Source organism: Euphorbia lathyris, chromosome 8 (assembly GCF_963576675.1).
Source record: "Euphorbia lathyris chromosome 8, ddEupLath1.1, whole genome shotgun sequence".
Taxonomy (NCBI): Eukaryota; Viridiplantae; Streptophyta; class Magnoliopsida; order Malpighiales; family Euphorbiaceae; genus Euphorbia; species Euphorbia lathyris.
In genome coordinates, this window is record NC_088917.1 from 72,621,270 (window position 1) to 72,693,358 (window position 72,089).

The following is a 72,089-nucleotide window of genomic DNA, read 5'->3' on the forward strand; positions in this document are numbered from 1 at the left end:
CATTAATAAAGTTTGTTTAAAATAATATATATTCAGTTTTGAAATTCATGGATCATAATTAGACCTAGCCATAGGCCGGTCAGGGCTCAGACCAGGTCTATCAGGCTTTTATGTAAAAGTACTCAGTCCAAGTCCAGTCTAACCCGCTATAAATTTAGGCGGACTAGGACTGGGCTCAGGCTTAAAAATCAAATATCAAGCCTAGCTCATATAAATCCATCTAAATATATATACATAATTTTTAATTATAAAAAATAAAATTTATATTTAAATAAATATTTAATATATAAATGTATAAATTAATTAGTTAATATTAATAGACGGTCGATTTGGCCGGCCCGTGCTATTATAATCAATTCCAAACCCGCCCAAAAAATAGATGGGTTTAGCGGACCTTGATCGGACTGGGTCTAAATTCAAATTATACTATCCAAGCCCAATCCAAAGGATACGGATCTGGACGGACCTGACGGATACCACCCGTGTCATAATAAAAGTACTTTAAAGTTGAGGTGTCATGAATATAATTTAACCAAAGAATTACGTACCAAACTTGTTATGTTTTGGACTGGAATATAATAAAAGATGGGTGTTGTTAAACCCAGCCCCAATTTTCCACCTCTAGCCCCGTGAAAGGATGAAAGTACCCTTTGAGTCTTGGAGGTGGGAAAATGGGGGAAAAAACCTCTCCCGGCACGCGGGCGTGAGGTAATCACGCCTCACCACAGGGTGAGGCATGAGGCTATCACGTCCGCACCGTAAGCGTGATTACCTCACGCCCGCGTGCCTAAATCTCAAAAAAAATTGTTGATAATTGTGGTTAACTCGAATTATCCGTTTAGAAATAAAATTACGACATTTTAACTCGGATTACCCTTTAACAAATAAAATATAAAAACATAAACATTAAAATAAAAATTAATAAACATAAAAGAGTACATATAATATCAAAAGTGTTAAAATGTATGAAGTTCTACAAAAATAATTTAGTTCGCCCGACGCCACGCCTCCATAAACTCATCGATCTCCCTCTTAATGCGTGGAGCATCCTCGTCAGATCGGTGGGTAGCCGCTAGTTGGGTGACACGCCACAACCAGCTAACCCACTGCAAAAAAATAAAAATAAATAAAAATAAACACATATAAACTAATACTAAATAATAATATTAAATAATAATAAACTTACAAATTCGCCGTTGGCGCGAGCATGCTGGACCGGTCCAGTCTGTGGTGCATGAAGGAGATGAGGATGCGAATATCGCATATACCAGTCCATATAAGCAGGATCACAGGCAGTGAGATCGTATCCAACTGGTCAGCATCTCCTCCGATCAATGCCTCGAGCCGATGGAAATCTCCGCCAGGTATCCTCAACTATGACAGAGGAATGCGTGAGCTTGTACGATAAAGATCTCCATGGTCGTACTGCTTTATCAGGTCTAATATGCTTAGCTGGGATAGGCTGAGTATATCCGACCTGTCGCAGCGCTCGATCGGACATATACGGCTCGACGATGTCTCTACACCGTATCCAATCGGCGTAGGACACTCGAAGCCGATCATTATCGGGGACAGGAACATAAGGCAACCACGTCACCTGAAAATAAATAATACTCAATAATAAATAATAATAATATACTATAAATAATACTTAAATTAATTCTAAAATTTTATAAAATACCTCCGCTATTGTCATACGGTCCAGCTGCCCGCGTATGGTATCTAGTCGGGCGGTCGTCTTGCCTGGTACCCCGACCTCCCATTTCAGTGCACGGGCATGGTCAGATGGGATCACGTGAGCTAGTCTATACGGCCGGAACACCAGAAAATACTCGTATATCCAGGCCTGCAGTAGGGTCAAACATCCGCATATACCAAAACAGTCTCCTCTGCTCGCTATCCCCAGCTGCCGGTACAACGTGGCAAGTGTAGCAGACCCCCATGAAAATCCAACTGCCCCTCTGACACCGTCGTAAACCTCAGCAAGATGGGCCGACCTAATCCTATCTCCACTCTTGTCAACAAACAAAGTGGATCCAAGCATAAGCCACATCCACGCTGTGGCCCGAGTAGCGTCATCCCTACCCTGGATGACAAGTCTATGTACAGTCTCAACAAATACACCTCCACCACTCCATAAATGTCAGCCCGACGATAGAAGCTGCTCCTGATCCACCCCAAACATCATAATGCACATGGCATGAAGCTGGTCATTAGTGGGAGACTCGGACACCATCGGACCGTCGATCGGGATCCAAAGAATCTGCCATAGATCATGCAACTGGATAGTCATCTCCCCGAATGGCATGTGGAAGGAGTTCGTATTGGGCTGCCACCGCTCCACGAACGCAGTCAACAGCGGAGTGTCGAGGTTCCTAAACATGATATGTGGAAGGTGAAACAAACCAGTCTTCTCGATCATCTCCTTCAGCTGTAAAATGACACATATACAATTTATACAATTACTGAATGTTTTTGATGTTTATAGTTAAAAATACAAATTACAATAAATGTTGACAAACTATATTATTCTTACCTCGGGTGACGCACCAGAAAACCACTGCTACAAATCTCGGCATGCTGTTGATCTGTTGTAGCATGTCAGAAACGACCGAAGCTCTCCTCCCAGCATTCGTGAGGCAACATGTCCTAGAAAACTAGGAATCACTGAACCATCAATGGGGCCACCATCCACCGGTCCATTAACTAGCCAGCTCTCGTCCTCACTAGCTTTGGGACGTTTGCTGGTCCCTGAAAGTTATAAAATTATACTAAAATACTAAAATTATACTAAAATACTAAAATTATACTAAACTATACTAAAATTATAAACTTATACTAAACTTATAAAATTACACTAAAATTATAAAATTATACTAAAAATACTAAAATTATAAAATTATACTAAAGTTGTAAAATTATACTAAAGTTATACTAAAATTATACTAAAATTATAAAATTATACTAAAATACTAATATTATACTAAAATACCTGTACTCGCAAAGCGACCATCTCTGCGCTGTCTGCCCTAGTTCGGCTGCTCGCCATCCTCACCATCACCACCAGATACTGGCCGTCGCTGTGCCTCGGCTAACTCCTGGAAATACTCATCCACAACATCTACATCAGGATCTCGGTCATCAGAATAATCTGTCGCCGACTCCGCTCCTCGAATCTCCGGCATATCAGCCTCCACAATCGGCCCCCTCCTCACCTGGTCCGTCGTAGCCACTCTCCGCTTACGATCGGATATATCAATACCACGCAATCTCGTATGGCGTGGTGTATCATCCTCGTCGTCCATATCTAGACGATGAGCAGATGACGGGATGGATTTCCCACCCATAGTAGGTCGCTCCGTCTACAAAAAATTACATCTAGTTAATAAAAAATTGTAACATATAAATTATAAATTACACTAAATGTAAATAATGTAAATTTTTTAAAAAAAAATTACACAAAAAAAAAATTACACACTAAATTACATAAAAAATTACATCTACTTAATCAAAAATGTAAATAATGTAAAATTAAAAAAAAAAACCTTGGGTGTATGCAAATCACGCCCGAACCACTGATCGGACGTATGAACATCACGTCCGACCAGTGGTGCGGGCGTTCGAGAATCACACCCGACCAGTGGTTCAGGCATGTGGCTATCACGCCCGCACCACTGGTAGGGCGTGATTCTCTTATGCCGGAACCACAGGTCGGGCGTGATGTTCATACGCCCGACTGCGATTCCGGCGATTTTCAAAAAACGCCAAATGGATTCAAATCAAAGCGAAATTCAACGAAATAAAACCGTAAATCTTACCATTTTCGATTTTCCTTTACGGCTTTTGTCACCATCCATGATTCGGTTCAAAAATTAGTCCGGATTTGATCGAAGATTGTATAGGGTTCTTACGAGGTTTTGGATTTTTTTAATTGTGGTGCAAAGGGTAGTTCGATCTATTTCCGAGACTAGAGGTATAAATTAGTGGCTAGGAATAGTAATTCAGTCAAAGATTGAAAGAGTAGAACTAATATAAAAGCAAAAGAAAATAAGAACACAAAAAGAAAAGAATAAAACGATTTGATGGAAATTTCATAGTCATCATACGACCCAGCAATGCAAAATATTGGTGGGATTGTCCTTTTCGCTTTGGCAGCATGCGTGTTAATAATATAGTACGGAAAATATTTAACAATTTACATTTTTATTTAATAAAAATAATATTGATGTTAGGTGAAAATTATCAATTTAAAACTAATATTCTGCTAAAATATAATTATGTTTTACATTTTTATTTAATAAAAATAATATTGATGTTAGGTGAAAATTATCAATTTAAAACTAATATTCTGCTAAAATATAATTATGTGAGTAAGTTTTGAACAACTCATAATTAAAAATAGGCTGAATATAATAACATCTTTTGGACTTATCATCATTTTTAATAATGTCACAATACTTTTTTTTTAAACTTCTGCAATTTCACGTGGTTTCGTATGATTATAGAATAAAAAAAAAATTGGAATAACCTACTTTGGTATTAAGTAGAATTAAAGACAAATGTCTCAGCACTGAGCCCTAGTGGTCACCGCGGCTGTCTTCCTGGCTAGCTAGGTTGATCTGTCCATACCGCCGATAGGGTCAAGGTCGTCGGAATCGGCTTCGCATCACCGTGTAAACCAGCTAAATACAGGCATCGTTCGGCTTCGCATTGCCGTTTAATCAGATAAATACGGGTATCTTCTGATGTTAGTGTGTGTTTCCTGCTAGTAACATCCGACAACCATGGAAAACGAAATTGAAACTTTACTTAGTAAAGTCACGATTAATGTGGAAGAGGAAAGCATAATCGAGGAAGAGACAGAGGGGATCAAAATAGAACGATGGTGTGTGGCGGGGAGGGTGCTAACGCAAAAACCCCTCAATGTGCGTTTCATGTTCTCAGCCCTCAGTGGACAATGGCGGATGAATAGATTCACGATTGAGGAGGGGGAGGATGGCAGATTTATCTGTGAGTTCCAGACGAGGAGAGACATGGACAGAATCCTACGAGATGGCCCATGGATTTTTGAACGCAATATGGTGATCCTGGCTATGGTGGAAGGATATGATAAACCATCGGAAATCCCACTGCAACACTGCCCGATCTGGGTTAGAATATATGACCTCCCTTTGATCCAAAGAAATGCAAAGATGCTCCAAGCCATTGGGGCCCGAATTGGAACTGTTTTACAGTGTGGTGAGGAAGAGGCGAGAGCAATTGGGAAGTATGTGCGGATCCGGATTAGCATTGATGTCCAAAAACCTTTACTGCGAAAGATACGAATCAGAAACAACAAAGGGGAAGCAGGATGGATCTTTTTCAGGTATGAAAGACTGACCAACTACTGTTACTGGTGTGGTATTATGGGGCATAATTATGAAAACTGTGAAACAATGCCAGAAGATATAGAAGTAACTGAGTGGCCTCACGGGCCAATTCTTCGAGCATCACCAGTCAAACTACAAGCGTCAACGGGACGCCGGGAGGTTTTCTGCAAACCAGCTAATTCCCACACAACCGGGGCAACCAGCTCCACTAACCAGGCTTCAACCTACCAAGCTGAAAGGGTGGTGACGAGTAGAAAGTTGAATATGGGAATTTCAGGCACAGACTGTATTGACCAGAATTGGGAAACAGGAAAACTAAATAAAATGAATCCGAATGATGGGAATGCGGAAGAACGCCAAGAGCAAAGTAAGGCACCTTCAGAAACACAGGAAAAAGACCTCTCACAAAACAATAAGCCTCGCAGGGTCAGAATTATACGAAACAGGAGTGGGAAGAGCACAGACCAAGCAGACATGGGAAAGGCGACGGGAATGGTTGCAAGCCTAGTAGGGGAGAAAAAGAGAACCATGAAGGATGTAGATATGGAGGAAGCCGATGTTAATAAGAAACAGTGCAATGCAGATTCTAAAATGGAACGGGTGGAGGCCACACAAGGGCCCCGCCCAGAATTATGAAAATGCTGAGCTGGAATGTGCAAGGGATGGGCAATCCTTGGACATTCCGAACCCTCAAAGGGATTTTGAGGGAACAACGCCTGGACGTTTTCTTCCTGATGGAGACTCGGATAAGGAAGAATAACGCTAGCTATCTGAGTCAAATTTTTGATACTTACAACTGGTTTTTTATGGATGCAGTTAGGAGAAGTGGGGGCCTAATTCTGGGATGGAAAAATGAAGTACTACTGAATATCAGTCGCTTCTCGGCACATTGTATTTATTTTGTTATTTCAAACGAATTAGGAGGCGTCTGGAGAGGCACGGGAATATATGGCTGGCCTGAACAGAATAAAAAACGATTGACCTGGGATCTTATTAATTTCCTCTATCAGAGTGATAGTTTACCCATGGTTTGCTTTGGAGATTTTAACGAGATTTTGTGGGCTTCTGAAAAACAAGGAGGTAGGGAGAGGGATGGAAATGCTATGGATCTGTTCAGGCAATGCATAGAAGACTGTCAGCTTCTAGATTTGGGGATGTATGAGGCACGATTCACATGGTACAACAAGAGAGAAGGGGCTGCCGCTATATGGGAGCGGCTGGATAGATTTCTGGCGACGAGCGCATGGTCACATCTGTTTCCGATAGCAACCGTTTCCACGTTACCACGCGTGACATCTGATCACAATCCACTCATTTTGAGTTTCTCGAATAGTAACACCAAGCTAGGGGACGAAAGAAGATATTTAGATTTGAGGAATTCTGGACCAAGCATCTAGAATGCAGAGAAATAATTGCTGATGCATGGAGAAGCCACGCCACCCGCACACCAGTTACACAGCGAATTCACACTGTCGCTGAGGAACTGAGTAGATAGAACAAGGACAAGTTTGGTAAGATAAGGGCCCGACTAAAGACGCTAAACACAAAATTGAACCGAGTTCAGTAAACCAGTTCGACTGATAGCAAGAGAGAGGAGAAGGCGTTAACCCGATAGATATCAGAATTAATGTCATCTGAGGAAATAATCTGGAAACAGCGAGCACGGATTGAATGGCTGAAGCAGGGCGACAGGAACACGACGTTCTTCCATTCCAAATGCTCAGCTAGAAGACGGAACAATTACCTTCAAAGTTTTAAAGATGCATCGGGTAGATGGGTAACCGGAAGCGAGGATATCGCGCGAGTGGCGACTAGCTATTTTAACGAGTTGTTTCAACGATCCGAAATGTTTGGAGGGAGAGAGTTTGCTTCAGCGATTGATTCAACCATGTCGGCTGAACAAATTCAACAAATGTCTGGGATCTTTACACGAGAAGAAATCTATACAGCCCTCTTCCAAATCAACCCAACAAAGGCTCCAGGGCCTGACGGTATGTCTTCTTTACTGTATAGGAAATATTGGGATATTGTTGGTGATGATATTGTGTCCTTCATCTTAGATATTCTTAACTCTGGAAACATGCCTGATATGCTGAATCACACACTGATTGCTCTGATCCCTAAGGTAAAAAACCCAACGATTATGTTTGACCTCAGACCTATAGCCCTTTGTAATGCTTTGTACAAAATCATATCCAAGGTACTAGCCAACAGATTGAAAGAGGTCCTCCCTAGTTTAATTAACGATACACAGTCTGCTTTCGTTCTTGGTCGTCTTATTACAGATAATGCTATAATTGCTTTCGAAGCGTTTCACAGTATGAAAACAAGGCTCAAGGGTACCAAGGGATTTTTTGCGCTTAAAACTGACATGAGTAAGGCGTATGATAGGATTGAATGGGATTTCTTGAAAATGGTTATGGAACAGATGAATTTTCCACCTCACTTTGTGAAATTAATTATGATGTGTATCTGTTCTGTGTCCATGTCCCTTCTGATTAATGGACAGCCTTATGGAATGATCCAACCGGCAAGGGGAATCAGACAAGGAGACCCCATTTCCCCTTATCTTTTTCTCCTCTGTGCGGAGGCTTTGTCGGCCAACATAAGAAAGGGGATTAACTCAGGCCAGCTGTACGGAATCAAGATTAGCCGTCAAAGCCCGTGTATTTCTCACCTTTTCTTTGCTGACGATTCTATGATTTTTGGGAGGGCTAATGAAGCCGAAGAAGGGACCATTAAGCAAATTCTACAGCAGTACGAAACAGCCTCGGGTCAAGTGGTAAATTTTGCCAAATCTGATATTTTCTTTAGCTCAGGTGTGCCAGAAGAGAGGCAAACAGCCCTATGTAATATGCTACATGTAAATGAAATGGGAGCATTCCCTAAGTATCTAGGGTTACCAACTCATATAGGTCAGTCTAAGAAATAAGTATTTACTGCTGTCCGCGAGAGAATTTTGAGGAGAGTAAAGGGGCGGTCAGAGAAATTGTTATCAGCTAGAGGGAGGGAGGTACTAATAAAGGCTGTCATTCAAGCTATACCTCAGTATGTGATGTCTTGTTTTTTGCTCCCTGAATCCTTTTGTATAGAAATACAGCAGCTCATTAGTAAGGTTTGGTGGAGAGGGTCAGAAGGCAAAAGAGTGATGTACTGGAAATCTTGGGATACTATATGTCGAGCAAAGGATCGAGGGGGTTTGGGTTTCAGATGGATTCGGTCGTTCAACCTCGCTTTACTAGCCAAACAGTATTGGCGACTTGTGACATGTCCCGATTCGCTATGTGCAAAGGTTTTGAAAGCCAAATATCATGGGAACTCGGATTTTCTCAATGCGGAAGACTGTGGTAATCCTAGTTACTTCCAGAGAGGATTGCAAAAGGCGAAGCAGGTTATCAGGAAAGGTATGATGTGGAGGATTGGGATAGGTGATAATGTGAAGATTTGGGACGATAACTGGGTTCCAGCAACTAATAACAAAAAGCCCCTGATTTGTTTACGGGAGCCGAAGCCGCGGCTGGTTCAGGAACTGATAGAGGAAAATACCATGAAGTGGAATGAACTATTGCTGCACAATTTCTTCACGCAGAGCGACATCACTGACATCCTCAAGATCCGATTGAGTTTCCGCTGCCCTCCGGATACTATGTACTGGGGACCGACGGTGAAAGGCGAGTTCACTGTCCGTAGTGCGTATCATATTGCTGAAGCAATACGCCGACATGAAATTGATGCCCCTGAACAGTCGAGTGAAATGGCACCTCTGCAGAAACAGATATGGAGTATAAATTGTTTGGCCCAAATTCATCATTTCCTTTGGAGGCTATTGAACGATATCTTACCAACATTTGCGAAGTTAAGGTCGCGTGGAATTAATACGCAGCTGCTATGCCCGATTTGCAACAGAGAAGAGGAGAATATCTCTCACGTTTTTCTGTTTTGCAGGTATTCACGGAGCTATTGGAAACTCGCTGCATTATCGACGCGGGTGGATAAAATTCCAGCATCAAATGTATACGACTGGATGCTAATTTGTTTGGAAGTCCTCCCCACGGTGGAACGGGCATACTGGGAGACTTTGTTGTGGAAGATATGGTTCCGAAGGAACCGGTGGATACACGACTGGAAATGGATCCCCGACTCACTCCTTATCGATCAAGTGCAGGAACTGCTTCAACTATAGACAAATACGGATTCTGGTTCCCAGATTCCTGGTCAACATGCCAGATGTGCTCAACCTACTAATTCAGTCCCTACAAGAGTATGACGTCCTCCCCAAAACGGCGTTATCAAAATTAACGGTGACGCCAAATTTGATTCTAATGGCCATGCGTGTAGGGTGGGATTGGTAGCGAGAAACTCATCGGGACTGATCATGGCATCTGCTGGTCTTCCAATCCAGAACTGTATGTCGGTCGAAGAAGCAGAATTGTTAGCTATACTAGAGGGAATGTCGCTGGCCAAGGACTGTTGTTTTAATGATGTGATCATCGAAGCAGACGCAAAATCTGGCATTGACGCGCTGCAAACGGGTTTCCTCCCACAATATCGTCTCCTTTATTTATATGAAGACGTATTAGCATGGAGCTCGATTTTTCATTCATGTACCTTTTCTTTTATTCATAGGGAAGGGAATAAGGTAGCTCATTCCTTAGCGAAGTGGGCTACGCCTTTAATATCGCCTTTAGTCCTTATCGAGGATGTCTCGGATTCAATATGGGACCTCGCTTGTAATGACTTGATTCACATGATTGATTAATATATTTCAACATTTTCATCAAAAAAAAAAGAATAAAAAACAATTTAAATAATTTAAAGCGAATACTATTTTAATTGAGTGTAAGGGTTAATAAGTGATTTTTATTAAATTTATGGAGTCAATAGCTCAATTTAAAGGGTAAATTACAAATCTAGCACAACTAAAGGGGTCCATTTATATATCTAATACACTTTGCTTCCATCTCACTAAATTAAACACTTTCATCCATTTTGGACAAAATTATCCTTAGTTCTATTCGATCGATCCATCTGCTCCTGTTTCTTCTTCTTCTTCGGTTCATCTTCTTCAATTTCTGGTACCAATCGTTAGCGATTTTTGAAATTATTGAAGTATTATATTCAATTTCTTGTAGAAATGGTATGTTTTTAGCTTATACGCTTGTTTTTCTCGTTGGTTTTGCCTCTTTCTTCATCTGTAACGACATCGTTTCAATTTCCTCTATTTTCCTCCATTGTTGTCGCATTTGTGACAAAATTTATCGCATTTCGTCACAAATGCAACAACAGTTATCGCATTTCGTCGCAAATGCGACAACTCTTAAGATACATTTCAAAACTATTAAGATATTTCAAAATTTTAGAGGGTTAATCTATTTATTGAGCCAAATTCTGGGAATTTCTTGTAAATCTAGCCGAAAAGGTAAATATAAATTTTAACCCGAATTCATATAATATTTTTCCATTAAGAATAATTTATTTTCTAATTTAGATTAGATAATCAAATCAGCAGATATTGGTTCTGTTTATCAAATAGCTGTTAGTGGATTATCCTTTTAGCTAGCTGATTTGACTATTTGATTGTGTAAATTTGTTTGGTAAAACTTAGCTAATTACTAATAGTTGTTTGTGTAAAATAATAAATAAAGACATAATAGAACTTTTATTTGAGATTAAAGGATAGTAATTAGGGATAAAAATGTCTTTCAAAAGAGACGGAGCAATAAATTAAGGGTAAATTTCAAATAAAACCCCCGTGGTTTCACTAATTTTCAGATAAAGGACCGTGATTTACTTTTTATCAAAACAATGACTGAGGTTTTCAACTTTAACAAAATAAGGACTTTTTCAGTTGATACTATTAAAATCACCCTTAACGACTTAAAAAATGACATATTTTAAGAACTACTAATATTCTAAGCAACTTTAATTCTTCAACTTTTTTATTTCGAGATTATTTAGATGATGTTTGGTAAAGAGAGAGAAAGTTAATGTTTAGAGAGAGAAAGTTCCAAAAAAGATAATTTTCTAAAATCGAAAATGTAGTTCCATAGAAAATATGACATTGAACAACTTTAATTCTTGAAAATTTTCATTTTCAGGTCGTTAAAGATAATTTTAATAGCATTACTAAAGTATGAAACCTCAATCCTCGTTTTGACAAAAAGTAAACCACAGTCCTTTATCTGAAAATTAGTGAAATCACAGGGGTTTTATTTGAACTTTACCCATAAATTAATTGAAGCTCTTAGCCTGTTGGTTGAGAGTTTACCTATGATTCTAGAGGCTATATCGAAAATACTTATAGAACAAAAATAGCATCAATTAAATTTATCATTATTATTAAATATTTTCCATTAAAGGTGTTTTTATTTTTATTTATTTTTACAAAATGGCCACATTCACATCCTATGGTAAATGTAAATCCACATCAATTTCATTTTTAACAAAACAATTAGGTACGCCTTAAAAAAACAATTACGTACAAAACTTTAGTCACTAGGAATCTGTATTCTCTCGTAATGCTAAAATTTCATTAGAAAATAATAGTACAATGATAGTATGAAAGTATGAAAGGAATAAAATTTTATATAAATATAATTTTTTTTTGGATAGAAACAGGAAAGGAAAAACAAACAAAGAACAACTAACTTGAGATCAGCATAGGAAAGCTAACCTCAATCCTCTCCTCTAAAAGAAGAGAAGAGAGAAAGATAGAAGGATCAGAAATGGTAGTAACGCCTAACATCCCTCCATGACCAGCCGCCGCCAAGCGATCTGCAACCCGGTTTTGCTCTCTGAAAATGTGGCTGAACTTTAAGAACTCAAAGGAAAAGCAAATCCTTTTAATAGCTTTGATAAGGTTGCGGCTATTAAGACAAATAGCATGATTACCAGAAATCATTTTGATGGCCTCCATGTTATTAGACTTCACAGATAACCTCTTAACACCCAGACTCTTGGCAAGCTTGATACCAAAGAGAATACCCCAAAACTCCACAGAAAAGGAAGAGCCTAACCCCAGATTCTGGGTGAACCCAGACAGCCAGGCGCCCCCCGCATCTCTAAGAACACATCCGGCAACAATCTTTCCATTGTTAAGGCAGGAGCCATCCGTATTCAAATTATAAAGAGTAAAAAAAAAAACTCATTAAAAGTACCGCTAATACAAACAATAAATGGAACCTATACTGCTCGTAATTTCAAATTTGCAGAGAAGTAACTGTAATACTAATTTTTTCATTTAAACCATTCAGAATTTTCAGATCAGAATCATTTCTTTTGCAATCCCATAGATCTAGTCTTCTACGGATAATGTCTACCATTTTTGCTCTTACTAAACCAGAAAAGATTACAAATAAAAATATGATGAATAATAAATACAAATTAAACGGATTAAGAGATTTGGTAAAATATATAAAATCCCATGAAAAAAAATTTATATTTCTGTTTATAAATCTTATGTTTTCATACTTTAATTTAAGGGATTTTATAGGAGGGTCCGGGTCCTCCAACTCATATAAACGACCTTCCACTAACATTTTGACACCTATACTCTATTTCAACAAAAAAAAAGTTAAAACGTCTTTGTTTATTCCGCAGACTCTCGGAAATCTCACCATTTCATTCTTTCTCTGCACAAAAATGAAAAAAACACCATTACAACCAACTGAAAATCTTACAGTCGTATTTTTTTGGTTGAAAATCTTACAGTTGTTGCCTTAACTATGAACAACACTGATGGAGTTTAAAACACTGGCTCCCCATATCAGAATATCATACTTAAGTTTAAAACACTGGCTCCCCATAAAACTAAAACTGAGATAATAAGTTTTGTTGGGATCTGAATCAAACTTAAGTTGAAACAGAGATCAGAAAAATAAAATCAATAACTCAGCATGTGCTGGTACATGCTTTTTAAACAGAATAGTTTTTTTTTTTTTAAATTTAACTGAGTAACAATGGAGATTGCCAGTGATACTTGACCGGTGGCGGTAATATCGACGGCCCGATGGAGAAAGATGGAGATCACCAACGATACTTGACCGGCGGCTGCAGATATCGCCGGCCGGATGGAGAACGATGGAGATCGCCAATGATACTTAATCGGCGGCGACAGATATCGACGGCCGGATGGAGAGCGATGGAGATCGCCAACCTTACTTGACCGGCGGCAGTAGATATCGATTGCCGGATGGAGAACTGTGTTCTTTCTGCCGTTAATGATGTCTAGCCACCAGTTTTTATTTTCAATTGAATTCAAAGTTAAAGAATACATGTGTCAAAATGTCAGTGGAAGGTCTTTTTATATGAGTTGGAGGACCACGACCCTCTAATAAAATCCCTTAATTTAAATATTATTTTTATATTTACCCTTTGATAATATCATTAAATACTTAAAATATATTTGAAATTACCATAAACAAAATATATCTTTAGAATTAATATATTAATTATTTATTGATTTTTAATTCATTTAATAATGTTTTTCTTAAATTTTTAGGAATATGTTAAAATCACTTTTTTTTTACAACTAAAAAATCACTTATTTTAATAACTTAAAATATATTTTTATAGTTTATATGAGAAAGAGACTTGTCAAACAATCTTTTTAAATAGATTTTTTTCCAGTTAAAAAATATTTAATTTAGAATTATCTATATTAGCAAAAAAAATAAAAAAAAAGAGTGAAGAGTTTTAACTGTGCATGTGGTTTAAGTCGAAAATCTTTAACTTAAAATTTTAAATTTAATATTATTTTTAATAAAAATTCAGTGGTTAAGGACTTCAAGTCGTTTAAGTTAGATTTTGAGTTTGAGTTCTAACATACGTAAAAAGATGGGTATTACTATATACCGCACCCAAAATTGCTAGCACCGCCTCCATTGGACAATTTTGCCTTGCCATAAAAATGTTGTCAAAATTGAGAAAAAAAATTTTGAGAGAAAATTTTGAATTTAGCCTAAACGGATGCGGCATACCGTCCGACCCATGGTTGGAACGGATGCGGCGTCCGTTCCACCATGGGTTGGGTGGTACGTCGCATCCGTTCCCACCATAGGTCGGACGGTATGCGGCACCCGTTCCGGCCATCGTTGGAACGGATGCGGCATCCGTTCCACCATGGGTCGGGTTGTATGATGCATCCGTTTAGGCCAAATTTTGAAATATACAAAATCGTAAAATTTTTAGTGACGAAAAATACTAAATCATTCAATTTTTTGTGACGAAAAATTAAAAATTCTTCCATTTTTTGTGACGAAAAATGCAAAATCGTCATGAAAAATATGTATTATTTTCATGAGTTCTTTGATAAAAAAAATATAAATCTTAATGTTTCCGACTCGTAATCATCCATTTTCGAGGTTCCAATTGTCACATATCAATTATTTTCATAATTTTAATTATTGTTATTCGGGTTTATGATTTTGGAGAGAAAATGCAAGGAAGATAGAGATGATTTGAGCAAATTCCATTTTCTTGTTTCAAAAAGTGAGGAGGGCAAATATGTCCAAAATGGGCGATGAACCGGAATTTGGGTGCGGTATATAGCAGCTCACTAAAAAGATTTTATGATAATTTGTCTCGATTCGAGGTTCGTCAGATATTATTTGGATGGATCTTTTATCCGATTCTTCGATTCGAGACTTATTAGGTATCCTTTATGTCAAACATATCTATATACATAAAACTCAAAATATAGTTGATAGTTACTTACCTTGGCTACTAATTGACCCGATCGATTATTCTCTAAATTCTGTCTAAGACGTTTTCCCTCCAAACGTTTCCAAAACTCAAAAACTCTTCGGTTAGGACTTAGATCTATGTATAAGGATGCTATGTTTTAAATTTCAAGTGATTCGGACGGTCGAATATTCGTAAATCAAAGAAACAATGAAGAAACGTTCGAAAAACGATGAACGAACAGAGAAAAGAAAAAAAAACAGAAAAAGGAAAAGGATAATCCCCACCTCCCGCGAAATTTGAATATATATATCCAAATCTGGTAAATATTCAGTTTGGTCCTCCATCTTTATATAATCTTTTAAAAATTACTTTAAACTTTTAATTTACACTTAAAATCATCGAATTAATTCCAAATTTAAAGTATTATTTTTTAATTAAAACTTTCAATATGCAAAAATTCGAACTCGAAATCTATCTTAAACAATTTAAGAGGTGAGTATTAATTGGTTAAATATATGAAATTTTTTTTTAAAAGGTAAACTAAATGAAAGGGAGAAAAGGAAACCAAGAAGGTAACGTGGCAAAATCGGCTTTGGTTGAGTGCATATCCCAAAAAACGTTTTAATATGAGATTTCCTAGTCAGCAGTAGGACCCACAAATGGGGAGTTTGCAGATTCTTTGTTATGTTATACATGGTCGTCTTCTTCCTCATTCATCTCTGAGAAAGAGAGTTCTTCAATCTTCACTGTTAATAAAATTAAACACCAACTGTATTGGACTCCCGAAATGGCGTCTGAAGGAATTCATTCTACTTCTTCTGTCGGATTTATGGGATTGGATCACTTGAGCTTGGAAATGGCGGCTTCTCTCCTTCGCTCTGGCTACAAAGTCAAGGCTTTCGAGGTTTTCATTTTATTTTACTTCCATATTGTTCGTAATTGCGATTAATACTTGTAAAATCCTTGTCTACTGAGCCCAAATCGAATTCTTTGGGATTCTGAAGTTGTCTTTGTTGCTGAGAAAACATGCATTTCCTTTCATCTTTTTGATTGAAATGTTGCAGTGATTCTTTTTTTTTGCAATTCAATTTCCTTTTGCTTTTTTATCACTTCATAAGACTGGGAATATGCATTGGATATATTGTGTTGGAATTGTAATAGAGTCATTCTATTGTATAAGTTTTTCTTTCTCTATGCTTATTATGATGTCTGTAGCTTATTATGCAAAGAATGTCCTTTTTTTTTCAGAAAATTTAATAAGAATGTCCCTTTTTTTCCAGAAAAGTTAAATTTTCGGCCTGAATGGTAACATTTTAGGTGAAAATTGTTGGTGACGAAGCTGTAAATTGTTAATGTAAGGAAAGAAAGGAAACTTTAGACCCCGGCTTGATGTTTTCATGCCGCTCTACTGGACTGGGAACCAGTGGCCGCGGTTTCAGTAGCGTTTGGAGCTATTATGTTGCACGGACACTTCTAGTTAGTAGTGTTTCTGTGTTTCATGTCCGTGTCCATTTTCGTTTGTAGGCTATTTTATGAAGGTTATGTTTTAGAAATAACGTTTCCGTGTCCGTTTGTGTGTACATGTCCGTTTCCATCTCCTTGTCCGTGTAACATAAGTTTGGAGTATCCAGATCCATTGCCTCATATCTACTTTTCTTTGGAATTTGGATAGCACTAAAAGTAGCTGTTAGCCGGCCATGTAATCTAATTTATTTTGCTAGGTCTTTGTTTATATGAAATGAAAGACATTTTTCGACAAAAACACCTTCTACTACTATTAGTCATGATGCTATATCTTATCAACAAAAGCATAGTGCATCTATGCAGCCATTATAGTTGTGTACACTTAATTTGTGATTTAGTTAAAGCACCATTTAGCATTTTTGAAGTCTCCTCATAGTGTATCAAAGATTTGTAATTGTACACTGCCAATTTATACTTGAGCTCAAACACTTCTTATAGGATGAGTTTTGCATTATGCAACTATCATTTGTATATCATTTTCTATAAGATGATTAACGGATAGTTAAGTTAAATGGAGGGAGGAAAACTCATAATGAAGCTCAACTACTACTTACTGTATTAATTTGAGTGAATAGTGATGTTTAACTACCACTACCTCATTTTTGTAGATAGAGAGAGTTCTGCTCAGTGAGTTTTTAACTATGGGTGGAACCGAGTCCAGCAGTCCAGCTGATGTTGGAGAAGGTAAAATATCTAATGCTTGCATGTCATTCTATTGTTAAATATTTATTTTTATAGTTAAGCTATGCAGGAGAGGGCGAGCCTTGGCTCAACGGTAAACGTTGTTGTCGTGTGACCGAGAGGTCATGGGTTCGAGTCTTAGGAGCGGCCTCTTGACAAAAAAAATTGGCAGGGGAAGGCTTGCCCCCGCCCTTTATAGTTAATCTATGCAGGATTCCTCTTTTTTCAGCAACTATAATTCCAACATATGTTATAACGTTGTCTGTAATTAATGCAACATTATTTTTTATTTGTCGTTTAATTGGTTTTCGCTTAAGCAAGATCCTGCTTATTGTTTGGTGCTTCTATCTGATGCCTTCTGGTTTTCTACATCCTTTGTTTTTTGTAGAAGCCATAGAACTAAGTCATTGTTTAGGTCACAATTTTGGTTACAGTTTTGTGCAATAGAGGAATGGTCAATGCTTGCCACTTTTTTTTTTTCTTTCCTGTAAAAGTTAGAGAATACATTTGTCAAAAGATAAGAAGGTGATCTTCTACTATAAAGCTCACTTTCAATAAGTAAAAATTATGAAAGAGTAAGAGAATTATTTATGAAAAGATAAGGAAATTGTAGTTGTAACAAATCAGTACATCATATTGAATCCCTAATCAATATAGAATAAACAAAATGTTTTCACAACAAATGCTGCATCGAAGCCAAAATTTACTCGCGTCTAAGGCATCTATGTGTGCTCTACTTCATTTTTTAATTGTATTATTCTTAATGCTATCAAATTATTTCATGTAGTATAACTTTTGGAAAGGTTCCAGCATATGCAAAAATAGTGACTGGAGATGTACAAGATATGGCGGAAGCTTAACATGAAGTAGATTGCAAAAATATGCAATTTAAAAGCCACATTACACCAGTGACGGCCAAAAAATAGCTGTTACATATACATTAGTGATGCAAACAGCTTTGCATGTAAATAGGTGGTTAAAGGAACACAAGTATTTGAGAAACAACTAAATGTTGACCTCTAAAGTTCCACATTATGTGAATTTACATCTGAGTGAATAAACATTGAAATGATGCAGAACATGCAAATTGGCTGTTTTGAACTGTTCCAATAACTGTTATTTATTTAGTTATTTATAATTGGGTTCTATATCTGGTGTGCAGATGTTGCAGCTTTGATTGTTTTAATTTCTCATGTGGATCAAATCAATGATGTAATATTTGGTCAACAGGGCATCTTGAAAGGTCTGTGTAAAGTTGTCTTTGATACATTATGTTAGTTTTATTCTTGTTTATATTTTGTATTACGTTGGTATGTAGGTTTGCAGAAAGGAGCAACCATCATCTTGCGCTCGACTATTCTGCCAAGGCATATCCAAAATCTAGAGAAACGTCTTGCTGGTAATTTATTTGTTAATGTTGTCTTACTCATATAGTAACAGCTTCAAAGGAAAGTGTCTCAAACTTTAATTTCTTAAATTAGGTTTCAGTGACTACTTTATTGAGATGTTTGATTCTTTATTTCTCTGCTTTATTTATCTCTGACTGCAAATTATATTTGCCTGCTGCATATATTACAGTTTCCATGTGTATACAACCTTAGAAATCTGAAATCAAATTATGAACGCCCACTTCATTTTATAAAAATGCATCCTTAACTTTAGTAAAAAATCTGGATGATAGCTCCATAAGCGCCCACATATGGAACATTATATACTACTCTAGGGTTCAGGTATCAAGGTGCTAGCAGGAGTCGTCAATAATGAGTATTCAATTCTTCATCGCATCCTCAAGCATCTCTTTTTGTGCTTGAATTTTTCATATCCTATAAGCATGAAAAGGACTGTTGATCTATGGAGTTATTTATCCGCAATCATAAGATTATTTATCATTTATCAACTGAAACTTGGTATTGAAACATCGGTTGTTCCTTTTTATACTAATAATTTCATCATTGTATTTTTTCTCACTATTTTAAAAATAATAATAAAATCATTGGAAAAGATAAAAAAATTGCATGTTTGTTTATCTTGCAGAGGATGGTGTTATAGCTCATTTAGTAGATGCATATGTATCAAAGGGAGTGTCTGAGGTTTTAAATGGAAAAATCATGGTAACTTTTGTCTCTTACGTCCTGCCATGGTTATCTTTATTTTCTTTGCTTGCTAATGGGTGGAAAATCGCAGTTTGTCATTTCCTTGATGGCTTGAAGGATCCTGACTATTTTTTTCTTCATTATCTAGATTACTTCCTCTGGGCCATCAGAAGCCATTGCTAAGGCACATCCTGTTCTCTCAGGTAATCTTATAGTTTATGATTATCCTATAATGGCAATTAGCATCATACCTTATTTTGTTTGCATATTCTAAATCAAATTCTTATTGTTTGTTTGATAGCAATGTCGGAAAAGCTATACATTTTTGAAGGTGAAGTTGGTGCTGCAAGGTTCGCTTGCTTTTCTTTTTGCAATCTTCTTATCACGATTATGTTACGCGTTTTCCTTCGTTATAGGTGTTTTTACGTTATTGTTTCTTGAAGCAACACGAGTTTTTGAAGGGGACTAATTTATATAGGAGATGTATAAAAAATATTGTTTGGTATTAAGTTCCTCTTACTTAAAAATTTAAGAAAAAAGTATGTAGTCTAAGATTTTGTTTTTTGTTTACAGTAAAACTAAAATGGTCAATGAGTTGCTTGAGGGCATTCATCTTCTTGCTTCAGTGGAGGCTATTTCACTTGGTTCGCAAGCTGGAGTTCATCCATGGATAGTCTATGACATCATTTCCAATGCTGCTGGAAATTCATGGTGAGAGCATTATGCTATTCTCTTCTACACGCAAATATTTTTGGTGCTTCGATGTTCAAGTAAAAGCATCCATGAAAATATCCAAAATTGATCTTGTAAATGTAATGCAGAGCAGAGAAAACTAAGCTTAACTTAAGCTAGCTATGAAAAATTCTGTTGAGATCTCGATATCCAAATATCAATTCTTTACTCTTAATAATTACAAAACCATATAGATATTTATGGACCGATAAATTATCTTACTACTAGTAGGATTAAGAATTCCAAATGAGGAAAATTCTTAACCAATGTTAAATAGGATAGGAAGAATGCGACTTTCAAAATAGTCATACTAAGAAAAGAAATTCCTAAATGATAATAAACTTAAATTCTTTAAAAGGTAGTAAACCTAAACTTTCAAAATAGAAACTGCACATGAAAAATTGAATCAATAACATCAATTGCAGGATTAAGATTAACAAAATCATATAGATATTTATGGACTGATAACTTATCTGAATACTAATTAAGAATCCCAAATTAGGAAAATCCTTAATCGATTTTAAATAGGATAGGAAGAATGCATCTGCATTCCTTAAAAGGTAGTAAACCTTAACTTCCAAAATAGAAATTGAACATGAAAAACTGAATCCAGGTTAGACCAAAATACTATGTAAACTTAGTTCTTATTGATTTCATCAAAATTCTTTAGTGGGTTACAGCTAGCTCACATGTATTGGGTGAAGCTGTTATTATTTGGTGATTGTTGTTAACTTGTTATTATTTCAATAGAGTTCCATTGCTGGTTGTCACTGTATAGTTGAAATAGTTTCTATATCATTGTTTTTGATTATTTATTTTCTATTTCAAAAAGAGAAACCATTTAGCTTAAATTTAGATCTCTTCAAGAAATGTCCAACAAACATAAAACATACCATAACAAAGTTGAAACAAAACTCACATCCACTCTCTCTCTCTCTCTGCACATACACACACACAAACATAGGTTTTGAGTAACCAATAGCATCTATAGACCATATAGCATATGAGTCAAGAGCTTTTGCCTCTTATCACTTTTATGTTAATCTTTATAAGTAATCAGAATAAAAGATGGCTGTTAAACTAATGTTTTATTAATCTTCGTACTTGCAATAGATTGTTGACTCACTCCAATTAGGATTATGTATCACATGAAGGATAGGAAAATGGTAACTTTTATATGCGTAGAGAGGTGGAAGATTAGGATTTTTTGCAGATTTTGAAGACTAAAGTAACAACATCAGCTTTTCTGTCTTTCTGCAATTTGACTGTTACTGCATGTATGATAATTGGAGAATTTCATAGGAACATTTTTGGGGTTAATTTTGATGTAACATGTGAGCTTCTCTGAGTGATATTGACTATAATTTCACATTCCACTCGTTCTATCAAAGACCATATCATTCTTCGTCACTCTATGAAAAGGGAGTTGTTTCTATAAGGAACTAGCTGTAAAAAAATGTTATTGAATGCTAATAATATTGACATATAAATGCCATTTTCATTATGCAGTAACATTATAACTAATTCCAGTTAACAGAACGGTTTTGCTGCTTTTTCCTACCTTAGGTTGTCTCAGGGAAATGTTTTATTAACAGATTTATCTGTTAAATACTTGAGATCTGTAATTTTCATATGCTCAATAAGTCAGGATGTCACTTCATGCAGGGTTCATACATAGCTCTCATGCTTTAACTTCAGAAAACTGCAAACTTATAAATTCTTGGTCTACTTGGCAAAAAATTTGGATAGCAGTTTCTTCACACTACTGCCGTATAACTTATAAGCTTCCATTTCATCGATGTCTAAAATTGTCATTTTCGTCATCATTTTTTTTCCATTGCCACCTCCATAATCATCATCTGCTGCCTGCCATGATCATATCCCTTATTCCTTTTTAAAAAATGAAATAAAATTTTGGATGTGTTTTTTTTTTCTTTTCACATTTCAGTGCTGATATAATTCAGGAATTGAACGATAGCATTACAAGTTTGGTAGGAAATCTCTACAAATTAAGCTAATATATTGATCATATGACAATTATTATCATTAAATCATTCTCATTACTTCTTTTGCTCACTTTTTTATTTTGATGGCTACTTCTGATGTAATAGTTCTCAATCTTCTCTGCTCTTTTTAATTCCTCATCTGTTTTTATGGGTTTGTGAATCAGGATTTATTTTGTGAATGCAGGGTTTTCAAGAATCATGTGCCTCAACTATTGAGAGGCAATGATATGCCTCATTTTCTCAGTCAATTGGTCCAAGATTTAGTAAGATACATTGCCACATATGCTTTTAAGTTTTGTTGCACTCAATACTTGATATTTTGAGCTTATGCATGCTTTGGGTTGCTACGGCATTGTGATTTCTTTTGCTGAAATGAATGGTTTTCAAAAGCTAAACTTTTACTTGCCTGTAATTTGGGTGACTGAAGTATAGGAGGTGCCAATGTGTTTGGGCCCTTGAAAACTATATTTTCTACTTGGTTCTTTGATTTGGTGTTGAATTGAATAGTAGGATAAGTTGCTTGTCTCCGGTCCTCAATATATAATTTTTTTCTTAAATAAAATATTGGTCAATCTCATATGCTCTGTTTTATCACGCTGAATTGGCAATTAATCTGGTTATAAAACATTACATTGATGTAAATTGATTTAATATGTAGAGGTTTTCATGTAAATTCTTGAATTTAATCATCTTTTTCATTTAAATATTAGCATGCCAATATCCCAATATCTTTCATATAATTTGGCTTGAATCCACATGATCGAGTTGAAGTTTCTACATATAGCTAATGAAAACTTTACTTTTGGCTAGATTTTGACCTGAAGACCTTACAGAAATTCCATGAATTTTTTATTTAGTTTACTATGTTTAAAATGCTTTTGAGAAATAAATGGATTAAGTTTGCATTTTTTAGTCATAATTTTTCATTCCATTTTATTATGACATTAACTGGATCACGGAATATTTCAACTTTTAGGGTGCCGTTGTGGATATGGCCAAATCGCTTATATTTCCTGTTCCACTTTTAGCTGTTGCTCATCAACAACTTATTCTTGGTAAAGCCACAATCTTTTGTGCTAATTGTTGAATTAATACAATCACTAAGTCCTTGGTTGGTAAATGTTTCCTTTGCAGGGTCTACATATGCTCGTGGAGATGGTGATAATACAACATTGGTCAAGGTTGCTCCTCCCATCTTTTACCCTGTTTCTTTTTGAAATTTTGAATTGCCCTTCATCTGTTTTACAAAGAAAAATCATCTTACCAGCTGCTTTTGCTAATATGTATACTGTACAACTCTCTTTCAGATTTGGGAAGAAGTATTTAGAGTCAAAATTGAAGATGCTGCCAGTGCAGAGGCGTACAACCCTGTAGAGCTGGCACACCAAATTACTTCAAGATCTGCTGCTGTTAAACGAATTGGTTTCATTGGTCTTGGAGCAATGGGATTTGGCATGGCAACTCACTTGCTGAAATCAAATTTCTGCGTAATTGGTTTTGATGTAAATTCTCAAACTCTTGTTATATGCTGCTGAAGGAGAAAATTTAATCTCGAGGCTAGATAAAAGGACAAGCATTATTACTTTTCCTTTTATAATAGTCAGAATTTTTACATATTATCTTTATACGCAGTCTACTATAGATAAAAATTTAGAAAATGGTGATTTATATGCCTATTTTACAGGGTTCATATATCATCATCATTCCTACTACAGGAACTGATTTTCCTTGGGTTCATTGGACTTAAGATAATGGATGCATTCATGTGCTTGTTTGAACTATCAGAATCCTGCCAGCTATTACCAATGGCCTAAGAAGTCTAATATACTGCAAGTTTTTTTTAGAAGTGCACATGTGCATTTCACATGTCAATTTTTATATTTATACACATAAGTGTATCTTTGCCTCAGTTTTTGCAGTTCATGGAATTTTTTTTCTCACTCTTGTAATAGTTTTTTATGTGTTTAATTGGAAGCTCAAATAGCTTTTGCTTATTTGTACTGAATGTATCTTTCTTGGGTGTCAGGTATATAAACCAACTCTAACTCGATTTGCTGATGCTGGTGGCTTGATTGGATATTCTCCAGCAGAAGTGTCTAAAGGTGAGTCAAGGCAAAAAAACAAGTCTTTACTTTGGCAAGTATCACATGTATTCCCTGAACATCCAACAGTTTCCTTTGGGTGTTTACATATACTAATTATAAAGCAAAAGTTGGTAAAAATGCGATCAGAGGAATCATTTGTTCTCTCAAAAAAAAAAAAAAAAAATTTGAGGGTCAGGAATTTAATTCAGCTAGAATATTTAAGAGTGAACAAGACTGCGTGTGGGACTGTGTCATGCATTTAAAGAAGTTGTAGCTTCGGTAACCATGTTACTTTGTATTAATCAACAACTGGCATTATAATTGCTTGTGGATGTCCCAATCAGATGACCTCTGGGATTGTTTTAGTGTACGATGTGAACTTTATTTTACTGTGTCCGAGTAATTGATGTTTCGAATTCAAGCATCTTCAAATGAAATAGATGTCCTCGTCCAAATTTGCTCACATTTTTTATCTGCTGATATTAATGGACAAAACAATCTTCTCTAATTTCATGTCTCTTTCTAAGACATCTTTGCATTATTATGATTCTTCATCTTTATATGTATAATTGATATTGTAATCCTATTAGCAGGGAAACTTTGTTCTTGTAAATAGGTAGAATTTCGTTACAGAGTTGTGATTTAGTTATTTCTTGACAGGTGATATTTTGTGTTATATTTTCCTCTACAGATGTTGATGTACTTGTTCTCATGGTCACAAATGAAGCTCAAGCTGAGAGTGTATTATATGGAGATCAGGGCGCAGTTTCAGGTACTATCCACAGCACAACATCTATGTTTTGGCAGATTTCACTGACTTCGTTTCATGCTCACTTTTTTCAGCACTTTCACCTGGATCTTCTATTATCCTTTCATCCACTGTATCTCCTGGATTTGTGGCCCAACTGGAGCGACGTTTGCAAAGTATGTTCTACATTTATTATCTGTTTTTTAGATAGCTATTCACTGCAGTGTAGTTATGTTGCAATTTGCTAAGCATGTAGTTCTATTCTGTATATTCTTTCTTATTTCGCCTCTTTTCTTTTATTGGAAAAAAAATCTTTTTTTTTGATGCTATGTCTAGTATGCTTGTTCTAAGCAGGTGAAAGACTACATATTAACATGATCAAATATTCCAGTTAAAAATTTCATCATATTTATCATGCTATTTTCACATTAGAATTAATTACCCGATGTTGTTTGATCCCTACCGAGAGTAGCTCTCTGAACATTTTAGCATTGAAGTGATGAGATGTATGCTAATGTGATGTCTTTGAATATCATTGAACACTGAGGGCGCAATGTATAGGTCACACTATGTGACTTCCAGAAAGTAAGCTGACAAATAAACTATTAATAATTGTTCTTACTAAACCATATTACTTTTTGTTTTACGATGTGCTTTGCTCAGGTTACACGTGATATGCTTTTTTTTCCATTTTCTAAGTTCTAATCTAATGCCATAATAAAATGTCATAGTTGCGAGCAAAGATTTGAAATTGGTGGATGCTCCTGTTTCTGGTGGTGTTAAGAGGGCTGCAGATGGAACACTTACGGTCTGGGATTAACACCTTTACTTAAAATATCGGTTTTGGTAATTGTATTCTAACAGAAATTTGATACATATTCAGATAATAGCTTCTGGTGCTGATGAAGCTCTCAGATCTGCTGGTTCAATCCTCTCAGGTAATATACTTGTACAATTTCTAGTTTCCTGTATTCAGTTTGTGAAATTTATATGACTATTATCCTGATTTTTAATGATGCACAGCATTAAGCGAGAAGCTCTATGTCATCAAAGGAGGTTGTGGAGCTGGAAGGTATTTTCACATCATTGTATGAACTAGGAAATCACATTAAATTTGTAGTTAGATTTATGATCGCAGGTCTCAGTTTTAAGATTTTTGTGCTTTTGAAACATCATTTTTCAGTGGTGTGAAGATGATCAATCAGTTGCTTGCTGGCGTTCACATTGCTGCAGCAGCTGAGGCAATGGCATTTGGAGCTCGATTAGGTCTCAATACAAGAGTGCTTTTTGATTTCATTACAAATAGTGGGGGGACATCCTGGTTTGTGCCATGATCACTGAAATCCTCATTTTTTCTTTTTCTGTGGTTGATCTGATTTGTTTAGCTGATTATAGGAAAACCTTGAATGAATTTCTTTTATTATATATGTGTGTGTGCATTATTTGATACATTTTGATACATTTTCTTCATAAGAATGGCTGGTAAAGTCAAAATGAATTGCAATTGCAAAAGATTGAAAGGGAGTCAAAGAGAGAGTGAGGATAAAAGAAGAGGGTGGGAACCTACTGGTTGTGGCTTAGTTGGTGTTAGAGATAATAATAAAAGCTATTCTTGGGCCTTAACTATCAGCTTAAGCTTTTAGTTCAATTGGTTCCTTGACGTGGTATCAGAGCCCCTTAGACCAAGTGGTCGAATCCTCACAACCATATTTGTTGATAAAATTTCAACATATGGTAAGATGGGCTTGTGCTAGAGATAATAATAAAAGCTATTCTTTGGCCTTAACTATTGGCTTAAGCTTTTAGTTCAATTGGTTCCTTGACAGTTGGCTACTAAGTTTGTGGGAAGAGATATTAGGTGCCATCCCAAGAAACACATCCGTAGGGAGGGGTAAGGATTCTTACCTGTGACTGAGCCCCTGCACAAGAGTATCTCATTGAGGATACCTGTGGTTAACACAAAAGAAAAAGGGTGGGAGGTGTGGAGCTTGGAGGTTGGAAAGAAATCTAGTATGGTAGCTGGAGGTCCTTAATTTGCACCTGACATTTTTGGTGTGCTTATTTTGGTTACATTTTTATTTTTATCTATGAATCTTCTTATTTATTTATTTTTTTTCCTTTTCATTTGTTTGAAAAAAAAAATCTTTTCTGCTCATGAATCTCAAAGTTTTAGATGTATTTTACCAGACATGAACTTTATCAACATTTTTCTCTCAAAATTCTGTCATGTTTCAAAGGACTAAATATCAATTTGTTCCATAAAGTGTGAAAAAGACCAGTTTGTTTCATTGACTCACTCATTATTGTTTGTATTTGTTCATTGGCTCGAGAAAATCATGTGTTAGTATTTTTTTCCCCTTGAACAACCTAGTTAGACTATAAATGGACAAGTCAATGGACTGAGTTGATAGTTTATCACTTACGGATCGAATACACATCCCGTAAACCAAATTGGCATTTAATCCTATTCTAAAATATAGTCAAAAGGAGTAGGATTTCTTAGAAACGATAAGTAAAACTAGATAGTTCTCGTCTTTTGGGTAGATGATGGTGTTCATTTGCAGGCCAATTGGGTATGTTTATTTTTACGAGAACCGGAATCTACAATGAAAGGAACCAGAACCTGAAGTTGCAGATTCATGCCATAAAAAATGCTTAATTTAACACTTCCAGTTCACAAAATTCCTCCTGTGATTTTATGATTTCGTAAGAGCATATAATATAGTGCCTTTTTTCATAAAGAAATGAGAAACAATGATATTTATTTTTTCCAGGCAGATAAAATGATTTGACAAAAAAGAATTACTTCTTCCTAAGCAGCCACAAATGATAAACAGTCAAAAAACCATTACCACCAAATGTTCTCAATTTTACTCTATATTGTTTAACTAAGCCTCTATGATTATTTTTGGACAGCTGTCAGATTTTTGACTTACAATATGTAGTTGTTACTTTTGCAGGATGTTTGAGAATCGTGTTCCACACATGTTGGACAATGACTACACCCCATACTCTGCACTTGATATCTTTGTGAAGGATCTGGTCTGATTGATTCTTATTCTCTGTTTTGTTTCAATTTAGAAAAGATTTTATAATTCCTGATTCTTGTTAAAACAGTTTCTATACTAGTTAAATATTCATGATTAAACTATTAAAAGAGTTTCTCAACATTTTTAGGGCATTGTTTCTCGAGAATGCTCCATTCGCAAGGTTCCACTCCTTATTTCAACTGTTGCACACCAACTTTTCCTGGCAGGTCTAGTAGCCTTCTTCGTGGCTCATATTTTTCCAGTCTTCTTTTTCTATATTTTTTCTTTTTCTTTGTCTGCGTGGCTCTTTTTTAGTTGCACTTCATGTGACTTTGGCAGGCTGAAGCCAGTGGTTAGTTTTGAGCTTTCATTAGCCAGAAAGAAAATGAGCTACTAGATAGTATATCTAGTGGAACACGTTAGGAATGGTCACATATTGACTACTGAGTCTAGAGTGGCTACTTTCATTATCTTAGATTAGTTTTTGCTAGAGGGTAAAATTGATATGGTTTCACTATATTTGAAAATCAATTTTGATTTAGTATAAAAAAGTAGATACTAACGTTTTGAAGAGATGGATCTTTTAGGTGTGCTTGAGAGAGTTTTTGTGTCCCCATTATTTATTGGAGTTATTTTTCAGTGTCTCGTTGTTTTTCCTTGCAGTGTTTTTCACCTAAATTGCATGTCTCTTTATAGCTTTATTTTATCCTCATATTTTTCTATTTATACTTATACAAATCAATTCGTTATCAATTTCATTTACATGACGGGTAAATTACATACGTGGTGTACAACCTTTACCCCAAATCACACTTTGGTGTACAACCAAAATTTTGTCACACTAAACCGTACGAACTTCAGGTAACCTCCCACTATGCCACGTCAGCATTTTTAATTATAGAATTAAAAAAATAAGAGCCACTCTTTAGAAAATGACTAAAATACCCTCATCTTCTTCCTTCAACCCCTTTCCCCATTTCTCTCTTCTTCTTCCTCCAAACTCTCAAAAACCTCAACTTCCCCAAATTCTCTATCAATGGAGCTTGTTCATCGATTACTACTAATCTCCCTATCAATTTTAATAATCATTCTTCCAAATTCAGACAATGTACACGGAAGATTTCATTATCATAAACCTAAAAACCAGTCATGTTCTCGTTCTTCTGATGAATCTCAATCCCCAATTCCTTCAACCCTTGCTTAATTTAATCCTTCTCCTCCTCCGACGAATCCTTCGATTCCTTCTGACCCGTACCCGAATGATCCTGGAAATTCGAATCGTCGTCGGAGTGTGTTTTCGATGTTACATCGTATGGCGCTGTCGGCGACGGAGAAACTGACGACACCACCGCATTTGTTGCCGCCTGGAAAGAAGCTTATAGTGTTGAATCTGTAGTTGTTCTTGAGTAAGAAGAAGGTGAAGGGACTCTTCTGTCATGTTCTCTGTGTGACTCTAGTCTCTTTTACCCCGCATCACACGCCTCTCTTTCTCGTCTCACCTTTTTCTTTCTATTTCCTGAATTTTCACTTCCCCCCTTTCACTTTCTCTCTCACCCATTTCAATTTGTTTCAATATTTCCTTCCAATTTCTGTTTTTGTTTCTATTTTGTTTTCTTAATCTGTGTTTGTTCAAGGTTACGCGATCTCTCCGTTTTGAAGAGAAATTCGAATCAGAGATTGATTGTTTCTCAGTTCAGATTCTCTTTCTATTGTTGAACCTGTGCTGTGCTTGCACAATTCCAGCAACAGAGACTGATTTGTTTGTGATTGGAAATGGGAAGGTAAGGTCACTGTTATTCCCATTTGGTTGCACCGAGATAATTGAGCAAGACGGTCCTCATAAAGTTTTTTGGGTCCCATTTTTGTTTTATTTTATAATTGAAAAATGATGATGTAGCACAGTTCACCATCGTTGACCGGTCATAAAAACCGGTTGTACACTTTAGTGGGAGGTCACCTAAAGTTCGTACGGTTTAGTGTGACAAAATTTTGGTTGTACACCAAAGTGTGATTTGGGGTAAAGGTTGTACACCACGTATGTAATTTACCCTTTACATGACCTAACAAGTTCACCATATAGGTTATAACTAACTTTTTCCTTCTAATAATAATACCCCTACATGTAACCAACAGAACCCAGGTTCTCCTCCTAGCCCTGCTGCTCTCTTTTCTACTTTCCTATGTAGACCCTCATTTGCTTAGGCCCAGATGTATTATGAATCCGAAATGTCTCCATTTGTGGCCCATTCTCTATATACTTCTCAAGACAGCTAATAAATTCTATTGGGTGAAGCAGTAACTTGATTCTCATTGGTAAACATTAAGTTAGAGATCAAAGCTCATCCACTAGCCTTTGGTCTAGTGGTATTACCTTAAACTAGTTAAGGTAGGGGGTCATGGGTTCAATCTCCATGACTTGCCAAAAAAATTCCCCCTCCCAACTATATAATAGAAAAAGAGTTCAAAGGTCCAAAATATAGGGTAGGGAGCAACTTATTGTCATCATTGAGCAATTTTTGTAAAAGCGTACCAGCTCAAAAAGATTCTTGTTAGTAACTCCATGTTGGTAGAAAGCATATCATGCTAAAAATGTCAAAACTTTGACATTTCCAGATGGAGATTTGTAAAAGTTGATTGCTGACTAGATCCAATTTCTATATTTGTAAGATACTAACCCCAAATTTTGAGCAATTTTCAGATGCTAGTTATTATTTCCAGTGACCCAAGATAATGAAAAAGCAATTAAAACTTTTCCAAAATATTATCAATTGTATTTGTGTTGCTTTCACGAATTATGAAAAATAAACAATACCATGGACATGGAGAAGATTGTTTTTGTAACAGTATGATGTTAGGAAAAGCATTTGACTGTCGTGCATATGATAAATGGCCCATGCTTTTCCACAATATAATTCTCATGCACTTAATTATCTACTCAAGTCAGTTTCTTTATATTTTTTTATTCCATATGGATTTTCGTGTACATGAGACTTAAGCTTCATTATTGAGCAGGCTCTGCTGCTGGCTGGGGTAGGCAAGACGATGCTGGTGTAGTTAAGGTATGGGATATTAGCTATATATAATGTATCATTATGTTAATTAATATAAGTGATTGGAATTGAACAGTTGCTTGCTATAATGATAACAACTTTTAATATTTGTATAGGTGTATGAGACACTTACAGGTGTTAGGGTTGAAGGAAAACTTCCCATTCTTAAGAAAGAAACTATTTTGCAATCTCTTCCATCTGAGTGGCCTGTGGATCCCACTGACGATATCCGTAGACTGTGTCAGAGCAATTCTAAGACATTGGTTGTTCTGGATGATGATCCAACTGGAACTCAAACTGTTCATGACATTGAAGTATTGACAGAATGGTATCTTCCTTTTGTTATATAACTGCTTCACAAAATGGATGTGTAAATAATATGAGATAGACTTACTATTATAATATTCTAAAACTTTGAAGCAAGTTGTTCAATTGCCATCACTTGTTATATATTCTTAGTTCTTAAAACCCTTCCCTATAAATTAAAAACCCTTTACACTTTGATATTTACACATCAGACTTCTTTCTCTTATTTTTTGCAACTATTAACTTTTTTTTCTTCTCATTTCAGGAGTGTTGAATCACTAGTTCTGCAGTTCAGGAAGAAACCTACATGCTTTTTCATTCTGACTAACTCTAGGGCTTTAAGTTCTGAGAAGGTAAATAGTTTTTTCCCAATATAAGCCTTATTCAATTCTTAAAGTTTGTTTCTTACCAGCAAAGGTAAATAATTTGTTGGTTAAGAATTCACACTTGTCTTCGAGGTGGTAAACTTTGATCAAAGGAAACTTGTGGTTTTGAGCAAATGGTTGATTGTTTACAGGCCAGTGCGCTGATAAAAGATATCACTCAGAACCTCACTAGTGCAGCTAAATTGGTTGAGAAGACTGAATATACTGTGGTTTTGAGAGGTGATTCAACACTACGAGGTCATTTTCCAGAGGCAAGCACTGAAGCCCTCAAGTAGTGTTATAATTGTTAAGAACACCTTGAAAACTTATATTAACCAAAGCTTGAAAAAAGAATACACGATTTGTGTAGGAAGCTGATGCTGTTGTTTCGGTACTTGGTGAGGTCGACGCATGGATCATCTGTCCCTTTTTTCTTCAAGGAGGCCGTTACACTATCAAAGATGTACACTATGTTGCAGATTCTGACCGGTATTGGTTCCATTTTTAAATCATAATTTTGTTGATCGAATTCCTGCGTTTTAACATGAAGAAGACAACTGTATCTGTAGGCTTTTCCCAGCAGGAGACACAGAGTTTGCCAAAGATGCTTCTTTTGGCTATAAATCTTCCAATCTTAGAGAGGTCTACCCTTTCTCATTATGATATTTAGTTGAAAGAATGTTGATTTGGTTAGTGATTTTTGTGATTTCTTATGAAACTTTAGTGGGTCGAAGAGAAGACAAAAGGCCGTATTCAAGCTAATACTGTTGCATCTATATCCATCGAACTTCTAAGGAAAGGTGGACCAAATGCTGTTTGTGAGCTTCTTTGCAGCTTGAAGAAGGTATAGATAATTGGCACTGTGTGCGTCAAATATCTTGTTGAGGCAATATTTTTGTACCTCTTATCTTGTTGTCAAATATTTTGTGCTCTCTTTATGTTTATGCTTGTTTAGTTCCCTCCCTCAATTTGATTACACTTTTGATGCCATAACGCGGCAACTTGGTTTGACCATAAGCGTCCTATTCAAGATAGTGTGGATACTAGTGCTAGTCTTATATTTATATTATACTTGTCCCTACTGTGATTGTGCAGTCTTATGAAATTTATTCGACATGGTTCAAATATCAATGATGAAAAGGAGAGGCTGTTTGACTCGTTAACGAAAAGCATCTTCATTTCACATTTCACATTTTTCTTTTTGTTATATGTTTCATCTTCCTTGCCCCCATTCCTTAAAGTATTTGGTTGACTTTTAGATTATTCTGGAAAAAAATGAAATATCTATTCCATGAGTTTAATATAATTAAAAGTGCAACATCCGAGGTTTTCTAATTATGTTTACTTTATGTGAAGTGAAAACCATGTCTTTATGAATTTGCTCTTTTGCCTAGACTTTGATGCTTTTGTTTTTATTTGCTGAACCAGGGGTCAACATGTATAGTCAATGCAGCAAGTGAAAGAGACATGGCTGTTTTTGCTGCTGGAATGATCCAGGCAAAACTTTCTTATATATATAATTTTTCTTAATTACTCGTCATTTTAGTCTAAATTAGTGAAGAAATTTGTAATTTTTTATCTTCCATATTGAGCAGGCAGAATTGAAGGGCAAGTCGTTCTTATGCCGGACTGCTGCTAGTTTTGTTTCTTCGCGAATTGGAATTATTCCTAAAGCTCCCATACTGCCTAAAGATCTAGGAATAAACAAATACCTGAGAGGTGGACTCATAGTTGTGGGATCATATGTTCCCAAAACAACCAAACAGGTGGAATGAGTCGACTGTGCTTTCGTTGTTTCATCATAGTTCATTGATAATGACACCCTGTGATTGACATTTCTTGAGTCATGATTCACAGGTTGAAGAACTTAAAATACAATGTGGCAACATTTTAAGAATTATTGAGGTGATCCAGATGCATATTCTCTCTCTTTGTTATTGTTTTGTGTGTTAATTTCGGCTACACAATGCAATTACTAATGTGAGTCGTTGTTTTTCTATCTCGAACTGATGTGCTGATGTTGACTGTGGGTCAACAAGTCAGCATGGCTGTGGGTCAATAAGTCAGCATGGTCTTGCTGTGTTAATACAAGTCAGCATGGTCTTGCTGTGTTAATACAAGTCAGCATGGTCTTACTGTGTTAATACATTTTGAGTAAGGGTTTTTTGGGTATTTCACAATCTTGTAAAACCTATGTTATAAAGGTTGTAGGTTGGGAATTAGTTTACAACTTAACGAAATCATTTGTATACACTGTGGATATACTGATTTGGGAAAGCAAAGCTTCTAGAGCGAGGGATTGGGAAACACGAGAGTTTCTTGAGAGGAAACGATTTCCGAATCTTGTTGTAATCTCCATTGATTAGTGAAGTAGCTGGATGTAGGCATTTAAGCCGAACCATGGTAAATTCTGTGTGTATTCTTTTGATTGTTGCTTCAAGATCCAATCTGCGATCTTTGAAGTTCGTTGTCTGTGTGGTTGATTAATCGTTCGAAGTATAGTATTGTTCACAATTGGTATCAGAGCTAATCAAGACAGATTAATGGGCTTCACGAAGATCGAGATCGAGCGCTTCAACGGCAAGGGTGACTTTGCGCTATGGAGACAGAGGATGAAAGCAATCTTGGTCCAGATGAAGGTTGCGAAGGCTCTGAAGGGCGAGAAGGAACTTCCGGCGACAATGACGAAGGAGGAGAAAGAAGATCTTCTTGAATTGGCTTACAGTACGATCGTCTTGTATCTCGGGGACAAGGTGCTTAGAGAAGTCTCAAAGGAAACCTCAGCTGCTGGGGTTTGGCTCAAGCTTGAACAGTTGTACATGACGAAGACGCTCACCAATCGAGTTTATCTGAAAGGAAGACTTTTCGGCTTCAAGATGAACGAGGACAAGCCAGTCGAAGACTATCTTGATGATTTCTCAAAGATCATAATTGACCTAGAGAACATAGAGGTAAAGATTGAAGACGAAGATCAGGCCATAATGATCTTGAATTCTTTACCCCATTCTTTCAGTCACTTCGTTGAAACAATGAAGTACGCAAGAGAAACACTAAGCCTGGAAGAAGTTCTTATGGCTCTAAAGTCAAAGCAGATTGAGGCCAGCACCAACACTGAAGCTGCGGAAGGTTTGCTTGTTCGTGGAAGGTCTGAGAAAAAGGACTCTCACAAGCCAAAGAACAAGAACGGAAAAAGGTCCAAGACTCCATCCTCAAGCAATAAAGAAAGCAAAGTCTACAAGTGTTTCCATTGCCATAAAGGACATTTCAGAAAAAATTGTCCTGAGAGGAAGAAGAGTCAAGGCCAACCTCAAGATCAGGGCGAAGCCGCCGTAGTAGAAGAAGGGTATGAGAGCGCTGAAGTTCTCGCTGTCTCTGATAAAGATCCAAACACCGACTGGATCCTGGACAGCGGGTGTACTTTCCATATGACTCCCAACAGGACGTGGTTTGAAGAATTTCAAGAAGAAGGTGGGAGGGTTCTTCTAGGCAACAATATGTTGTGCAAGGTACTGGGTCAAGGCTCCATCAGGCTGAAGATGTTCGATGGCCAAGAAAGGATTATGTCCGGTGTGAGGTATGTGCCAGAACTGAAAAGAAATTTAATTTCTTTGGGCACGCTTGATAAACAAGGATACAATTATAGAGCCGAAGGGGGTATCATAAGAATAGCTAGAGGATCCTTAGTTGTTATGAAAGGTACCATGAGTAATGGCCTGTACACTCTCTTAGGTAGTACTGTGTTAGTCTCTGCAGCAAATCTCACCGAGTCTAAGACAGATAGAACCACTCTTTGGCACCTCAGACTAGGTCACGTGAGTGAAGTAGGTTTACATGAACTTAAGAAACAGGGCTGTTTTGGTAAAGATCACATAGGAAAAATAGATTTCTGTGAGAACTGTGTCTTAGGGAAGTCTAGTAAAGTCAAGTTTCCTAAGTCAGCAACCCATAGAACCTAGGACATTCTTGAATACATTCACTCTGACCTATGGGGGCCAATAAGAACCAAGTCTCATGGTGGGAGGACCTATTTTATGACCCTCATCGATGATTACTCTAGAAGTGTATGGGTTTATATTCTGGCTCACAAGAATGAAGCCTTGCAAACGTTCAAGGATTGGAAGGTGCTTGTGGAAAATCAAACAGGAAAGAAAATCAAAAGGTTGAGAACAGACAATGGTTTGGAGTTTCTTGACAAAGATTTCATCACTTTGTGCAAGAAGTCGGGTATAACCAAGCATCACACTGTTCCTGGAACCCCACAGCAGAATGGCCTAGCAGAGAGGTATAATAGGACTATCCTAGAGAGAGTTAGGTGCATGTTAATCCAATCCAGTCTCCCTAAGTCTTTCTGGGCTGAAGCAGTGCAAACTGCGTGTTACCTAATCAATAGGTGCCCATCATCTGCTATAGGTTTTAAAACACCTATGCAAATGTGGTCAGATCACCTAGAGGATTATGAAAAACTTAGAGTGTTTGGTTGTTCGGCTTTTGCACACGTTAGACAGGAAAAACTAGAACCTCGGGCTCTAAGATGTGTTTTTATAGGCTACCCTATAGGAGTCAAGGGTTATAAGTTGTGGTGCCTAGAACCTGGTTATAAGAAATCCATAGTGAGCAGGAATGTAGTGTTCAATGAGATGGATTTCCCTTATCAGAAAAACCATGAGAAAACTCAGTTAGAACCGAGTATCCCCGAATCCATTCAAAATCTTGAGAGCATTAAGAATGAGGTGGAGTTTGAAGAAAATAGTGAAAACACCTGTCAAACCGAACAAGAAGTGAGTGACAGTAATCCTACTGAATCCAGTCAAAGCTATAGACTTGTTAGAGACCGTGAAAGAAGAGTCCCTAGGGCCCCGGTTAGATATGGTTTTGAGGACCTTGTACCTTATGCCTTTAGCGTTGCCAAGGAAGTACAAGAATCTGAACCTGTAACCTATAGGGAAGCTGTGAATTCGTCTGACAAGGAACAATGGCTTAATGCAATGAAGGATGAGATAAAATCTCTTGACAAAAATGAGACTTGGATTTTGGTGGATAAACCTCATGATAAGAAGTTGGTCGGGTCAAGGTGGGTGTTTAAAAGAAAAGAAGGGATACCCGGTGTAGAGAAACCTAGGTTTAAAGCTAGGTTAGTTGCCAAAGGGTTTACACAACAGGAAGGTATAGACTTTAATGAAATCTATTCACCGGTTGTTAAACATAGGTCTATTAGGATGATTCTCTCTCTTGTAGCTCGTTTTGACCTAGAGTTAGAACAGTTAGATGTTAAAACAACTTTTCTTCATGGAAACCTAGATGAGGTCATATATATGCAACAACCAGAGGGATTTGAAATAGGAGATAAAGATCGGCGGGTGGTCAATGGTCCTTGAACGTATTTTCTTCACTAGTCGATGGGGTGGTCAGAAAGACAAGGTGGAGATTGTGAGTCGTTGTTTTTCTATCTCGAGCTGATGTGCTGATGTTGACTGTGGGTCAACAAGTCAGCATGGCTGTGGGTCAACAAGTCAGCATGGTCTTGCTGTGTTAATACAAGTCAGCATGGTCTTACTGTGTTAATACATTTTGAGTAAGGGTTTTTTGGGTATTTCACAATCTTGTAAAACCTATGTTATAAAGGTTGTAGGTTGGGAATTAGTTTACAACTTAACGAAATCATTTGTATACACTGTGGATATACTGATTTGGGAAAGCAAAGCTTCTAGAGCGAGGGATTGGGAAACACGAGAGTTTCTTGAGAGGAAACGATTTCCGAATCTTGTTGTAATCTCCATTGATTAGTGAAGTAGCTGGATGTAGGCATTTAAGCCGAACCAAGGTAAATTCTGTGTGTATTCTTTTGATTGTTGCTTCAAGATTCAATCTGCGATCTTTGGAGTTCGTTGTCTGTGTGGTTGATTAATCGTTCGAATTATAGTATTGTTCACAACTAATTATGTTGTATTTTGATGGTTCCTTGCCAATGGAAGCTTTTATTGTTAGTCTCAGGGTTTGGGATTTCCTTGTTTCTTTTGACCAGGTTTCTGTTAATAAACTTGCCATGAAGTCTCTTGAAGAGAGGGAGGATGAAATTAAAAGAGCAGCTGAGATGGCAGATCTTTTTCTTGGGGCTGGCAAGGACACTCTAGTAATGACTAGTCGTGAACTCATCACCGGAAAAAGTAAGTAGAATAATTCTTCCTTTCTTCTGTTTGTATTTTGCATGCAAGATCTGGTGGTGATTTTTGATTAGGTTAACATAAACATTTCCATGAGCTGTATGTTTTTGCTATGAATAAAATAAGCTGACAGTCTAAATAATAATCTGTAGAAAGGAAGACCTTTTCCTCAAACTCTGTCATCTAATGTCCTTCTCTTATTTATTTAAAATTTTGTCCACCAGCTCCTTCTGAGAGTTTGGAAATCAATTTTAAAGTGAGCTCTGCATTAGTGGAAATTGTGCAGAGGATAACAACAAGACCTCGGTATATTCTAGCAAAGGTATGCTTGATTGTTGAAATGAGCAAGTTTTATTTCTTTCAGTTACGCTTTAATCAACATTTCCTTCTTCATTTCTTACTCTCTTCTTTTCCCATTGTTATACGGTTGATTATCGTTTTGATGTTGTATTTATATGTTTAAGACTTCCAACACTATGTTTGTCCTCTCTTCACAAATTCCAACAATGTAACCTAAATTAAGCTACTTGACCAAAACCTCTTAGTTCAATTTCATTTCTATCCAGCAGTTGAGAGTTTACCTTTTATTTTTTGGAGCTCAGATGTTGCTCACGTTAAACATTTATGGTTATACTACTAGGATATTTTATGTTGCGCCATCTTTCACTATTTTGATTTTCAGATTATGAATGTAACAAGCCTCTCTCTATGAATTTCTTTTATATCTGCATGAAATAAATCTCTATTTGTTACATGCATACATATAATATACACAAGTCGGAACATATTAAGGGTCCTCGAATAGGATCCCGTCACAGGTCTTTGGGATCACCTAAACACCCTTAATTCTGATTTTATTGAAAATTCATGATTAATTTATTGAATATGGTCCTCCTTATAAATAGACCAGGATCCTAAATTCATAAGAATTCTTATTTAGAAAATCTCCCAAACAATCATTTAATGAGATTCCTAAATAATAGAACTCCTAAACAGTGAAAATTCCTAAAAGAATAGAACTTCTAAACCATAGAATATTAAATAATTGAACTTCCTAAATAAGATCCAAACCCTAATATCCGTGACAAAATAGCACCTTTTCTTTCTGCAGTATTCTGGATCATTTACCTGCTTTCTTTTCTGTTCTTTTCTTTTTGGTTTTAGGGTGGAATAACCTCATCAGACCTTGCTACAAAAGCTCTAGAAGCAAAATGTGCCAAGATAGCAGGGCAAGCTCTGGCTGGTGTTCCTCTGTGGTTGCTAGGTCCTGAAAGTAGGCATCCAGAAGTTCCCTATATTGTTTTCCCTGGTAAATGAATTCTTATGTTATTTTCTAACTCTCTTTCATTTTCTTCATATGTTGGAAATTGGATCACTAACTTGTGAAATTGCTTGCCAGGTAATGTTGGTGACACTAAAGCATTGGCAGAAGTAGTGAAATCATGGTCTCGTCCTTCTAAACGTTCATCAACAAAAGAGCTTCTTCAGGTAAGGAATATAAACTGAATTGTGTCTATCTCTGTTTTTCCAGATGATAACAATTTCTTTCTTAAAAAGAATGCAGAAAATGGTGGATATGCTGTTGGAGCATTCAATGTTTATAATTTGGAAGGAGCTGAAGCTGTTGTTGCTGCAGCAGAGGAAGAAAATAGCCCTGCCATTCTACAGGTCTGAATGAAAATGAGGAATTTTTAGCAGTTTATCTTGGCTAATACATACTTCAAAATTTTCGACTCAGCTATGAGTTTCAGATACTTGTAAATCATTACATCACAACCACTATCTGCTCTACCTACAGATACATCCGGGTGCCTTGAAGCAAGGAGGAATTCCCTTGGTTTCTTGTTGTGTTGCTGCTGCTGAACACGCTAGTGTAAGTGGAAGTTTGCGTTTAAGAAAATTAAATAAAGGATTCAAGAGCATAAGAAAGTAATCTTATATCCATCGTCCAGCTTAGTCATTCATAACACACCTGATACTGGTCCTGTGGTTTTAAACTATTTGAGCTGGAGTGAATTATGATATTTGCTTTAGATTCAGTGTTTAATGAAGCCATTATCTCCGTATCCAGAGTTAAAAAGAATCATTGAGAAGTTGACGGGCTTAGGAGATAGACATTAATATGCAATTTGAAAGTTGTGTCATTGGTTACAATTAGATGTAATCAAATTCCTCACTTGATTTAGAGTATGTGTCTGAGAGAAACAGATGTTCACTCGTGCTGAAGTGTTAAACCATTACAATAGACATTCTCATCATTAGGATCCTATTGTTACGAATATTACTGTAGGAATTTGGGATCTTATACGGTGAAAAGGTAGGATCCTGCATGTAAATGATTATCATATGGCTCTTAACTTGTCTGGCAACATGTTGATTTTGCAAAATGTATCTGATATAAAAGATAAATGATTAGTCTTGCATTTTGCAGGTTCCTATCACTGTTCACTTTGATCACGGTGCTTCCAAGCAAGAACTAGTGGAAGCTCTTGACTTGGTAAGAACCTTCCTGTTTCCCTGAAATCTGTATAAAGTGTGTTCAACCACAACGTGATCTTAATATTGACAACTTCACCCTTTTACATCATAAATATATTACTGAATTTGTTTTCAATGGATCCAATATGCCAGGGGTTTGATTCAGTGATGGTAGATGGTTCACATCTTCCTTTCAAAGATAATGTATCATACACAAAGCTTATTACCTCCTTGGCCCACTCAAAAAATATGCTGGTAGAAGCAGAACTAGGGAGATTGTCTGGAACCGAAGATGACTTGACTGTAGAGGATTACGAAGCAAAGCTGACTGATGTTAATCAGGTTATTATACTTCCTAATTGAATAATGATACTCATGTGTCTGATATGAATTAGTAATACAATGGGCTTAATTTGAACCTCAGGCTGAAGAATTCATTGATGAAGCTAGAATAGATGCTTTAGCCGTGTGCATCGGAAATGTACATGGGAAGTACCCTGCTAGTGGTCCAAACCTCAGGCTTGATCTGCTCAAGGTACTATTCATACACCAACTATTTGCCTATGCATTAAGAACGGGTCCTATTTTGAATAGTGCGTTAGATTTCATCTTGTCGATCAAAGACAACACGGTTTCTCTTGTTTGAGAGCCAACAAAAGCTGAATGTTTTTTTCGAATGAAACAAAAGCTGAATGTTATTTAGTCTCTGTACTGTTGGTAGACATTTTGCGCTGGCACGTGGTCAAATCTTTCTCTCCAATTGTTTAACAGTGTGTATGATACACTGAACAAAACTGTCTGTCAAGAGCGGATTTTTCTGCCATGGCCAAATTTTGCAAAAAACTGAAGTATAAAGGCTAAATGTCCCAAATATTAAAGTACAAGGGCCAAAATAACAAATTGTGTCGAGTATAGTGGTTAAGTTTTGGCTTTTTTCATTTGAGAACCTGTGCTGCGATTGCCATCACATAATATATGTTTAAATGTAGTTTATATTTGAAATTTTCTTGAATTCTTTACATCGGTAATTGATGTTCCGTAAACACAAGTAACAGCAATAAGGCTGTTTATTATTGTTCTGAAATCATCATCATCATCGATAAGGTTAAATTAGTTACTATTCGGAGTGCTGTCAAAATTAACGACGTAAATATGCTTCCATTATGCTAGAGTCCATTTTAATTTTAACAAAAACTAGTTTCACAAGTGATAACTTGCTACTTCTATTTGTCGTTCCGATTATATTGAACTACCAATGTATAATACTTCATATTTCTCACTATCTTCAGGATTTGCATGCCTTAAGTTCAAAGAAAGGTGTTTTTCTGGTGCTGCATGGTGCTTCAGGAGTTCCAGAAGAACTTGTCAAGGTACTGTTCCTCAATTTTATTCAAGATTTTATTATGTACATACTCCAGAAAACAAGGTTTAGAAGCTGAAAGGCAAAGGCTACCTGCGCAGTGTATCAGTTTGTTTCTGGTACTTCAATTTGGTACTTTTAGAACTTTTTGTAAAATTTTGGCTCTTGACAGAAAATTTGACCCTAGAGAGAATTACTTTCACTGTGTATTCTGCACACCGTTACACGTTTTAAGAAAATCTTTTGACCATGCGACGGCGTGTGGAATACGCTGCTATTGTCTGTCAAGTGCAAAATTTTCTGTCAAAAATGAGATTTTATGAAAAATTATAGCAGAAGGGCCCAAAAATTAAAGTACATGAACTAGAATGACAAATTAGGCGAATTACCAAGACTAAATTTTAACTTTTTCCGAGGGTAAAATACATTTATGGCCCCTAAACTTCATTTCGTGATATAAAAGTCCTTGAACTTTACACTATTGTAACTTTAAAGTTCAAATCAAAGAAATCGTTAAAAAAATTAACGAAATGATGACCTGAACAAGTTTGACTACATTTTTTTTAATCCATGTCACCGTAAATTATAGTCAAATACATATTTCCAGGTCATCGTTTAAAATTTTAACGTATTTTCTTTGATTTTGACTTTAATGTCACAATAATGTAAAGTTCAACGATTTCTACATCACGCGAATTTGAACTTTATTCCGAAGTTGAAAAGAATACTAGTTGGTGAATGCAACAGAGGCAGAAACATTATAATGATGTTCCTGATAATGGTGTAAGCAGGCTTGCATAGAACACGGTGTAAGGAAATTCAATGTGAACACTGAGGTGAGGAAAGCTTACATGGATTCATTAAGCAATCCACAGAAAGATCTGGTCAATGTTATGGCTTCTGCAAAGGAAGCTATGAAAGCTGTGATTGCAGAAAAGATGCGTTTATTCGGTTCTGCGGGAAAAGCATGATTTTCTTCTTCCTGCACTTTGTAAGGAAATTCTGAACTAAATCTTTTTCTAGTTCCCCCATTGAAACTAAATTTTAGTAAATACTTATAATCATTTTAAATAATTATGAGTTATATAATAAGCCTGCAATCATGTTTTTTTTATGATAAATTATGAGAATTTGTTACATTCCAACAAGAATTTGGTGTCCATATTTTCCCACCTAAGGCAGATTATGATGGAGAGGTAAATAATTCCCATTGGAGAGTTGGAAACATGAGCCCACGCTCCACAACCAAACTCAGAACCGGCAGCTCTCGTTAGAGTATGCGCTACATGATTCACTGACCGACTTATCAAAACTGATACGACAGTTAATGATATCCGCACAAAGGGATTTATAATAAAACCAAACACATCATCTACCTCATCTATACTGTGAAAAGCATTAACAAATGTTTGAGAATCAAATTCTAAGATAATATCTTGGTAATTGTGTTCTTTCAACCAACTCAACGCTTCCCGCACACTAAGATACTTGTGATTTGTCACCTTAGAATGGAAAAATAGTAACAAATTCACTTTTTTTTGACATCCCATGAAATAGACGGGTTAAAGATACATTTCTTGTAGTTTAGGTAATTAATTACAAAATGTGTAGTTATGATAGTTATTCTTGTTTTAGGGTAGTTTTGTCGGGTTTCTTGGAGTTCGACTTCCGAAAAGCTTTGTATGGGACTTAGAGTCCCGGGCAGTTTAAATTTTTGTTGTGTCCGGGACTCTAAGTTCCAGACATAGCTTTGTCTAGGACTTTGAGTCCCAGACATCGCTTTTCCTTTACGGAGCACGTCTAGGACTTAAGAGTCCCGGACATTTCACAAAAATTTAAAGTGTTTGGGAAATTTTTCGAAAATCAAACTTTCAAAAACCATATAAGACTATCCTAAAATAGAAAAACTATAAAATATGCCCACATCTTGTAACTAGTTTGCTTCACTACAATAAACATATCTTTAACCCTGAAATAGACACAACTATTCTTTTGACGTCCCATTGTTTCGGGTAGTGTTAAACTGCAAAAACAGGTTTGAAACACGTAAACGAAAAAAACGGCTAAAATTGGCCATTTTGAAACATGCATGTCCGCAGACAGGTCCAGGGCAGAAGGGTTTCCGGGTTATGTTTCGCCTTCTAATCTCGATTATTGACCTCAAAATCAAACTAGTTAGTAAATATGAGTGTAATATGGACAATATACATAAAATAAAAGACGAGGCAAAAATGCATAAACTGGATGAAAAACGGGGAGAACATGCCAAAATGGCCCCTTCGAATGATGCCTGCCCAGGGGGGCTCCTGTATCCGGAAGATGTGGTTAGAGAACCGTTTTGACTCGTTTTCCTGAAAAGTCAGTTAAAACGTCTCTTTGACCCGTGTAGGTGTATAGACACTTTTATGAACCTGTTATACCCGGAAAATTTTAGAGTACTCCTGAAGTAATACTCCTAAAGTAATACTCCCTACCAATCAATCAATGACACGTGTATATATATATATTTCTCTTTCCACCAATCATACCCATGTAGTGAGATTCAAAAACGATTTTGATTGGCCGGGAGTATTACTCCCGGAGTACTGTAAAATTTCTCGTTACCATGGTGTTTCCGGCGGCCGGAGGGGCCCGGAACCCCCCCCCCCCCCCCCCCCCTCTGCCCCTGGATCGAGAGAAACTAGTGTTAATTGAATCAAAACCTAGGATAGGATTTCTACCAAGGTTTTTAATCTCTTTTTTTTTTTTTTTTTTTTGTGTTTTATGCTTTGTAAGTTGTACTTATAAGCAACGTTAGACGCTAGTCGAGCGGATATGACCCTTGAGTATTAATTGAGTATTAATAGGGAAATAATTGGATTTGTATTTTTATTTGTTAATCAACAAATAGTTATATAAATTCAATTAAAATATACATTATACTATCTAAAAATAATAATATAAAAAACACGTATATTATAATATATATCTTTAAAAAAGTTCGAACATCAAAATTTCAACAATAATATCATTCAAACAAAAAAAAAAGGCATAAAGTGTTATTGAGTTCCTGACCTATTCAAAATTTTGTTATTTGGTCACTGATCTATTATTCGATCACATTTGGCCCCTAAACTATTCCAATTGGTGAAATTTCACCCAATTTAGATGGAGACTTAACAAAACTGTTATCCCCCTCATATGTAATGATATTTTGATATATGAGTTTGACATGTCACATGTCTTGAAGTTTATTTGTCACGTAAAGTCTTTTATGTCAAAAAGATTAATAAGATTAAAAAATAAAAGCAAATCTCTAAACTAAAATTTATCAAATTTAAGTGTCAAAATATCGTCACGTGCTAATAGAATAACAATTATGTGAAGTTTGCATTTAAATTGAGTAAAATTGCACCAATTGGGATAGGTCATGGGCCAAATGTGACCAATTAATAGGTCATAGGCCAAATAACAAAATTTTGGACAGGTCAAGGGTCACATAGTGGTTTAAGCCAAAAAAAAAAAATGTTCACAAATAATATATTTCACCAAAAACTATTAAATAATGTCCTTAAAGTCTTCATCCATATCATGAAAACAAGTGGAGAATACAACTATACAAAAATATCGGAAAAGAATAAACACAATTCATCAATAATTGTGTGACAATATTCAAAAGTGAATTATAATAAAACAATAAATAAAAATAAAAAATGTTTTGTTTGATAGTCACTCAAGCAGCTAAAAATCACCTGTGGGTAAAAAAACGTTTAAAATGACTAATCAGAAAAAATTGGGACAGATTCTCGATTTCGAGTGTCTAAGTAAAAGAAACTCATTCACCACATCAACTTGCTCCAACTCGGTATTCTTTGTTTGAACATTCTTAACATAAGCAAGAAACAATCTAAGGAGGCACAATACGAGACTAACCAATCCATTTCCATAATTATATTAAAATTTAACATTTCAAGTAATACGAGATCAACTAAGAGCTTCACCTCATTTTTACTAAGAAATAATAAAATATGAGTTTTGTGTCTAGAAAATCTCTCGATGGTGTTGGGATAGAAAAATGACAATCTAACACCGTGGATGGTGCACTAAATTTCATAGAGGAAATAAAAGAATGTGTAGAACTAGAATCAATCAAACTCTAACATCAAATGAACATACGGAAGTAGTACTTGTCACCACTCGCTAGATGCTTGAGCATCATGTTATGTCAAACCAAACATCCTAGTCTATCCACGTCGTATAGATGCATGATTAGGAGTTGAATTGAGACATCTCTGATACCATTTTGGTAAAAGAAAAATGAGAGATTACAGCTTATAGTTTGTTCAACAAAAATCAAAGAAATAAACGTCTAGTTATACTAATTAAGGCTAGTTTGAGTGATTAAGGGTCTCAAGTCGCTTAAATTAGATCTCGAATTGGAATCTTAGCGTACACAAAAAGCTTTAATTGGGAGAGGAACCATTTAAAGAATGCCTAATCTCGAACCGAGTAATCAAACAATTTATATAATAAAAAACCCGTCTACTTATGTTTTGGTCTTGATCACACCACATTTGTGTTTATTAGTGACTTTAAGAGAAGGTTTTATGAGTGGATCTACAACTAAACTCATATTATTATTATTTGTATGTTAGGTATTTTGTTGAACACCAAAGTGTTTGATAAAATGTCCTCATAGATATTAATGTTTCAAAAGCATATAAAGATATCACTACTAGAAAAAGAGAATTTAGTGAGAATTTTTCGATGGAAAACTCTTCCGCATAAATTTTAACGGAATTAATTCCATCGCAAATACATTCTGTTATGATAGAACATTCTGACTAAATAATAATTCCATCAAAAAGTTATACTGAGAAAACTCCAGTCATATTTATATTTATGATGGAACTTTTGATGGAAAAATATTGCCATAAGTCTGACTCTGACGGAATAAATTTCGTATCACTGTACGACAGATTTACAGACGGAATTCCTTCGTAAAAGCATGTGCTCTTATTTTCTTTTTAAAGAAAGCACGTGATCTTATTATGTTAATAATAATAATATATTTTTAAACCAAAAATATATGTCTATAAAAATAAACATATTTATTTGAATTTATTTCTTATCTTTAAGATTGTTTAATAATTTTTATGTATCAAATCAAAGGGTTAATTTTAAATAAAACTATGTGGTTTCATATATATATATATATATATTTATATCGTTACATGTGGTTGATAAAATTTTCATTTTTCCAAATTTAACTGATAACGATCACAAAATAAAAAATTTCAAGAATTAAATGATATTTTAAGTAACTTTAATTCTTCAACTTTTTAGGGTTGTGGTCATTTAAGTGTTGCTTTTTATGAGAGAATAAGTTAATGTTTAGAGAGGGAAAACTCCAAAAATGATGATTTAGTAAATATGATATATAGGCTTTTGTTACGATGTGACAAAATATAAAAAAAAAAATTAATTTATATAATTCTTTTTCTTATATTCTTTCATATTATATCTATTAGTATATCTAAGATACACATATGATTTTTTTTATGACGTATTAAAATATAAAAAAAATCCTAATTTATATAATTATTGTTCCTCTACTCTTTTATATCATATTTACGGTTTGTCTAATTTAATAAATAAAAAAGTTAACATTTTTTCTAAATATAAAAAATCCTAATTTATATAATTTTTCTTCTTCTATTCTTTCATATTATATTAACGGTCTGTATAATTTAATAAAAAATTAATGTTAACATTTTTTTTAAATATAAAAAATTATTGTTCCTCTACTCTTTCATATTATATTAACGGTCTGTATAATTTAATAAAAAAATTAATGTTATTTCTAATAAATAACAAATGAATGTCATATTAAGGTATTTAAATTGTTAGAATTTTTTTTAAATTCTGAATGATGGTTACTAGATAACTAAATCTTATTAACGAAATTGAATGAAATTAATGATCATTATTAATTTTCTAAAAGGTTTTAGTGGTTACATTGGTTTTAATTGTAATTAACGTGAATTAATTCAGTAAAATTAATTGTTCAATTGAGAGAAAAAAACGTTCCAACATTCTGTTTATACAAAAGTGATTTTTTCTCGTTCAAAACAAATAGATAGTGCATCTAAAGGAAATATAGAAAAGTTGGAAGTTTTCGTTTTAAATAATCATAATAAAAAAACATCAATGGCTAATTAATGGATCTCTGTATGTTCGATTTCTATTTCAGTATTTGGTTGTTGCATTTTGTCTTGCTATATATAAAAGACATGGACTGATCAAATGAAAGGATGCGCATTACTATTTTGTACATTGATACTAGTTTATATATAGCTAATTCGGATGTGTAGTCGGACTCTGGTGGTGGTGGTCGGCGATTATCATAATCTGTTATATACTACGATGATAAGAGATCAGATTTCATCTATACTAGCAGAACTTAACAGAGTAATATGAATGACATATCACATTCCGTTACATAAACTGATACTCTTTTGGTAATGCTTAATCTACATTAATGTTATTTTATATGTGGAGCAGGTGTATTATATTTTAGGAGTATTTTGATGCCTTATTCTATAAATAACCTAATACTCACTGAATCCATAACCATCACATCTCTTCCCAATGGCGAACATAGGATTAGTATGTTGGGAGGCCAAATTTACATGTGCATGCTTTTTTTTTTTTTTTTTTTTTGCTACATTGAACTTGCTCAATTTTTTTTCCGTATATATACATGTTTTCATCTGAGTGGTCTGGAACCAATTTTTAAGTATGAATGTAAAACTTCTCAAAATTAAGCTGGATTTTTAGACTACAAAAGTAAAATTGAATCGTTTTGAACAAACTTAGAGAAATTTATTGCATATCATATATTAATCAAGTTGGAGTTTCTAATTAAGTATAAACTCAATGAGTTATTTAACCACTTGAACCTTAATTTGTAGGAAACATGGGACCAAAACCTTCCATAATAAATGTAGTTCTAACAGTCAGGGGGCCAAAAATCATTTATGGTAAGGGTAGTTCCGGCGGCTGAGGAGGCCTAGCCCCTCCAGGCCCCCATTGTCTCTTCATTGTTGGTTCTACCAAAAACCCCTTTCCTCGTCTCTATTTCATTATCCTTCACATTGTTTTGAACTCTAACAGTGAATCTATATGGAAGATGACGTCGTTCGCTACTCCCCTCTACGATTCCTGCATCGACATTGATATTTGTAAGTAGGGGTGGAGCCAAGGGCCGGAGTGACCCTCCAGCCCTGCGAAAACCCCCCCAGATAGGGGTTTCCTCCCTGGCTCCGCTAGTACCGCTATGGCTGGAGTCCTTCCAACCATATAGCGGCTGCATTTTACAATTGCAGAAGATGGGATATCTTCTGCATCTTTTTTTGTACTGCAGTAGGTTAAAAAAAAATAAGGGATGAAAGGGCCCAGCAGGAATCTCAGGGGCATTTTTGTGAATGCCCCTCTTTTCTAACATTATCTTTCTCTAATTTAGGGTTTAATTTAAATATTTCTAATTTACTCCTAAAGTTTCTAATTAATATCAATTTTATCCTTACGTTATCGAAAATTTGAAAATGTTGGTTTGATTATTTAATAATCACATTGGACTAAATTTTAGCTCAAACAATTACTACTGAAAATAGGCCAGGAAAAAATTCCAAAGCAACTTTTGTATATAAACACATTTTCCGTAAGAATCAAAGTCTTAAATTGTTATTGAAAAACGAAAAAAATTCTTCATACAGTACATCCCCGAACTTTGAGTCCTGGCTCCACCACTTAGGGTTGGACGCGGATCTTGGAGAAACTGGATTGGACCGAATATCCGAGTAAAAAGATCCAGAATTGGACTGAACTGTTGACTTTTTTCAAAGAACTGGACCAAATTGGACTGTTGACTTTTTTTATCAAAGATCTGGACCGAAATTATCTAGAACTGGACTGATAACCGAATTGGATTGGACTGGACCGAACTGGATTGAAAGAACTAAAAAATTATCATATTAAATTTATATTTTATATAAAGTTGTATTTTTTCCTATTTAGTGAAGTGTTGTATTTCCTATTTTTATTTAAGGTATGTTGTATTTCTTATTCTTATTTAAGGTAGGTTAGAATTATTAGGGTGATTTAAGGTATGTTATATTTCCTATTCTTATTTAAGGTATGTTAGAATTATTAGGGCGGTGATTTGTTAGGCCAACTGTACTTTCCTTGTCCCGTTTCCTATTTAAGAGAATCAGATTGTACTAATTTATTATGCAATTGATTAATGAAACCTTTTTTTTTTCCTTCTATATTCTTCTCTATATTCTCTCTATTCTCATTCTTTTTTCTTCTTATTCTAAAATTCTAGTTCATGAGAATCTAGTTCTCACATCATCTCCTCAATTTCATTTTTAAAGTGAAATTTAATAATTATCCTTTTTAAAATGTTCAATATACCTTTAAACTTGTTTAAAGTAACATATTAACCTCCTAAATCTAGGTGGTGGAGTAAGGAGAAATTGAGACAAATTGAGACAAAACTCAAAATTGAGTAATTTTATTGAGGCAAATTGAAGTTGAGTGACTGTTTTGAGACAACCATGTAAATTCAGTGACCTATCATACATTTAACCCGACAAATGGTGTATTAAACCTTTATTATTATTATTTTGGTAAATATTAAGCCTTAATTATATTACTATGATTTAAGTACTTTTTGCTTTTCTTTATTTCTAAAACCTAGAAATTACAGAAAATAATAGAAATAGTTTAGGATTACAGAATACAGTTTTTTTAAGGAATGCTTTGTTTTAATTTTAATTTTTAGAAATGGTTGCTTAAAGTAATGGAAATTGTCTTTTTAATTTCGCTTCAAGTATTTTAGTAACACTTCGGTTCTCTTAAAATAATATATTAATCTTTTGGATTTGTTTAAAATAACATATTGGACCGGATCGAAATTTTCAATCCAATTTTGGAGATTCGTTTTTAGGAATCTTCAAAATTCAATCCAATCATGGAAATACTTGAATCTCCGAACTGGACCCAAATGTGCCCAGCCCTACCGCCACTGTCTGTACGTATCTTCATATTCTTAATTTTTTTATATTGATAACATTGAATAGGAATGTTTTATTATATGTTTTGATTTTTTTTTTTTATCTTATGAATCTTTTTATATATTTTACTCGAAATCGAACTTCTTTCTGATTTTTTTTTTTCTGAAACTTGGATGACAAATCTGGTGGATTTATGAGTTTTAAAGAAAAACCCCTTAAAAGTCCTTCAAACGGATTTTTACATTTTTTGTATTTCAGATTGTGTTGTTTGGGATAGTTGAAGTTTTTTTCTTTTCTTTTCAATTTTTAAATCAATTCGGTGTCTTTTTATTTCTATTTATGGCTGTTCAATTTAATAAATTGAATTGTTAATTAATTATAATTAACGAAGTCATATATAATTATAATTCACAATTTAAATCTTTGGTAACACGTGAGTTGGTATGCATGACGTATAATAAAAATTCTCAATAAACAAGCTATTCCTTCCTAATATATATAAAAATTAATTTTGCTGACTAGCTTTTACAACAACAAATAAACCAAAATGAATCATAAAACTTCCGGGACTTGAAACCAAGTAGTTGATTGTAGTGGAGGAAAAGTCATGTAGGTGTTGGCATAGAATTTGATCGGTAAAAGATATGGATACGCTGTCTTGAAGCAAAGTCCATACAACACTCCGTGGGAAGCATTGAAATTGATACGATCAAAGTAAAGATGCAGAAATTTGATGAAAGTTTGGAGAGTTAACAAGCTATCTGAACCTGCTTCGTGGCTATTTCCGCATATTCTATAAACACCCATATTGGTAGCCAATTTTTCCAAACCGCCGTGCAATCCATGGTTATAACTCATGTATTTCAAATCATAAACATGATTTCCGAAGTAAAACTCCACCAATTTCAGAAACCACTCCAGCTGAGACGGTAAGTTTTGTCCTGTGAAAATCTTGATCAACAAGCCGATATCATAACCCCCATGAAACGTTATCCATGTCGATGAAGATTTGTAGTGACTCGTCACTAAACTCCAAACCCATCTGCCACCAAAAATCCTGGAATCAATTCCTTTTTCTCTGTTCTTGTTGAAGTCGATCCCTTGTTTCTTTAGCAGCTTAATTGACTCTTCATTGCAGGGATCCCTGTGGATATCGAAATCTCGGAAGTTGAACTGCCAGATGTAGGATGATTCTGTGCCGAAACTTGGAAGGTTTCCGTTTGGATCAGATAGAGTGAGACCGAGTTGAACTATTTTCAAGACATCGACGTTGAGTTTCATGTTCGAGTAGACGTCATGAGGAGAGGCTGAAGAGTTGTGATTGGATTTGAAAATGGTACCTGGAAATTCAGTATCCAGAGAAACTAGAGGATGAAGAGGAATTGCTTTTTCAATTAGTGAAAATTCGAATTCAAGGTTTTCTGCCCAAACTTCTCGTATGATTACTGGTTTTGCCTCCATTGAAAATCTTAATTTACTTTTTGAAAAACTGATATCTGAAATCGTATTTGAAAGAACTGAAATCTGATCAGATATTTATAGATTTTCTTTTTCTTTTTGTAATCGGAAACGAAGTAGGATTGCCGACTGATCTCACCGGCGATCTCAATCCTGATTCCAATCGGTGTGGGTAAATTACATCTGTGGCCACTGAACTTTATTCATTTTAAAATTGTAGCTACTGAACTTTAATTCTTAACAGTATGTCTACTAAATTTTACACTTTTTAACACTGGTAGCCACTCAATGCCTCCAAACGACCAATGACAGCCACAAAATAAAAAATTCGAAGAATTAACGATATTCTAAGAAACTTTAATTTGTGAAATTTTTTCTTTTGAGGTCACTAAGAAAAAAATTTTAGAAAGAGAAAACTCCAAAAAAATGTGGTTTTTGAATAATTTTAATTCTTGAATATTTTCATTTTGAGGTCGTTAACGATTATTTTGAGAAATTAGTTAAAATTGAGTGACTATTAGTGTTAAAAAGTGTAAAATTCAGCGGACATACCGTTAAAAATTGAAGTTCAGTAGCTACAATGTTAAAATAGTTAGAGTTCAATGACAATGGGTGTAATTTACACGTTTCCTTTATGAAAAAAGAAAGACTAGCCTTGTTTGATAACTCACTTAATTATTTAAATTAAAATGTTAAGCACTTAATTAATTTAAGTGCGTTTGATAACGGTTGTTTCTCTACCACTTAACTGAAATTTTAATTTCTAAAATAACCGACTTGACCAAATCGGAACTAGACTAGAGTTGTAGTCCGCCTTGACCAAATAGGAAACAATAGCTAACATGAACTGTAATTTTAATTTCCAAAATAATCTGTCTTGATGGTTTTACTTTTTTAAAGACATACGTATTTTCGTATTTAATTTACCTTTTTCTTGCCTCCAAATGATTAATTGATTACATTTTATGCAAGTTCAGTGGACTAACTGAACGAGACACTTCGAAAGTTCATGGAATCAGGAGGGCTATCGAGACACTTCAAAAGTACAAGAGACAAATCAAGTTTTTTGGACAAGTTTAGGGGCAAATGATATATTAAGCCTTTTAGTTTTTTTTAAACGGGTAGGGTGCAAAAATGAATAAAGGATAAAATTCACTCTTTAACTTAGCACGAAGAGTCCATTTAGCCAAAATTAATCTTTAGACATCAACTCAGTCTTTAAAGTTGGCGTTAATTGTTAAAAAAATATAGTATATTTAGATATCAACTCCGTCTTTAAAATATAATATATTTTGATACCTAAACTTTATCTTGTTTATATTTTGATACCTAAAATTTATCTTTATATATAAAAAAAGATATTATATTCTACACAACCGCATAACGTTTTATCGTCAAAGCATTTCTTTATGCGTCAATATAGAATATCAATGCACTAATACTATTTTGAAGGATTTTGTGAGTTTTTTCTCTCTGTTTCGGGGAATTTCTATCAAAATTAATTGTTTATGACCCATACTCTTATTTCGATGGATTTTTAGAGATTTTTTTTATTGATGCAGTTTTGGCTTTTATTTATTTTTCTCAAATTTTATCACTTAATATAATTATTTCATTAACAAAGAAAAATTAAAAATCAATTTAATATACTTAAAATTTATAAATTCAATTAATTCTTATTTAAAATTCTTTATGCTCTCTTTATAAATAAAATATATCCGAAATTTATTTGTGTCATATTTTATTACTAAATATTATTATTTCATTAGCTAACAATTTGGAAAAAAAATTAATTAAATGAAATAAAAGAATAAATTACTTACAACATGTTGAGGGTGTTTAAAAAAAATACTATTTTAAGGGATTTAGTAAGGTTTTTACCTCTGTTTTGAGGATTTTTTGATTTTTTTTTTTTAGAAATATCACTTATTAATACGGTTTCAACACCTTTAAAATATAAAAAAAGATTTCAGATATGAAAATGTAAACATGATAAACTTTAGGTATAAAAATATATTATACTTCAGGACTGGTTTGATCATGGGTTATTTTGTCCCTTAACGCTAACTTTAAGGATTGGGTTGATACCAAAGATTGATTTGGGTTAAATTGACATGCCAAGTTTAAGGGCCAATTTGACCATTTGTTCGTGTAAAAATGCCTCTAACGTTAGCAGTCAGTAGCAATTTTACCTCTAATGTCTAAAATAGTGTAATTTTACTCCTAAAATTAACATCAAATGACAATTTTACCCGAACATTGACAAGTTTGATCAATTTCAAACATAATTATAAAATACAGATATTTTATTTATTATACTGCACCGGTTACATATCAGTTGGTTCTAAGAAAATCGTATTTTTTGTGATTTAATAATAAAATTGGAGACTAATATTTTTAAATTCGTCGAAGTATTTAATTTTTTTTTTGTCCAATTTGTACAAAATACAATATAAGTTTTTGTTTTATTTTAACTTTTTTTCTACGAGTGATAAAATAACGCACATGTGAAGTATATATAAAAAAAATTCATGATTGATAACACAGTTTGATAAATTATTTCTTAAATTGACTCAATTTATCAACGTTAGAGATAAATTTGCTTTAATGCCAACGTTAGAAGTAAATTGCATAATTTTAGACGTTAAGGATAAAATTGCTCTTAATTGTCAACGTTAACGGTATTTTTGTACCCTATCAAAATTTGCTTTAATGCCAACGTTAGAAGTAAATTGCATAATTTTAGACATTAAGGATAAAATTGCTCTTAATTGTCAACGTTAAAAGTATTTTTATACCTATCTTTTTCTTAAATGGCTTAATACATCATTCCCTTAAATTTGTCTAAAAATTTTGATTAGCCTTCCGAACATTTAAAACGTTTTGCTATACTCCTCAATTTGCTTAAAAATTGATTAAAAAAATTAGGAGATTTTACCGGATTAAATTAGACCTGGGCATGAGCCAGTGACCCGTCTGGCCCGTCCAGATCCAAGCCCATTTAACCGGGCTTGGACACATAAAAATGCTATCAGGTCTGGCCCAAATCCGTATAAGCCCGCCAACAAATGGCGGGCTTGAGCTTTACAAATTTTACATCGGCCCGACCCAACCTGGTCCAATATAACATATATATATATATATAAATTATAAATTATTATATTATATAAATATAAATTATAATATAGTTTTATAAACATAAATATAAATATTTAAGGTTTGCTGAAGTTTTCTTTTAACCTAATCTCCTCCGAGCCCAGACAAGCCCGACCCATGCTCAGGTCTAGGTTAAATGCACCGTTGATCACTAAATTTTGATGGTTGTCTCAAAATGATCAATCAACTTTAATTTATCTTAATAAAATCATTCAATTTTAAATTGTATCTCAATAAATCACTTCAATAACTTTAAGAGTAAAAATCACATCGTGTGAGCCCCATTCTTCGCATGGCTTGTTATCCCTGAATGGTTGAAATTATGGATGTGTACATTTGGTTGCATAAAATTACCTTAATTGCTCCGAACAAATGTTTAATATTTTCATGTTATTTTTCTTTGAGTTCTTCTTCCATTTTTATTTTTTATTTTTAATGTCATTATGTCTAAGCATTTTGTAAGATGTGATATTATGTGAAGCAAGTAGGGTGTGTAGTAAGAAGAACCTTCGGATCAAACTATAGTAAAATGAGTAACCATCAAGACACATGGACCAATAAGATGTCTTCCACGACTCCATCTCGGAATAGGACCCTTAATTCGCATCTAGAATTCAAGGATTGTAGTATAGGTATATACAAATTTCCTATTACATCCGTCGACCATGAGCGAATATCCCTCCTTAAAAAAAGTTAGGACGCGCATCTTGAACCGACTACTAAAATTGCCCTCGACACCTTATAAATAGAACACGGCGTAACAATCAAGGTACATACACACATCTATTATAAGTGATAGTTAATTGCTTAACTCTTACCTTCATAAACTATGTTAATTTAATCATCAGTGTAAGATTATCGGATTGCCTTGATCCTTTTTTTTTTGTATTACCTCAGACGATTGATTGAAAAGGGATCAAGATGTGCAACCTAGCTTCTTTTGAGAACATATATTGATTATTGGATGATGTATGTAATTTAGGCAGTTTTTAATATGCCCAAACTGCTGGTTGCTTACGATGAAAAGTTTGTCCGTAATTCGTCGGTGCAGCTGGGCTCACATGCAATTTTTTGAAATTAAGCATTTTTCTTCTATTTTTCTTCCTATTTTGACCCTAAAATCCCAATTTCACTCTACAAATACCACACTTATATCATTGAGGTTGAAATTAAAAAGAAAAAGAGGTCGAACATTTGTCAAAATCATCCGAGTTTAGAGAGAAAAATTACCCAGGCTCTACTAAAGTAATTCACGTAATTTCTTATTTATCTAAACGTTAATCTTTGATCTGTTTCTTCGTATCCAACAATCTTGATATGGTTTATGAGGAAAACAATTTATTTTTACAACATTGTTTAGTATTCATTTTTTTTTTTGTTAGTTTTTAGTTTTATTATCAAAAGAGAAAATCGAGTATATTTTATGTATATACTCGACTTCTCTATATTGATTTAAATCAATTCAAACTAATGATTTACCAGCTGGTTAAATCAGTTGTTTTGATTATTATTTTTATGAACTATGATTCGGGATACATGTTAGCTCTTTGATGGAACTTTCCACAATTCGATTGGCTCTCTTGATGGTTCATATTTTTAATTCATTCAAATAAATCCATTTTTTATCTGATATTGATAATATTATTAATTAGATGATTCATTTATTCATAACGATGATTCGAAATAAATGAACCACGTTAACATAAATTACATTTCCCGAGCGTTTAGATTCTGATAGTTACAAAGTTCCTAATTCTATTTAATTTAGTGCTTTAGATTTAATATATGCTTAATTAGTTGATAATACTACAAGATTAATCACCAATGGTGAATTAGATACAAACATCCTTAGTGAGGTTTAATCTCGTCTTGACCATCTAAATTCTATGGGTTCGTAACTTTTAATTTTATTCACTTTGGTCAGTGTAAGCATATTTTCTATTATTAAAAAATTTAAAGCAATTAACCTTATTTTAATTATTTTTAGCATTCATTCCATAAGTTTATATTTTATTTAATTTTTAGAAGTTACGAACAAGTGTTTTGTGGAGTTTCGGGATGAATGGAGTTGAAAACATGTGAGAATTGAGAAAAATAACACTATAGGTCTTTCGGACGAAAATTCTATCCGTAAATTGTTGGAGATTTTATGTGAAATGGCTTTTTAGCCATTGCCTTTGTTTTGTAACTTTTTGTATCCCACATGGGAAACTTGAGAGTTAGTTGAAGGGTTTATATTGGGTTGGGCCTTATGAGATATTAAATTGTGTTTAGTGAGTTTTACAAAATATGCCACACGCGAGCGCTCGCTCGGTCGGTTGTTCGTGCGCCCGTCCCGACTGGGCCCGATTTTTTATTTGGCTATTAAATATTTTAAACCTTTTGACTATTCTCAAGCAGTTGAAGTCTTATCTCCACTATCCCTATTTTTATTCAACAACCCACGATTTTCCTTCACAAACGTTGTTGTTGGCAGGTGGCAGAAATTTGGGTTTCATTAAAAGAAATTTGGGTTTCATTAAAAGATAAGTATGGATTTGATGATGCTAGAAAAAGAAAGTATGTTGTTGGCAGGTGGCTACATTATCAGATGCTTGATCAAAAACCCATCATTGACCAGATTCATGAATATGAGAACCTTGTTACTGAAGTTCTCAGTGAGGGGATGAATATGTGCGATATGCTTTAAGCCAACATTCTACTGGAGAAGTTCCCTCCTTTCTAGAGTGACTTCAGAAATCACCTGAAACACAAAAAGAAGGACTTCAGTCTCCATGAGCTTGTTAGTCATATGCGAACTGAAGAAGCAAACAGAATGAAATATAAGCAACTTTCTTCTATTTCAGTTTCTATTAATGCTAATGTTGTTGAATCTGTTGTGATTCCAAAAGACAGATCAAAAGGACATGCAAATAAGTCCTAGAAAGGCACATGGCATTTCAATGTTTCCAAAGGAAGAACCAACAGAATTCTAATCAAAATGCAAACACAAAGCCTACCGTACAATCCAATTTGGTGGAGAACGGTGAAATCATTGTTGCTGTGGTGGTAGAATCGAACTTGGTGGAAAACAAAACTGACTGGGTGCTGGACACTAGAGCTACCAGACACTTATGTTTGAATCGAGAGCTGTTTCATCACTTTTAAATAAATAAAAATCAGATATGAAAATGTAAACATGATAAACTTTAGGTATCGAAAATATATTATACTTTTACAACTGATTTGATCATGGTTTATTTTATCCCTTAGTGCCAACTTTAAGGACTGGGTTGATACCCAAAGATTGATTTGGGTTAAATTGACATGTCAAATTTAAGGGCAAATTTGACCCTTTGTTCGTGTAAAAATGCCTCTAACGTTAGCAGTCAGTAGCAATTTTACCTTTAATGTCTAAAATAGTGTAATTTTACTCCTAAAATTAACATCAAATGACAATTTTACCCGAACATTGATAAGTTTGATCAATTTCAAACATCATTATAAAATACAGATATTTTATTTATTATTCTGCAACGGTTATATATCAGTTGGTTCTAAGAAAAATCGTATTTTTTGTGATTTATTAATAAAATTGGAGACTAATATTTTTAAATTCGACGAAGTATTTAATTTTTTTTTGTCCAATTTGTACAAAATACAATATAAGTTTTTGTTTTATTTTAACTTTTTTTTCTACGAGTGATAAAATAATAAACATGTGAAGTATATATAAAAAATTCATGATTGATAATACAGTTTGATAAATTATTTCTTAAATTGACTCAATTTATCAACGTTAGAGATAAATTTGCTTTAATGTCAATGTTAGAAGTAAATTGCATAATTTTAGAGGTTAAGGATAAAATTGCTCTTAATTGTAAATGTTAAGGGTATTTTTGTATCCTATCAACATTAGAATAAATTTGCTTTAATGCCAACGTTAGAAGTAAATTGTATAATTTTAGACGTTAAGGATAAAATTACTCTTAATTATCAATGTTAAGGGTATTTTTGTATCCTATCTTTTTCTTAAATGGCTTAATACATCATTCCCTTAAATTTGTCTAAATTTTTTGATTAGCCTTCCGAACATTTAAAGCGTTTTGATATACTCCTCAATTTGCTTAAAAAAAAGGATCTTTTACATAAAGATCAGAAATGATAAAAATATTTATAATTTAATCAAATTAATAATTTTATTAGTATTATATCAGATATAGCATTTTTTTATTTTAAAACTGTTAAATATTTTTGAATTTCTATCATCTTTTAACATTCTCTAACCATTTCTAACCAATCATTTATTGATAACTTCTTAATTGACAAAATGCAAAATATGATTTGATATAACTGTAAATTACTTTTTATAAAGGCTTTTCTGTGTAATTTCCCCTAAAAAAATAAGAGATTTTACCGGCTTAAATTAAACCTGGGCATGGGCCGGCGAGCCCGCCCGGCCTGTCCAGGCCCAAGCCCATTTAAACGGGTTTAAACACATGAAAATGCTGTCAGGCCTGATCCAGCCTGGCCCGATATGATATATATATATATATAAATTATAAATTATTATATTATATTATATAAAGGGTTAAGGTGCAAAAATACCCCTAACGTTTTGCGTCAGGAGCAATTTTACCCCTAAGGTCCAAAATGGTGCAATTTTACCCCTAACGTTTATAGCCAAGATCAATTTTACCCCTAACGTTGATAAATTGGGTCAATTTCAGAAATAATTCATCAAACTGTTTTTTCGGTCATGAATCTTATCATCTACACTTCACATGTGTGTCATTTTATCAGTAACAAATCATAAACATATGTTGGGATGTGAAAAAATAAAAAAATATAATGTCTTTTGTACGAATTAGACAAAAAAATTCAAAAAATTCACCGAATTTATAAATATTAATCTCCAATTCTATTATTAAATTACAAAAAACATGAAATCCTTTTTTTTAGAATGAATTGATATGCAATTGGTGCAAAATAATGAATGAAAATATGTGTGTTTTATAATAGTGTCTGAAATTGATCCAAATTACTAACGTTAGGGGTAAAATTGCTCTTGACTACGAACGTTAGGGGCAAAATTGCACCATTTTAGACGTTAGGGGTAAAATTGCTCCTGACCCAAAACGTTAGAGGTATTTTTGCACCTTAACCCTTATATAAATATAAATTATAATATAATTTTATAAACATAAATATAAATATTTAAGGTTTGCTGAAGTTTTTCTTTTAATCTAATCTCCTCTGTCAACTGTATATATAAGCACTCAGCAGATTAATTCAATCTTCAAGGTAATTGAAATGCAAATCATGTCCTCCTTTTACTTATTCGTGCATTAATTTTATTTTATATGCATGGACTTTAAAAAGCATATGTATTGAATATTTTTTGATATTTAATAATGCTTTTCTGTATTTTTTTTGATATTATATAAAGTGTGATAAATTGTACAAATTTATAAAATAGTATGTATTTCGTTTTTTTTTCATGTACAGTATTTTAAATTTAATTGTATTTCTTTAAATAACAGATGGTGTAGACGGACGGATTTGGGATTCATATCTTAGGTCCGAGTCTAGCTCGAATCCGAACCTGGCTAAATTTCTTGCGGACTGGGTTGGGTTTGGGCTCATCGTGCTTTATTAAAAGTCCGACAGACCCGGCCCAGCCCGGTCCATGCTCAGGTCTAGGTTAAATGCACCGTTGATCACTAAATTTTGATGGTTGTCTCAAAATGGTCAATCAACTTCAATTTACCTTAATAAAATCATTCAATTTTGAATTGTATCTCAATAAATCACTTCAACAACTTTAAGAGTAAAAATCACATCGTGCGAGCCCCATTCTTCGCATGGCTTGTTATCCCTGAATTGTTGGAATTATGGATGTGTACATTTGGTTGCATAAAATTACCTTAATTGCTCCCAACAAATGTTTAATATTTTCATGTTATTTTTCTTTGAGTTCTTCTTCCATTTCTATTTTTATTTTTAATGTCATTATGTCTAAGCATTTTGTAAGATGTGATATTATGTGAAGCAAATAAGGTGTGTAGTAAGAAGAACCTTCGGATCAAACTGTAGTAAAATGAGTAACCATCAAGATACATGGACCAATAAGATGTCTTCCGCGACTCCATCTCGGAATAGGACCCTTAATTCGCACCTAGAATTCAAGGATTGTAGTATAGGTATATACAAATTTCCTATTACATCCGTCGTCCATGAGCGAATATCCCTCCTTAAAAAAAGTTAGGACGCACATCTTGAACCGACTACTGAAATTACCCTCGACACCTTATAGGGTTAATACACATATTTGCCCTTGTGTTTTCGCGGAAAAACAGATTTACCCTTAAATCAAATAAACCCACAAAACTATCCCTGAATTTTTCATAAACCTGCAATTATACTCTAATCTGACGGAGCTGCTAAACGGCGATGACATCAAACCTTCTTCTCTCCAAAAAAATTGGATGACGACAATCAAAATTCATTTGGTTTCTTATTGTTTTCTATTGCTATTGCTTTTGGATTAATTAGGAGGTTTAGACGCCATTTTATTAGGTTGATTGAGCTTTTATGAAAATAAATTTTGACCAATCTGTTCTTCTAACTTGCTTTTAATCGAAATTGAATGTGCATATATTTTTTCTGTTTGTGATTGGTTGTTCTTTTCTGAAGTTTTTCTGGAGATAAGAAGGTTTGATGTCATCGCCGTTTAGCAGCTCCGTCAGATTAGGGTATAATTGCAGGTTTATGAAAAATTCAGGGATAGTTTTGTGGGTTTATTTGATTTAAGGGCAAATCTGTTTTTTCGAGAAAACACAAGGGCAAATATGTGTATTAACCCCACCTTATAAATAGAACACGGCGTAACAATCAAGGTACATACACACATCTATTACAAGTGATAGTTAATTGTTTAGCTCTTACCTTCATAAACTCTGTTAATTTAATCATCAGTGTGGGATTATCGGATTGCCTTGATCCTTTTTTTTTTTTTGTATTACCTCAGACGATTGATTGAAAAGGGATCAAGATGTGCAACCTAGCTTCTTTTGAGAACAGATATTGATTATTGGATGATGTATGTAATTTAGGCAGTTTTTAATATGCCCAAACTGCTGGTTGCTTACGATGAAAAGTTTGTCCGTAATTCGTCGGTGCAGCTGGCCTCACATGCAATTTTTTGAAATTAAGCATTTTTCTTCTATTTTTCTTCCTATTTTGACCCTAAAATCCCAATTTCACTCTACAAATACCACACTTATATCATTGAGGTTGAAATTAAAAAGAAAAAGAGGTCGAACATCTGTCAAAATCATCCGAGTTTAGAGAGAAAAATTACCCAGGCTCTACTAAAGTAATTCACGTAATTTCTTATTTATCTAAACGTTAATCTTTGATCTGTTTCTTCGTATCCAACAACCTTGGTATGGTTTATGAGGAAAACAATTTATGTTTACAATATTGTTTAGTATTCAATCTTTTTTTTCTTAAATTTTTTTTTTGTTAGTTTTTAGTTTTATTATCAAAAGAGAAAATCGAGTATATTTTATGTATATACTCGACTTCTCTATATTGATTTAAATCAATTCAAACTAATGATTTACCAGCTGGTTAAATCAATTGTTTTGATTATTATTTTTATGAACTATGATTCGGGATACATGTTAGCTCTTTGATGGAATTTTCCACAATTCGATTGGCTCTCTCGATGGTTCATATTTTTAATTCATTCAAATAAATCCATTTTTTTATCTGATATTGATAATATTATTAATTAGATGATTCATTTATTCATAACAATGATGATTCGAAATAAATAAACCACGTTAACATAAATTACATTTCCCGAGCGTTTAGATTCTGATAGTTACAAAGTTCCTAATTCTATTTAATTTAGTGCTTTAGATTTAATATATGTTTAATTAGTTGATAATACTACAAGATTAATCACCAATGGTGAATTAGATACAAGCATCCTTAGTGAGGTTTAATCTCGTCTTGACCATCTAAATTCTATGGGTTAGTAACTTTTAATTTTATTCACTTTGGTCATTATAAGCATATTTTCTATTATTAGAAAATTTAAAGCAATTAACCTTATATTAATTATTTTTAGCATTCATTCCATAAGTTTGTATATTATTTAATTTTTAGAAGTTACGAACAAGTGTTTTGTGGAGTTTCGGGATGAATGGAGTTGAAAATAGGTGAGAATTGAGAAAAATAACACTATAGGTCTTTCGGACGAAAATTCTATCCGCAAATTGTTGGAGATTTTATGTGAAATGGCTTTTTAGCCATTGCCTTTGTCTTGTAACTTTTTGTATCTCACATGGGAAACTTGAGAGTTAGTTGAAGGGTTTATATTGAGTTGGGCCTTATGAGATATTAAATTGTGTTTAGTGTGTTTTACAAAATATACCACACGCATCAGATCTTGTCAATCTTTGATTCGTCAAGGTATGCATAGGAAAATTGTCAATGGGTACTCTACTATGATATGGGGGATTCGTGGCTTCCGGATGATCTGAATCCTTGTATCTCTAGTCCTTCGGTGTCTATTCTTCCTACTGGTACTGTAAATGACTTAATGTATATGGATGGATAGTGGAACAGACATCTGATTGGCATGATTTTCAACCTTAGAGATCAGAAATTAATTCTTTCTATTCCTAGAAGGGGTGTGAATGGCGAAGATAAGTGGTTTTGGGGTTTAGACAAATCGGGTTTGTATACTGTCAAATCGGGTTATCGTACTCTTTTGAACAATAATTCTTCATGGATTACAGAGAGTAATGATTGCAGGAAGTGGAAGGCGGTGTGGAGTTGGCAAATGCCCCCCCAAAATTAAAAATATGTTTTGGAAATTATTGGTGGGCTGTCTTCCTGTTATGAATAATTTGGTGAATCGGCATAGTAGTTTGTCGCCTTTGTGTCCTGTTTGTGGTTTGTTGGTTGAGGATGAAGATCACTTATTTGTGCGATGCTCTTTTGCTCTTCAGGTATGGCATGTATTTTTTGATGATAATAGAATGGAGTCGGTTGCTGATGTTTTTATTTGGTTTGAGGATTTCCTTGTTGAAACGAATCAGGATCTTAGACTTAGCATCTCGTTTATTATGTGGTGGTTGTGGAAGGCAAGGAATAACGTGGTTTGGAATAGTACCGGGTTAAATCCGAATGAACTGTTATAGTTGGCTGGAAAAGAATGTTTCGAGTGGCGGATGGCAAGGGCTGTTCGTATTTCTGGAGTTAGCATTGGTGGATCTGATCAGGTTTGGGTTTGCCCAGATGTTGGTACTTTGGTATGTAATGTTGATGCTGGTTTATTTCATGAGAATGGCTACTGTTCCTTTGGATTCCTGATTCGTGATCATTCCGGTTCTTGCATTTATGCTAGTCATGGTGCGTTGTGTGGTTATTTTGATCCGACTATGGCGGAAGCAATGGCCATTAAGGAGGCTTTATCTTGGCTTAAGAAGGGTGCATTTAAGAATACGGTTTTGCGGTCGGATTGCTTATCTGTTGTTAAAGCAATTAAAGACCATTGTTTGAATGATTCTTACTTAGCGGATATTATAGGTGACTGTATCAAGTTTCTTCATGAGTTAGATAATGTGTCTATCTCGTTTGTAAAACGTTCAGCGAACTGTGCTGCTCATTGTTTAGCCAAAGCAGTCAGTTCCTCGTCTGTTCGTAAGGAGTGGTTTGGAACTCCTCCTTTTTTGTCTTCTATTCTTTTTGTTGATATCAGCCAATAATACTTTCGTTTATTCAAAAAAAAAATATACCACACGCGCACGCTCGCTCGCTCGGTTGTTCGTGCGCCCGTCCCGACTGGGCCCGATTTTTTTATTTGGCTATTAAATATTTTAAACCTTTTGACTAATTCTCAAGCAGTTGAAGTCTTATCTCCACTATCCCTATTTTTATTCAACAACCCACGATTTTCCTTCACAAACGTTGTCCACTACAACGTTCGTTTTTCAAACTAAAATAAAAGGGATTTCATAGCAGTTTTGAATACACAGTTTTTCTGATTCTCTGATTTTGCTCTTAAATATTATTTCTTTTCTAGGTATTAAAATTTTGTTGTTACAAAGCTTTGCCCTAGAGTGCACCAGGTCGATGCTTGCTGTGTAAACCTTGGTTGACGATCGGAGTTCCAGATTGCACCAGAGTCTGCCGTAATCGTTTTCAACTCAGTGGATTTGTCCATGACACAAAAATTCTGTTCCGATAAGGTGTTCTATTCCCTCTTTTGTTTCTACAATTTGAAAACAATTAAATTTTCTATCCGTCATCATGTCTGTTCTAATTTCAAAGAACATTCCCGATCTCTCTAAATTAGAGCCCTTCGATAGTCTCAACTACAAAAGATGGTCTTAGAAAATGCTTATATTTTTTGAACAACTAGACTTTGATTATGTTATTCTTTCTGATCCCCCTGTCGACCCAAACAGTCCTACTATGTCACTTATTGTTCAACAGTATGATAACCAGTCTGCTAAGTATGAAAAAGATAATAAAACATTTAGAGGTCATCTCCTTAATCATATGTCGAACCTACTGTTTGATATATTTGTGAACAAAAAGTCTGCGAAAGAAATTTGGGTTTCATTAAAAGATAAGTATGGATTTGATGATGCTAGAAAAAGAAAGTATGTTGTTGGCAGGTGGCTACATTATCAGATGCTTGATCAAAAACCCATCATTGACCAGATTCATGAATATGAGAACCTTGTTACTGAAGTTCCTAGTGAGGGGATGGATATGTGTGATATGCTTTAAGCCAACATTCTACTAGAGAAGTTCCTTCCTTTCTAGAGTGACTTCAGAAACCACCTGAAGCACAAAAAGAAGGACTTCAGTCTCCAGGAGCTTGTTAGTCATATGCGAACTGAAGAAGCAAACAAAATGAAAGATAAGCAACTTTCTTCTATTTCAGTTTCTATTAATGCTAATGTTGTTGAATCTGTTGTGATTCCAAAAGACAGATCAAAAGGACATGCAAATAAGTCCCAGAAAGGCTTCAAACAAAATAAGTCTTTCAAGCATGGAAAGATCCAAAAGAGAAAGGTTGAATGCTTTGTGTGTGGAAAACCCAGGCACATGGCATTTCAATGTTTCCAAAGGAAGAACCAACAAAATTCTAATCAAAATGCAAACACAAAGCCTACCGTACAATCTAATTTGGTGGAGAACAGTGAAATCATTGTTGCTGTGGTGGTAGAATCGAACTTGGTGGAAAACAAAACTGACTGGGTGCTGCACACTGGAGCTACCAGACACTTATGTTCGAATCGGGAGCTGTTTCATCACTTTGAGGATGCTACTGATGGAGAATGTGTCTACATGGGTAACACCACAACTGCTGGTGTTGTTGGTAAAGGAACACACTTAAATTAACTTCTGGAAAAAGTTTGTCATTGAATAATGTTTTGTATGTGCCTTCCCTTCGTAGGAATCTTATCTCTGGTAGTTTATTGAATAAGACCAGTTTAAAAATTACTTTTGAGGCTGATAAGGTGATTCTTACTAAGAATGGGACTTTTGTGTGGAAAGGGTACCTAGGTGATGGACTTTTTTTTATTATGAACATTGTTTATGTTAACTCTGTTGGAAATAATGCAAGTTCTTCTGGTTCTGCTTATTTATGTGATTCTTTGGATGTTTGGCATGGTAGATTAGGACATGTGAATTATGCTTCTATTAAAAAGGTTGAAACATATGCATGTTATCGATATTGTTAATTCTGAGCATGAAAGAAAATGTTCTGTTTGTGTAGAAGCTAAATTTTCTAAGAAGTCTTTTCCATCTGTTACTAAAAGAAGTACTGATTTGCTTGAATTGATTCATTCTGATCTGGCTGACTTTAAGAATTTCATTAGTAAAGGCAGTAAAAGATGGTATATGACCTTTGTTGATGACTTTTCTAGATACATCAAAGTATATATTAAGATCAAAAGATGAGGCTGAATGTATGTTTCTAAAATATAAAATGGAAATAGAAAAACAGCTAGATAAAAAGGCTTCGATCTAATAGATGCGGAGAATACGGAACTAATTTCCTTAAACCCTTTTGTGAAGAAAATGGCATTATACATGAAACTAGTGCGCCATATACACCACAACAAAACGGTGTAGCTGAAAGGAAAAATAGAACGCTTAAGAAAATGATGAATGTCGTGTTGATTAGTTCTGGTGTGTCTGATAATATGTGGGGAGAAGCTATTTTGTCTGCATGGTATATTTTAAATAGAGTTCCTCATAAAAAACTAGACAAAACTCCTTATGAGCTTTGGAATGGGTTTTCGCCTAATTTAAACTTTTTGAGGGTCTGGGGTTGTCTTGCTAAAGTTGTTTTCCATCTTTTAGAAAACCCAACATAGAGCCTAAAACCTTTGATTGCGTTTTTATTGGATATGTTTCTAATAGTGATGCCTTTAGAATTATGGCACTAAATGATTATACTATATGTGAATCTAGAGATGCAGAATTCTTTGAAAATATTTTTCCTTTAAAGAAAAATCTTGTGTGTGATGAGGTTAGTCCCTCTAATTTTATGCCTGCTAGTGATTCACTTGCTTCTAGTTCTTTGGACAAACATGATGAATGTGAACATGAACCTAGAAGAAGTAAAAGAAGAAAAATAGCTAATAGTTTTGGACCAGACTTTGTTTCCTCTTTTCTGTTAGAAAATTCGGATATGATAGATGATGTTTTTATGTCTTCTTATCTAATAGAAGAAGATCCTAAGAACTATGAGGAGGCCATGACCTCTATAGATGATAACTTTTGGAAAGAGGTAATTAAAAATGAATTAGACTCTATTATGGTAAATCACACTTGGGATCTAGTTTATCTGCCTAAAGGGTCCAAAACTATAAAACTTAAATGGATCTTCAAAAGGAAAAGAAGACCTGATGGATCCATTGAAAAGTCCAAAGCTAGATTAGTTGCCGTAGGCTATAGTCAAAAGAAAGGAATTGACTATTTTGACATTTACTCTCCTGTTACTAAAATTTCTACTATTAGAATTTTAATTGCAATTGCAATGATTCATAATTTGGTGGTACATCAGATGGATATAAAAACAGCTTTTCTAAATGGAGATTTAGAAGAAGAAATCTATGTGCAACATCCTGAGGGAAATATTATACCTGGTCAGGAAGATAAGGTATGCAAACTAAGGAAGTCACTGTATGGCTTGAAACAGGCACCCAAACAATGGTATGAAAAGTTGAATTCTACTTTACTTTCTGATGGTACGTTGTTAATGGATCAGATACATGTGTTTATTCTAAATCGTTTGGATCAAATTATGTGAATGCATGTCTTTATGTGGATGATATTCTTATCTTGGGCACTAATTTAGAAGTAGTGAATAACACTAAGGCATTCTTATCATCACAACTTGACATGAAAGACATGAGAAAATCTGATGTAATTCTTGGTGTCAAAATTACAAAAACTGAAAATGGCTTTTCTTTGGGACAATCACATTATGTTGAGAAATTATTGAAAAAGTTTGATATTTTTGATGTGGTGCCAGCTAGAACACCCTATGATCCTAGTATATGTCTTACCAAAAATAAAGGAAACAGTGTTTCACAAGAAGAATATGCTAAGATAATTGGGAGTGTTATGTTCTTAATGACTCATATTAGACCTGACATTGCATATGCTGTAAATAGACTGAGTAGATATACTCACAATCCAAATGATGAACATTGGAATGCACTTCGTCATTTACTTCAATACTTGAAAGGTACTATGAATTTTAATTTGCCTTTTAAAAAATTTCCTGATGTTTTAGAAGGATATTGTGATGCAAATTGGGTATCTAATAATGATTTGGTGTGCTCCACTAATGGTTATGTTTTTGTTTTGGGTGGTGGTGTCGTTTCTTGGAGATCATGTAAACAAACTTGTATTGCACGCTCAACCATGGAATCAGAATTTATAGCACTTGAACTATCGAGTCAAGAAGCAGATTGGTTGAGAAGTTTATTGGCAGATGTTCCATTATGGTGGGAGATCTAATTCACCTATCTCACTTCATTGTGATTCTCAGGCAGCTATAGGTACTGTAAAAAACAGTGTCTATGACGGAAAGAAAAGACACATTCGCATTAGACATGGTGCAATAAGACAACTCTTAAAGAATGGGGTAATTGCCTTAGATTATGTGAGACCAGAAAAGAATCTAGCTGATCTGTTCATCAAGGGGTTACTTGGAAGAGTTGTTCTAGAAACGTCGAGGGGAATGGGTCTAAATCCCACTGATTAAAGAAAGTATGATGGATACCATACGTGGTTAAACGAAACTATACTATCTTTTTTATACACTATATTGCCCATTCCTATGACATATGGTATTGTCTATATAATCCATAGCCCGTTGTGTGGTGGTTCATTTATATGAACTTGATGGATGCTCTTTTTGAGGTTGAGTTATGAGAAACTCTTAATGGTCTCTTATAGAGATCACCTACATGTGTGTGAAGGTGGCCGCCTTCTATAAGAAACTCTTATGAGAAACTCTTAATGGTCTCTTATAGAGATCACCTACATGTGTGCGCATGCCCATTAAAGGTGCTATTGTTTTTATCGCGGAACAGCAAAATTTTGTTTAAAGGTTTTCTTTACGTGTTGTGAGGGTCTCAGTTAGAGTTGTAGAAGTTCAAGAGCAATTCACTTCTAAAACTATAACATGTTGCCTCACATCACTATGTATCAATTCAATCGGAAGATATTGATACTTAAGTTTTTGAAATCTGTAACTTATTGCCCAGAAAAGATTTATTATTTTTCTTAAAATTGTTTTGCTATAAAGCCATTTGTGGGGGATTGTTGGAGATTTTATGTGAAATGGCTTTTTAGCCATTGCCTTTGTTATATAACTTTTTGTATCCCATATGGCAAACTTGAGAGTTAGTTGAAGGGTTTATATTGGATTGGACCTTATGAGATGTTAAATTGTGTTTAGTGGGTTTTACAAAATCTACCACACGCACGTGCGCTTGTTCGTTCGTTCGCGCGCGCCCATCCCGACTGACCCGATTTTTTATTTTGCTATTAAATATTTTAAACCTTTTGACTAATTCTCAAGCAGTTGAAGTCTTATCTCCACTATCCCTATTTTTATTCAACAAACCACGGTTTTCCTTCACAAACGTTGTCCACTACAACGTTCGTTTTTTAAACTAAAATAAAAGGGATTTCATAGCAGTTCTAAATACACAGTTTTTCCGATTGTCTGATTTTGCTCTCAAATATTATTTCTTCTCTGGGTATTAAAATTTTTTGTTCCAAAGCTTTGTCCTAGAGTGCATTAGGTCGACGCTTGCTGTGTAAACCTTGGTTGACGATCAGACTTCCATATTGCACCAGAGTCTACCGTAATCATTTTTAACTCAGTGGTTTTGTCCACGAGACAACAATTCCATTCCGATAAGTTGTTCTTTTCCCTCTTTTGTTTCTACATAAACATAAAGTCTGATATGAGTTAGAAGAATCCAAACAATTTCAAATCATAAACATAAAGTCTGATATGAGTTAGATGAATCCAATGTATGATCAAGTAAAGTTCAATATTTCCCCTGTACATATTCTTTTTTTTTTATAAAAGCCCTTGAACATATTTTGTCCTCCTGTTACTAATTTATTATGATATATTGATATAAAAATAATTGTTAGAAATTAAAATTAATAATTTTATTCGGGGATCCCCACAAGGATTTTTTGGGGATCCCCATGGGACGGATATAGCAATCCCCATCCCCATCCCCGTTTAGGTTTCGAGGAAAAAAATTTCCCCATCCCTAATTTTTACGGTTATTCCTCACCCACGTCGGTTCGGATACCTAAGGTTTTCGGATAATCCTCTCCCCATTGCCACCCCTACCTGCACCTGCTTTGAATCTTATTGGGAGCCAACTAGTTACACTAGTGAACCTACTGATAAACAAAGAACTCTTAATTCTGGTCAATTGTAGCCTATCATGATTCAAAAACATAGTTATCAAGGACCTGGTCTTAATTTAGTCGATCTCGATTAGAGGATGATCAATGACTCATTTGTTTCAGTCTAGCTTCACAATGTACATTAAGGTTCAAAGGGTGTCATGGTAGCTCTTGATGCAAAGTTTTCAGATGGTTATTTAGATTTGATACTGATTCGGTAGTGCCCAAAGTAATCATTGCTAACATTGATGACAAATTTGAGTAATGGAAGTCACTTCCTGCAAATTCAACCAAGGACAGGATTAGGAGAAAGATAGAAAGAGAGGATTTGGAGAGGGAGAAGATTTAGAGAAACAAAAGAAAATATATAGAGAGAAATGATTTGCAAAAAAAAAAATGAAGAAGAGAGAAAAGATTTAGGAAAGAAACCCATTTAAGGATATTTTAGTAATAGAAACTTTAGTGGGTCTATTTTTATTAATGAGTAGGATGGAAATTGATGGCATGCCGAGTTGATTTTTTTTTTTTGAAGAAGAAGAAGAATAAACACTTTATTAATGAATAGTAGAGCCATCTTGAATTAAGATGCCTCGAATGAATAAATGACTAAAGCTATGCAAAAAAGAATTAGCATAGGAACGCGCATTTCGTGCCAAAGCATGAGCTGCACGGTTCACTAACCTTGAAACAAATTTCACCTGATACCTAGGATGATTTGAAATTAACTTCCTAATATCACTTAGTACTTGACCATATTCTGTTAGATCCGTTTGC

General features: G+C 34.6%; 2 protein-coding genes across 3 annotated transcripts; one reads left to right on the plus strand and one right to left on the minus strand.

Annotated features, from left to right (window-relative positions):
* Positions 1-15,758: 15,758 nt before the first annotated feature.
* LOC136202525 (uncharacterized) lies at positions 15,759-42,791 on the plus strand. 2 transcript variants are annotated; one of them, XM_065993206.1, is made up of 42 exons: positions 15,759-15,957; positions 17,186-17,261; positions 18,421-18,501; positions 18,577-18,657; positions 19,293-19,369; positions 19,500-19,554; positions 19,653-19,701; positions 19,925-20,062; positions 22,274-22,352; positions 23,066-23,144; positions 23,224-23,270; positions 23,397-23,591; positions 24,116-24,191; positions 24,865-24,945; positions 25,017-25,097; positions 25,653-25,729; positions 25,805-25,859; positions 25,945-25,993; positions 26,105-26,242; positions 27,882-27,963; positions 28,099-28,177; positions 30,963-31,009; positions 31,117-31,328; positions 31,572-31,659; positions 31,824-31,943; positions 32,042-32,160; positions 32,241-32,313; positions 32,396-32,515; positions 33,100-33,168; positions 33,267-33,437; positions 33,529-33,576; positions 37,694-37,835; positions 38,057-38,154; positions 38,997-39,141; positions 39,232-39,320; positions 39,390-39,500; positions 39,631-39,705; positions 40,264-40,329; positions 40,464-40,652; positions 40,735-40,845; positions 41,600-41,680; positions 42,462-42,791. In XM_065993206.1, the coding sequence occupies exons 1-42, from the start codon at positions 15,841-15,843 to the stop codon at positions 42,639-42,641; spliced, it is 4,146 nt and encodes a 1,381-aa protein (XP_065849278.1). In that variant the 5' UTR covers positions 15,759-15,840; the 3' UTR covers positions 42,642-42,791. The 2 variants fall into 2 exon arrangements, with proteins under 2 accessions (XP_065849278.1, XP_065849277.1); XM_065993205.1 differs by having other exon boundaries at positions 39,390-39,494; positions 39,625-39,705.
* An 8,490-nt stretch (positions 42,792-51,281) lies between these two features.
* Positions 51,282-52,190, minus strand: LOC136203999 (probable CCR4-associated factor 1 homolog 11). The gene has a single exon (XM_065995203.1). It carries the CDS (start codon positions 52,188-52,190, stop codon positions 51,282-51,284), a length of 909 nt encoding a protein of 302 aa, XP_065851275.1.
* Between the last annotated feature and the right edge of the window lie 19,899 nt (positions 52,191-72,089).

What these genes read in the sequence shown, in the direction of transcription:
- LOC136202525 (XM_065993206.1), top strand. Translation starts at nt 15,841, where the DNA reads ATGGCGTCTGAAGGAATTCATTCTACTTCTTCTGTCGGATTTATGGGA. An exon ending in TCCAGCAGAAGTGTCTAAAG is followed by an intron (nt 24,192 to 24,864) that starts GTGAGTCAAGGC and finishes TTTCCTCTACAG; the next exon opens with ATGTTGATGTACTTGTTCTC. An exon ending in AGATCAGGGCGCAGTTTCAG is followed by an intron (nt 24,946 to 25,016) that starts GTACTATCCACA and finishes CACTTTTTTCAG; the next exon opens with CACTTTCACCTGGATCTTCT.
- LOC136203999 (XM_065995203.1), bottom strand. Translation starts at nt 52,190, where the DNA reads ATGGAGGCAAAACCAGTAATCATACGAGAAGTTTGGGCAGAAAACCTT.